Source organism: Oncorhynchus keta, chromosome 29 (genome assembly GCF_023373465.1).
Source record: "Oncorhynchus keta strain PuntledgeMale-10-30-2019 chromosome 29, Oket_V2, whole genome shotgun sequence".
NCBI lineage: Eukaryota > Metazoa > Chordata > Actinopteri > Salmoniformes > Salmonidae > Oncorhynchus > Oncorhynchus keta.
The window spans coordinates 2,813,198-2,885,286 of record NC_068449.1 but is presented as its reverse complement, the minus strand read 5'-3'; the positions used below and the strand labels follow the sequence as shown (position 1 = coordinate 2,885,286).

At 44.3% G+C, this 72,089-nt stretch overlaps 1 protein-coding gene and 2 long non-coding RNA genes across 52 annotated transcripts; 1 reads left to right on the top strand and 2 right to left on the bottom strand.

The window, feature by feature from the left end:
* Positions 1-33,704: 33,704 nt before the first annotated feature.
* LOC127913517 (uncharacterized) lies at positions 33,705-36,745 on the bottom strand. The gene is made up of 4 exons (XR_008085861.1): positions 36,578-36,745; positions 36,011-36,062; positions 35,797-35,918; positions 33,705-35,265 (listed from the first exon to the last, which is right to left on the bottom strand). It is a non-coding gene; the product is annotated as an uncharacterized LOC127913517 (long non-coding RNA).
* Positions 36,746-37,924: 1,179 nt separating this feature from the next.
* On the top strand, positions 37,925-43,337 carry LOC118380797 (zinc finger protein 239-like). 50 transcript variants are annotated; one of them, XR_008085836.1, is made up of 6 exons: positions 37,927-38,130; positions 40,165-40,604; positions 40,692-40,749; positions 40,808-40,899; positions 41,175-41,203; positions 41,238-41,252. XR_008085836.1 is itself a non-coding variant. In XM_052485643.1 (4 exons), exons 3-4 carry the CDS (start codon positions 41,937-41,939, stop codon positions 43,161-43,163), a joined length of 855 nt encoding a protein of 284 aa, XP_052341603.1. In that variant the 5' UTR covers positions 37,942-38,130; positions 40,165-40,749; positions 41,908-41,936; the 3' UTR covers positions 43,164-43,337. The 50 variants fall into 50 exon arrangements, 14 of the variants coding, with proteins under 14 accessions (XP_052341603.1, XP_052341611.1, XP_052341606.1 ...); XR_008085847.1 differs by lacking the exons at positions 40,808-40,899; positions 41,175-41,203 and adding an exon at positions 40,938-40,966 and having other exon boundaries at positions 37,937-38,130; positions 40,165-40,343; positions 40,460-40,488; positions 40,692-40,720; positions 41,233-41,248; XR_008085848.1 differs by lacking the exons at positions 40,808-40,899; positions 41,175-41,203; positions 41,238-41,252 and adding exons at positions 40,938-40,966; positions 41,077-41,092 and having other exon boundaries at positions 37,937-38,130; positions 40,165-40,343; positions 40,460-40,488; positions 40,692-40,720.
* Positions 43,338-54,295: 10,958 nt separating this feature from the next.
* Positions 54,296-56,040, bottom strand: LOC127913519 (uncharacterized). Its single transcript, XR_008085863.1, has 3 exons — positions 55,661-56,040; positions 54,424-54,524; positions 54,296-54,329 (listed from the first exon to the last, which is right to left on the bottom strand). It is a non-coding gene; the product is annotated as an uncharacterized LOC127913519 (long non-coding RNA).
* Positions 56,041-72,089: the final 16,049 nt, after the last annotated feature.

Sequence of the window (72,089 nt, the reverse complement as noted above, 5' to 3'; positions counted from 1 at the left end):
AGCTGTCACCAGGGGTCTTCTATGGTCCCCAAGCCTCTGGGACTGGATTGGGTAACTTCACCTGTAGTTCACCTGTAATGCATAAAATCCTGGACATACAGGCTTGGTTAACAAACAATTTCTCATATGTTTTATCTGATTATATCTTTAACTTCTATGCCCAATTGTTAGCTTACATTTTTTAAATGATTAGTTTCTTATCCAATAGTCCCATCCTATCCTAGACCACAATTTACCCATCCCCCTTTTGATACCTGACTCTGCCCAGGTATCAACCTTACCTACTCTAAATACTGACTTAGGTAAGATTAGTATATTATCCTTATTTCTGACATCATGAAGGAGCCCCTTTTAGTTTTCCACATGTCCAATTCTCCCTTGGGCGTCAATCCAGTACCAATTCCTGTCAAGTTTCTTATCTACTTAAGAACTATCTGCGCTACTTATATATTTTCTTAAATATATATTTACCAATTAAACCTTTTCTCTCATATTTCTCAAATACCACTAAGCTTCTAACTGTTTCACTTTATCCAAAATCATGTCTATGAGTGTCAATCTCTAAAGTCCTTACATTTCCTTAATCAACCTAACAATAATCCTAAATCATCACAGATGTCCTATATACCTGTTAAATTTAATACTATTTCTTTTTTTTTATTTTTTAAAACCCCTAATGGTCAAAAAAATTCAAAACAAATGCTTATCATATCAAAATCCTTCCTTCAAGGACTCTCAGTATTCTATCTGACAATAACATGAATTTAATATATGTTGCAGAGTGCAGAATTCCTTGTCTACAGTGATTTATCACCCCTAAGAACTGAAACTTATTTTTCTATGTAATTCCCTGCCCTTTTGGCTTAATATATATCCTATCCTAACCTAAACTCCTTTATAATGAATTTACCTTAAAACTAGTACTCAATATGACCACATTCATTATACCAATGACTCTCCCCCAAGGCTGATCAGACCTTAGAAGACAGTCATGATAAGGTCCATGAGTCAACCCACCCTTTTATAGTCAAGTTCTATACTACACTAGACATATTAAAAAACCCTTTATCCTTAAAATCCAAATTCACTTGTGTAATTTAAAACTCATAAAATAAAAACTCATAAAGTTCCATATTTGAGCGTGTCTCTTTAAAATACCTTTGCACCAAAACAAATAGTCCTAACAAATGTTTTATGTGTATATATTTGCAAACCTTAATGATTAATCAAAACTTCCAGGCCTTTCCAATTTGGTCGTTTATGGCCTCATTCTCCCCAAGATTATAATCCCTGATATTTAATAAAAAATAACGTATTTTCCCTTGGCTCCTTCAACTCACATTTACATCTCAATAAAACAAAACACCATCTGCGTGTTCCTCAAGGAAAAACAACTTGCCCCTGTTACGTATGTCTACGTATCAAGGGAAATGTACAAATAACCAAATTCAACCTCGCTAGTTTACCGAAACATGTACAATTATGTTTTACCATAGAGGTTGCTTTTCACCATTAATACCCTGACACCGTTCCACATAATGGAAACAGTGCTCAAATTCACTGGTGCTATTCAAACGATCAAACCAGAATCAACAACCATCAGAATCCACCATCACGATGTTTTATGACTCAGACATCCAATCCCTCTCTCTCACGGCCCAATTACAGTCCAAATAAACGCCACAAATCAATGATACCCACCCAGCGAATCAGCTGCTAGTTTTTAGCATCTTTCCTGACGATTTACATACTCCTTTTAAAGGACACTAACCATTTTCTCTGTCACCCCCAGTCAAGACATCATTTCCGTGGCGACGGAAACCTCGCAGTGATGTCATCAACAAGCGCTCAATCTTGACTTATTTCGCAACGATTTTCAACTCATTGTAAATAATGGTTGGCTGTCTGCAACAACAGTATTTCGGGTTCGATAAACCAAACCTAATTTATCACATCTGTTGAATCCTGAATTAGAGTTTACAACATCAATCAACATCTCTCAATTCGCTAATCTTATAAAAACATTTCGATGGACACAAATCTATCGTAATTGTTCCCCCGTTATTATTCAGAATTAATTTGATTTAAGTTACTGTCTCGTCTTTGAATTAGCATTTTAATTACGACTCTTTTCCCAATGTATTATTCCCAACAAATCATTTAGTGAACAGACATCGCCTTGCATCAAAATCTCCGTTCTTATATTAAGTTGAATGAATTAGTCTTTCAATTTGAACCAAACAAACTATTTAAAAACGTTCAGTTTATATCTTATACCAATACTAGTGACTATAACTTTCTCTGCAAAACAATTAGTTTAATTAAAACCAAAAACTCAGACATATATAACTACTCTTTACACATCAGCTGGGAACCAAACCCCGGCCTCCCATGTGGCAGGCGAGAACTCTACCACTGAACCACCAATGCTATGGAACTCAGATTCTCCGCAAATAGACCCAATTTTCAGTTATCTGCATTTGTTACTCCGGCATCTGAACAACAGAAAATAGCACTAATTTAAAACGCCCAAAGTTTTCCCTCAATTAGGATTCTCATTAATCTCGCTCCCTTCGTATCTGACCCTTCTTTCTTAAATACGTGAATTTTGTTATTTTCTGCCTCTTTCTCTCTTAACCCACATTCCATTGTTTTCAGCTGAACTGCGGATGGCGGTTCCCCTCCTAAATGACCTTCCTGTGTCCATTTTAGCTTTAATCCCTCCCAAACTTTCTTCATGTGCTTCCATTGTTTCTTTCCCCCTGATCTATATTCTATTTTTTTTTTTTTTTTTTTTTTTCTAGGAACTCATTAAACCTCAGCTTTGGAGTATTGAGGGTCGCCATTGTTAATTTTTTAATCGTGATTTTATTTAATTCAATCGGAATTTAATCGTAGTTTTAATCGGAATTCTCTCCTTCTATCTGAATATAGTTAGCATATACTTCGCCCGACGTTGATTAATACCCACAATGTACTCGAAGAGACACTGCTGCACGTGCTCTGTCTTATCTCTGAGCTTCTCCTTTGTATGTTTTAGTTCGAGAAAAACGCATGGGTCGGTATGGGATTTGTGGAGCGCACAACCAAGGGATCTATTCAACTATTTAGTCTCAATATTTAAATATTATATTCAGATATTATTTCAATTATACATCAGTCATTTTGTTCCTGAGGTGGCCTTGTCCATCAGCACGTATAATAGCCCAGTTACGTATCCCCACCTAGCGGTTTACTCCGCGACAAACGTTTCTCTCAATTTAATTTCCCCGGTCTCAAAATCATGGAACGCAAACTCTGGTTAATATGTTTTCTCAATACTACAGTCATTCATACGAAATTCACATAGAATTTCCAACATTCATAATCGTGTCCTTTACATGTTAAAACACAGCCTCTGCTTTCCCTCACCTCTATATACAACCCAATATATATATATATATATATATATATATATATATATATATATATATATATATATATATATATATATATATATATATAATTAGGACAGTTTTCTATGCAGATTTCAGAACAAACAGGGTCCCGAAGGAATTTAACATATTGGTCAATCACAATTCACTCATTCCTATTAAAATAACTCAGTACAGGCCAATTAATAAAATTCTATAACAACTGTCAGAACACAGAAGTCATAGGTACATACAACATGGAAGTTTACATACAACATATAAGTTTCGGATTTACCCAACAACCCTTCTTGAGTTCTCTCTCTCTCTCTCTCTGTCTCTCAAACCATCAACAATCTTAATGGAGACGATTACAACCACATTACATTTTAATATGAACAGTTACAAATACACGTTATCTCCCTGACCCCTATCAGCTTATTTTGGACCTGTTTATCAGACTGGACTTCGACCGAGTCGCGGGCTCGGCGCCAGGTTTAATGAATAGTAATTAGCTATCCCCTTACTGATATCTCATCAATGATTTAATCACCCGGCCGTCGCCGGTTTTGTACCACATATGTTCACTTCACTGTACTTTCAACTTGTCAGCAAATTATAAATTTACACAAGAATTCATACTTACTCGGAAATACTGATCAAAATTTAGACAGACTATACGACAATATGCAAAGTTTGATTTAACAGGTTTTGCTTACCTTGTTTATGGTGCACCTTTTAGATCAGTTTCCCGAGTTGAGCAGAATTGTTGTCCTCCCCCGAATTTCTTTCACCCGTCTTCCTACAACCGTCCTTCCGTCACTCTCCTTCTCACACCCAAATCAACTCACTTCGACCGGACCGTTATTAAACCATCCTCTCGCTACCAAGTTCTGTTGATAAAAGGATATTAGAAGGGTGAGCCGGTTAAGGATCGATTCAGACAAGGTGTTAAAATTGTACGACAAGCGACAGTTTATTCAGAGTGAGAATATCTGGTACACGTAATACGGCTCTCCCATTCGCTCGCACAGAACAGCAGGAAAGAGAAAGAGTGAACCGGTACAATACAATTTATACAAAACAGAAAGTACGTTGATTCTGGAAGTTCGATTCTTCGGATTGGTTCACACTGGAGGTAGTCTTCTTGCATTGGCTCAGCTGGGCCGTCCGTCACTCTAGAATCCCGCCGTCACACAATGTTCAGCTAAAGGGGAAATTTGGTGTGTGCGCTGGCCTAGCAGTTATGGGTGTGTGTGCGTGAGTTATCCTGTAGGGGCCCCACATCCTTTACTGTGAGAATATGTTGCTATGTGTTTAGCAGTAGGCTGATCACTTGCATAAGAAAATAGCAATTCTTTACACCCCTGAACAAGGCAGTTAACCTTCTCCTCACTCCTGAATCCCCCCTCCTCCCTCTCTGCAGATGACTTCGTCAACCATTTTGAAAAGAAGGTCGACGACATCCGATCCTCGTTTGCTAAGTCAAACGGCACCGCTAGTTCTGCTCACACTGCCCTACCCTGTGCTCTGACCTCTTTCTCCCCTCTCTCCAGATCAAATCTTGCGTCTTGTGACGGCCGGCCGCCCAACAACCTGCCCGCTTGACCCTATCCCCTCCTCTCTTCTCCAGACCATTTCCGGAGACCTTCTCCCTTACCTCACCTCGCTCATCAACTCATCCCTGACCGCTGGCTACGTCCCTTCCGTCCTCAAGAGAGCGAGAGTTGCACCCCCTTCTTAAAAAACCTACACTCAATCCCTCCGATGTCAACAACTACAGACCAGTATCCCTTCTTTCTTTTCTCTCCAAAACTCTTGAACGTGCCGTCCTTGGCCAGCTCTCCGCTATCTCTCTCTGAATGACCTTCTTGATCCAAATCAGTCAGGTTTCAAGACTAGTCATTCAACTGAGACTGCTCTTCTCTGTATCACGGAGGCGCTCCGCACCGCTAAAGCTAACTCTCTCTCCTCTGCTCTCATCCTTCTAGACCTATCGGCTGCCTTCGATACTGTGAACCATCAGATCCTCCTCTCCACCCTCTCCGAGTTGGGCATCTCCGGCGCGGCCCACGCTTGGATTGCGTCCTACCTGACAGGTCGCTCCTACCAGGTGGCGTGGCGAGAATCTGTCTCCTCACCACGCGCTCTCACCACTGGTGTCCCCCAGGGCTCTGTTCTAGGCCCTCTCCTATTCTCGCTATACACCAAGTCACTTGGCTCTGTCATAACCTCACATGGTCTCTCCTATCATTGCTATGCAGACGACACACAATTAATCTTCTCCTTTCCCCCTTCTGATGACCAGGTGGCGAATCGCATCTCTGCATGTCTGGCAGACATATCAGTGTGGATGACGGATCACCACCTCAAGCTGAACCTCGGCAAGACGGAGCTGCTCTTCCTCCCGGGGAAGGACTGCCCGTTCCATGATCTCGCCATCACGGTTGACAACTCCATTCTGTCCTCCTCCCAGAGCGCTAAGAACCTTGGCGTGATCCTGGACAACACCCTGTCGTTCCTGTAGGTTCATGCTCTACAACATCCGCAGAGTACGACCCTGCCTCACACAGGAAGCGGCGCAGGTCCTAATCCAGGCACTTGTCATCTCCCGTCTGGACTACTGCAACTCGCTGTTGGCTGGGCTCCCTGCCTGTGCCATTAAACCCTACAACTCATCCCAGAACGCCGCAGCCCGTCTGGTGTTCAACCTTCCCAAGTTCTCTCACGTCACCCCGCTCCTCCGCTCTCTCCACTGGCTTCCAGTTGAAGCTCGCATCTGCTACAAGACCATGGTGCTTGCCTACGGAGCTGTGAGGGGAACGGCACCTCAGTACCTCCAGGCTCTGATCAGGCCCTACACCCAAACAAGGGCACTGCGTTCATCCACCTCTGGCCTGCTCGCCTCCCTACCACTGAGGAAGTACAGTTCCCGCTCAGCCCAGTCAAAACGGTTCGCTGCTCTGGCCCCCAATGGTGGAACAAACTCCCTCACGACGCCAGGACAGCGGAGTCAATCACCACCTTCCGGAGACACCTGAAACCCCACCTCTTTAAGGAATACCTAGGATAGGGTAAGTAAGGGTAAGTAATCCTTCTCACCCCCAACAAGATTTAGATGCAAGTGGCTGTTCCACTGGTTGTCATAGGTGTATGCACCAATTTGTAAGTCGCTCTGGATAAGAGCGTCTGCTAAATGACTTAAATGTAAATATGTAAATGTTAGCTTTTCGGGAAACCCTGTTTCTGTCATCAAATGTAGCTACTAACCTTGTACGACAGCATTTTCCTTTTGGACAAAAATTATAAGAACATTCAGAATTATTAAGTTATGAAAACTGGTTGTTTTGCAAATGTTGAAGTTATAATATGTCTACTAATACTGGAAAAGCTCAATCAAAGTCCCAGCATACAGATTTGATGATATTCTTACAGACAGAAAAATGTTATATGAATGCAAATGTCTCTTCACGATTTGCCCAAATGTACCTGGTTGACTTCACTCGTATATCAACTTATCCGTCTGAAACTTTGCACATACACTGGTGTCATCTTGTGGACACCAACGGAATTACAACCAGAGTGATGGCTGGAACTGGGATCATTCTGTTGCATTTCAAAGAGGGTGTTAGGAAAAAAAGTAGTTTTTTCTTTGTATTTTCTTCTCCTATATTCAGTTCACATTTCCACAAACTTCAAAGTGTTTCCTTTCAAATGCTACCAAGAATATGCATATCCTTGCTTCAGGGCCAGAGCTACAGGCAGTTAGATTTGGGTGTGTAAAATCGCTAAAATAAGAAAAATACAAAAGTAATTGTTGATTGGAGGGATGAGGTCCCTTAACCAATAATAGTTGGTTGTATTCATGAAAGTCTTATGGGGTAGAAGATATTGATGTTTTTTGGAAGTTACATTTATGTAAAGTGATTTATTTTACATTTTATAGATGAAGTCAAACAAAGTTCAACTAATTGCGTTCGAAAGAAGAGGTCTCTTTACAATGTCAAATTGTTTTAGTACTGTCTTGTAGTTGAGAAGTTATTGACATTTTTAATTTACAAGCAACAGTAGGCGTTGCAGTTTTAAGACGGTCCCTTAACCCACTGAGCAGAGGATAGTACATTTTTAGCTACGTTTCACCTCCAAAAAGGGAATATGACACCGAATTGGAAAAACAAGGGGTGTAACTTATTCACTATCATCAGCCAATTTAGAATATTACATTAATATCATCCTTGCATGTTCCGTTGAAGAGGTATTGAAGACTAAAGTCTGAATCTTTAATATAAAGCTAACTTCAACGTTGTAAAACACTGTATGATTGAATCAACCAATTTTGATTCACCAATAAAAATGGCGAGCTCATCTTTTAATAATAATTTATTCATCATAGAGTCATCTTTGATTATAGTATTGTCAGTGGCGAGTCATCATTCAGGGCAGGTTTTGAGCCCCACGTGTTTAGCAAAAAAAAAACATTTAGCAATAATGTTGCTTGTTTTGCATGTTATTTTGCTTTCATTGTCTGCTTATATGCCCGCTTCATTCATCCTGCGGTTCTGATTTGGTGTACAGGGATAATGCTGTAATAACGGCCCATGTTCTGAATTCTGTCTCTGTACATTTCAACAGTGCTGAACAAATGGTTATATTCATTACAGTGGTTCCTCCTTTAAAAGTTGTGAGCTTATACTGCAGGACTTGAGGTACACAGCGTAACGGCGTCATTTGCGCCAGACCACCACAAGGGGAGATAGAGCACTCATTATGCATTTGGGTCTCCCAAGATTTTTATATGACCAATCATATCGAATTTGACGCGAGCCACCCATCCCTGGTGACTTTCTTCAGCAAAGATGGCTGACCAAACATTACATGTTAAGCAAATGTAAGTAATTATAAAGTCATAACGAGTCAAGCAAAAAAAAAAGACAAATGAGAGGAATATGTTAATTAATGTAAAGACAAACGATTGTGCATCATTAGTTGTTCTTTTGGTGATGGGAAATATGCAATATGCATACAAAATAATATACTTACCTGTTTGTATGTTGAAAAAAAGCATTGGAATTAAAAGTGAAATGTTTAAACTGATTCATTATTTATGTTTAACCAGTTGACGAAGAGCAACTGAAACATCATTGAAAATGAAACATTGAAAATGTTGAAACATTGAAAATGTCCTATAAGAATAAAAAAGTTCAAATAACTTCTTAGATATATTATACATCTTAGATATGAGGTAGACATTATATATCTTAGTACCTTATCAATTTAGGATTTGTATCAATGTGTTCGAGAGACAGGGGAGCAGGAACATAGTATTTTAACTGAGCAATGCAACGAAGCTGGACCAATCTGGCAATGATACCTGCACCATCTACACGCTGCAGAGACTCCTAACTCTTCACCATGGTACACGATGGCCCATCTTAAAGCCCGCTTGGGGTACCATCTACACGCTGCAGAGACTCCCTAACTCTTCACCATGGTACACGATGGCCCATCTTAAAGCACGCTTGGGGTACCATCTACACGCTGCAGAGACTCCCTAACTCTTCACCATGGTACACGATGGCCCATCTTAAAGCCCGCTTGGGGTACCATCTACACGCTGCAGAGACTCCCTAACTCTTCACCATGGTACACGATGGCCCATCTTAAAGCCCAGGGTACCATCTACACGCTGCAGAGACTCCCTAACTCTTCACCATGGTACACGATGGCCCATCTTAAAGCCCGCTTGGGGTACCATCTACACGCTGCAGAGACTCCCTAACTCTTCACCATTGTACACGATGGCCCATTTGCTCTGAGACTTCCTCTGACCATCTTAAAGCCTGCATGGGGCATCCCTGCCTTAATGAGGCTGACTTTCTGGTCTAACTCTTCATCTGACATATCAGAATAGCATTCCCTGACAGACATATTATGTTCTTTCATCCTCCTGTAAAAAAAAATATATATATTTTTTAAAGCGAACCGTTTCACTGTCATGGAATATGATTATATATCGCCTATGAAACAAATAGGACATGGCTTATGAGTCGCCATAAAAGATTAATTCAACTGAAAATGGCAAGAACAGGCGTTTGTAGGTAAATGCTTTCGGTTAGCTTGAGAATGATAATTGCATGATTTATCATTCTACGCTATGTATGAATGTAATATAGTACAATGTTATGAACCGACACTGAATCGTGTGAGCGAACTACTAGCTATGTAAAAGTTGGACGGAAGAACGCCCAGTGCTGCTTACCTGAGATGCCATCATCACACAGTCCTTCGTAGGTGTCCGCTATGACTTCCTTTGTGTCGGAAAGAAAGAATGAACAGTATTGGTTGTAGCCAGACTGACAATCAAAAACGGACCAAAATGGAGGGTGGTTGATAGCGAAATTAAATTGGAGTTTTGTTACATTTTTTGTTCTCTAAATATTTTTTGGGAAAAAAAGTTTTGCGCTCTATAACAAAATATTTGATTGCAAAAAAAATGTTGAACTTTGAAGCCTAGTTTTTGATGTCAGAAAAAATATTTTGGTTTGAAAATAAAAAAGTTGCTTTCAGATAAATAATTTTGGGAGACTTGCTCTCGACAAAAAGACATCCATTTGTTGCAAGTTGGGGAGGAGGTCTAATAGCTGAACAATAGGCTGTTCAACCTTTACTAAAGAATAGTCTAATAGCCGAGCTAGGTGTGAAAACACCCGTCCTATCACAGACCAGATTTGCCCTCATGACCAAGGGGGATTTAGAGCACTGATTATGCTTTTGGGTCACAATGCACTAAGGTGTCTCTAACTGACAATGAATGTGCAATATAAACCAAATAATAAACTGATAATTGTGCACAACATCAAATGAAACAAGCAGGGAGCAGGTTTCCAACCCTCAAACTTCTTGCCCGAAATCCAGCGAGCTATCGACAGTGCACCAAAAGCATGCTCAGTGAAGTGCCAGGGCCGGCCCGAGGCATATGCGATTGCTTAATTCCCATCCCGAATTGACCTGACCTGACCCCCATGAGGAACTCTTTCAGGGTCTCAACTTACTCTGCTATCAACTTAAACGTCATGAACAGAGGGAAAACAGGTCTTACCTATGTGGACGATCTTATAGCCCTCCTCAGCTTCTCTCTGATATGTTCTCTCTATCCTTCTGAGGTTCCTCTTCTCCAACTTCTTATTTACCCAGCCCACAGCTCTCCTTCGGATACATTTATCGGGTGGGACAAGGTCCTCCTGGTCATCTTCCTTCTCCTCCTCCTCTTCAGTGTCCTCTAAGTCACCCCTCTTGTACTCAAGGATCTCCTCTTTTTTCTTTACCTCTAAAATCTTCTCTCTCTCTCTGATTAAAGCTAAATGGCCTTCAATGGCTTTCTTTCTCTCCTCCTCTCTCTCATCTTCTCTCTGCCTCTCTTCGTCTCAACATTTCTTTCTGTCTAGCAATTTCAATCTCTCGTTTTCTATCCTGCTCCTCTTGTTGTCTTGCCCTCTTCTCCTGTTTTCTTTCCATCTCCAGCCGTCTTTCCTCCTTCTAAGGGTTAAGGAAAGGAATAAAATTTAACATTGGGTTAGCGTACCGCTGTCTGCCACTATTCATTTTCAGCTGGTAAATATACACTGCCTTCTAATAATAACAATGACATGTCTTACGTGGGCCAGTTGTAGGTCCACCATCAGTAGATCCAGCAGTTGTTTGAGTCTGTGGATCTCTTGCAGTTTTCTCTGGTGCTCCTTCGTTTCTGTGGCTCCCTCTGTCTCTCTGCCTCTCTCTGGCTCTGACTCCCCTCCTGAGTCTCAGGATTTCAGTCTTCCACTCTTTCATTATACCCCTTTCTACTCTTCTCCTCCTTTCATCTTTTGAAAGGGCTTGGAGATGGTCTGTCTCAGACTGTAGTTGTTCAATGATCTTGTCCATCTCCGTTCCACCAATTCAATTCAATTCAAGGGCTTTATTGGCATGGGAAACATGTGTTAACATTGCCAAAGCAAGTGAGGTAGACAACATACAAAGTGAATATATAAGGTGAAAAACAACAAAAATGAACAGTAAACATTACACATACAGAAGTTTCAAAACAGTAAAGACATTACAAATGTCATATTATATATATATATATACAATGTACAAATAGTTAAAGGACACAAGATAAAATGAATAAGCATAAATATGTGTTGTATTTACAATGGTGTTTGTTCTTCACTGGTTGCCCTTTTCTCGTGGCAACAGGTCACAAATCTTGCTGCTGTGATGGCACACTGTGGAATTTCACCCAGTAGATATGGGAGTTTATCAAAATTGGATTTGTTTTCGAATTGTTTGTGGATCTGTGTGATCTGGGGGAAATATGTATCTCTAATATGGTCATACATTGGGCAGGAGGTTAGGAAGTGCAGCTCAGTTTCCACCTCATTTTATGGGCAGTGAGCACATAGCCTGTCTTCTCTTGAGAGCCATGTCTGCCTACGGCGGCCTTTCTCAATAGCAAGGCTATGCTCACTGAGTCTGTACATAGTCAAAGCTTTCCTTCATTTTGGGTCAGTCACAGTGGTCAGGTATTCTGCCGCTGTGTACTCTCTGTGTAGGGCCAAATAGCATTCTAGTTTGCTCTGTTTTTTTGTTAATTCTTTCCAATGTGTTAAGTAATTATCTTTTTGTTTTCTCATGATTTGGTTGGGTCTAATTGTGCTGTTGTCCTGGGGCTCTGTAGGGTGTGTTTGTGTTTGTGAACAGAGCCCCAGGACCAGCTTGGGACTCTTCTCCAGGTTCATCTCTCTGTAGGTGATGGCTTTGTTATGGAAGGTTTGTGAATCGCTTCCTTTTAGGTGGTTGTAGAATTTAATGGCTCTTTTCTGGATTTTGATAATTAGTGGGTATCGGCCTAATTCTGCTCTGCATGCATTATTTGGTGTTTTATGTTGTACACGGAGGATATTTTTGCAGAATTCTGCGTGCAGAGTCTCAATTTGGTGTTTGTCCCATTTTGTGAAGTCTTGGTTGGTGAGCGGACCCCAGACCTCACAACCATAAAGGGCAATGGGCTCTATGACTGATTCAAGTATTTTTAGCCAAATCCTAATTGGTATGTTGAAATTTATGTTTCTTTTGATGGCATAGAATGCCCTTCTTGCCTTGTCTCTCAGATCGTTCACAGCTTTGTGGAAGTTACCTGTGGCGCTGATGTTTAGGCCAAGGTATGTATAGTTTTTTGTGTGCTCTAGGGCAACAGTGTCTAGATGGAATTTGAATTTGTGGTCCTGGTGACTGGACCTTTTTTGGAACACCATTATTTTGGTCTTACTGAGATTTACTGTCAGGGCCCAGGTCTGACAGAATCTGTGCATAAGATCTAGGTGCTGCTGTAGGCCCTCCTTGGTTGGTGACAGAAGCACCAGATCATCAGCAGACATTTGACTTCGGATTCTAGCGGGGGGAGGCCGGGTGCTGCAGACTTTTCTAGTGCCCGCGCCAATTCGTTGATATATATGTTGAAGAGGGTGGGGCTTAAGCTGCATCCCTGTCTAACCCCACGACCCTGTGTGAAGAAATGCGTGTGTTTTTTGCCAATTTTAACCGCACACTTGTTGTTTGTGTACATGGATTTTATAATGTCATATGTTTTACCCCCAACACCACTTTCCATCAGTTTGTATAGCAGACCCTCATGCCAGATTGAGTCGAAGGCTTTTTTGAAATCAACAAAGCATGAGAAGACTTTGCCTTTGTTTTGGTTTGTTTGGTTGTCAATTAGGGTGTGCAGGGTAAATACATGGTCTGTTGTACGGTAATTTGGTAAAAAGCCAATTTGACATTTGCTCAGTACATTGTTTTCATTGAGGAAATGTACGAGTCTGCTGTTAATAATAATGCAGAGGATTTTCCCAAGGTTACTGTTGACACATATTCCACGGTAGTTATTGGGGTCAAATTTGTCTCCACTTTTGTGGATTGGGGTGATCAGTTCTTGTTAACAAATATTGGGGAAGATGCCAGAGCTAAGTATGATGTTAAAGAGTTTTATTAGTATAGCCAATTGGAATTTGTTGTCTGTATATTTGATAATTTCATTGAGGATACCATCGACACCACAGGCCTTTTTGGGTTGGAGGGTTTTTATTTTGTCCTGTAACTCATTCAATGTAATTGGAGAATCCAGTGGGTTCTGGTAGTCTTTAATAGTTGATTCTAAGATCTGTATTTGATCATGTATATGTTTTTGCTCTTTATTCTTTGTTATAGAACCAAAAAGATTGGAGAAGTGGTTTACCCATACATCTCCATTTTGGATAGATAATTCTTCGTGCTGTTGTTTGTTTAGTGTTTTCCAATTTTCCCAGAAGTGGTTAGAGTCTATGGATTCTTCAATTACATTGAGCTGATTTCTGACATGCTGTTCCTTCTTTTTCCGTAGTGTATTTCTGTATTGTTTTAGTGATTCACCATAGTGAAGGCGTAGACTCAGGTTTTCCGGGTCTCTATGTTTTTGGTTGGACAGGTTTCTCAATTTCTTTCTTAGATTTTTGCATTCTTCATCAAACCATATGTCATTATTGTTCATTTTCTTCGGTTTTCTATTTGAGATTTTTATATTTGATAGGGAAGCTGAGAGGTCAAATATACTGTTGAGATTTTCTACTGCCAAGTTGACACCTTCACTATTAGTGGAATGTTTTACCAAGGAAATTGTCTAAAAGAGATTGAATTTGTTGTTGCCTAATTGTTTTTTGGTAGGTTTCCAAACTGCATTCCTTCCATCTATAGCATTTCTTAATGTTACTCAGTTCCTTTGGCTTTGATGCCTCATGATTGAGTATTGCTCTGTTTAAGTAGACTGTGATTTTGCTGTGGTCTGATAGGGGTGTTAGTGGACTGACTGTGAACGCTCTGAGAGATTCTGGGTTGAGGTCAGTGATAAAGTAGTCTACAGTACTACTGCCAAGAGATGAGCTATAGGTGTACCTACCATAGGAGTCCCCTCGAAGCCTACCGTTGACTATGTACATACCCAGCGTGCGACAAAGCTGCAGGAGTTGTGACCCGTTTTTGTTGGTTATGTTGTCATAGTTGTGCCTAGGGGGGCATATGTGGGAGGGGATGCTGTCACCTCCAGGCAGATGTTTGTCCCCCTGTGTGCTGAGGGTGTCAGGTTCTTGTCCGGTTCTGGCATTTAGGTCGCCACAGACTAGTACATGTCCCTGGGCCTTTCCCGACATCAACCATTCCTCTTCTTCTTTTCCTCTTCCCAGAGGCACACATGAAGTCTGTCCATCTCCTTCTTCTGATTTCGGATCGTTCGATCCTTCCCCATCAACTCAAGCATGTGGGCTTCCTTCTCTGTACAGGTTTTCTTCTCTTCCCTCAGGAAGTGAACCTCCATCTCTGCCTGCTTGTATCTGGGTGCAAAGGAATGTCAACACATTATTTATGAAGTGAACTCAGACAATTTACTACAATATTAAAATAATAATTCAACTTCTGCTCAATGTAACTGTCTTTAATAACACATCACACAACTGTGACTTAACAGTAGGTGAATGTGATGAGTTGACTGTCCATGATGGCCAGAGGTAGGTAATGTGTCACTCTGGTCCAGGGCGTTACGTACAGCTTGCAGACACTGAGCCTTCCTTCAGCAAACCGCACATAATGCCCTGGACCAGAGCTAGGTTATGTGTTGAATGACTTACAGACTGTTCCACATGATAGGAGGGGGTAAGAAGACAGTCCCAGTAGGAGATGGAGATCACCCAGAAGACTTCGGAAGTCGAGACGGTACCCCACCACCCTTACATTTACATTTACATTTAAGTCATTTAGCAGACGCTCTTATCCAGAGCGACTTCCAAATTGGTGCATTCACCTTATGACATCCAGTGGAACAGTCACTTTACAATAGTGCATCTAAATCTTAAAAGGGGGGGGGGGGGTGAGAAGGATTACTTATCCTATCCTAGGTATTCCTTAAAGAGGTGGGGTTTCAGGTGTCTCCGGAAGGTGGTGATTGACTCCGCTGTCCTGGCGTCGTGAGGGAGTTTGTTCCACCATTGGGGGCCAGAGCAGCGAACAGTTTTGACTGGGCTGAGCGGGAACTGTACTTCCTCAGTGGTAGGGAGGCGAGCAGGCCAGAGGTGGATGAACGCAGTGCCCTTGTTTGGGTGTAGGGCCTGATCAGAGCCTGGAGGTACTGAGGTGCCGTTCCCCTCACAGCTCCGTAGGCAAGCACCATGGTCTTGTAGCGGATGCGAGCTTCAACTGGAAGCCAGTGGAGAGAGCGGAGGAGCGGGGTGACGTGAGAGAACTTGGGAAGGTTGAACACCAGACGGGCTGCGGCGTTCTGGATGAGTTGTAGGGGTTTAATGGCACAGGCAGGGAGCCCAGCCAACAGCGAGTTGCAGTAATCCAGACGGGAGATGACAAGTGCCTGGATTAGGACCTGCGCCGCTTCCTGTGTGAGGCAGGGTCGTACTCTGCGGATGTTGTAGAGCATGAACCTACAGGAACGGGCCACCGCCTTGATGTTAGTTGAGAACGACAGGGTGTTGTCCAGGATCACGCCAAGGTTCTTAGCGCTCTGGGAGGAGGACACAATGGAGTTGTCAACCGTGATGGCGAGATCATGGAACGGGCAGTCCTTCCCCGGGAGGAAGAGCAGCTCCGTCTTGCCGAGGTTCAGCTTGAGGTGGTGATCCGTCATCCACACTGATATGTCTGCCAGACATGCAGAGATGCGATTCGCCACCTGGTCATCAGAAGGGGGAAAGGAGAAGATTAATTGTGTGTCGTCTGCATAGCTATGATAGGAGAGACCATGTGAGGTTATGACAGAGCCAAGTGACTTGGTGTATAGCGAGAATAGGAGAGGGCCTAGAACAGAGCCCTGGGGGACACCAGTGGTGAGAGCGCGTGGTGAGGAGACAGATTCTCGCCACGCCACCTGGTAGGAGCGACCTGTCAGGTAGGACGCAATCCAGGCGTGGGCCGCGCCGGAGATGCCCAACTCGGAGAGGGTGGAGAGGAGGATCTGATGGTTCACAGTATCGAAGGCAGCCGATAGGTCTAGAAGGATGAGAGCAGAGGGAGAGAGTTAGCTTTAGCGGTGTGGAGCGCCTCCGTGATACAGAGAAGAGCAGTCTCAGTTGAATGACTAGTCTTGAAACCTGACTGATTTGGATCAAGAAGGTCATTCTGAGAGAGATAGCGGGAGAGCTGGCCAAGGACGGCACGTTCAAGAGTTTTGGAGAGAAAAGAAAGAAGGGATACTGGTCTGTAGTTGTTGACATCGGAGGGATCGAGTGTAGGTTTTTTCAGAAGGGGTGCAACTCTCGCTCTCTTGAAGACGGAAGGGACGTAACCAGCGGTCAGGGATGAGTTGATGAGCGAGGTGAGGTAAGGGAGAAGGTCTCCGGAAATGGTCTGGAGAAGAGAGGAGGGGATAGGGTCAAGCGGGCAGGTTGTTGGGCGGCCAGCCGTCACAAGACGCGAGATTTCATCTGGAGAGAGAGGGGAGAAAGAGGTCAGAGCACAGGGTAGGGCAGTGTGAGCAGAACCAGCGGTGTCGTTTGACTTAGCAAACGAGGATCGGATGTCGTCGACCTTCTTTTCAAAATGGTTGACGAAGTCATCTGCAGAGAGGGAGGAGGGGGGGGGATTCAGGAGGGAGGAGAAGGTGGCAAAGAGCTTCCTAGGGTTAGAGGCAGAAGCTTGGAATTTAGAGTGGTAGAAAGTGGCTTTAGCAGCAGAGACAGAAGAGGAAAATGTAGAGAGGAGGGAGCGAAAGGATGCCAGGTCCGCAGGGAGGCGAGTTTTCCTCCATTTCCGCTCGGCTGCCCGGAGCCCTGTTCTGTGAGCTCGCAATGAGTCGTCGAGCCACGGAGCGGGAGGGGAGGACCGAGCCGGCCTGGAGGATAGGGGGCATAGAGTCAAAGGATGCAGAAAGGGAGGAGAGGAGGGTTGAGGAGGCAGAATCAGGAGATAGGTTGGAGAAGGTTTGAGCAGAGGGAAGAGATGATAGGATGGAAGAGGAGAGAGTAGCGGGGGAGAGAGAGCGAAGGTTGGGACGGCGCGATACCATCCGAGTAGGGGCAGTGTGGGAAGTGTTGGATGAGAGCGAGAGGGAAAAGGATACAAGGTAGTGGTCTGAGACTTGGAGGGGAGTTGCAATGAGGTTAGTGGAAGAACAGCATCTAGTAAAGATGAGGTCGAGCGTATTGCCTGCCTTGTGATTGTGAGTAGGTTGGGAAGGTGAGAGGGTGAGGTCAAAAGAGGAGAGGAGTGGAAAGAAGGAGGCAGAGAGGAATGAGTCAAAGGTAGACGTGGGGAGGTTGAAGTCGCCCAGAACTGTGAGAGGTGAGCCGTCCTCAGGAAAGGAGCTTATCAAGGCATCAAGCTCATTGATGAACTCTCCGAGGCAACCTGGAGGGCGATAAATGATAAGGATGTTAAGCTTGAAAGGGCTGGTAACTGTGACAGCATGAAATTCAAAGGAGGCGATAGACAGATGGGTAAGGGGAGAAAGAGAGAATGACCACTTGGGAGAGATGAGGATCCCGGTGCCACCACCCCGCTGACCAGAAGCTCTCGGGGTGTGCGAGAACACGTGGGCGGACGAAGAGAGAGCAGTAGGAGTGGCAGTGTTATCTGTGGTGATCCATGTTCCGTCAGTGCCAAGAAGTCGAGGGACTGGAGGGAGGCATAGGCTGAGATGAACTCTGCCTTGTTGGCCGCAGATCGGCAGTTCCAGAGGCTACCGGAGACCTGGAACTCCATGTGGGTCGTGCGCGCTGGGACCACCAGATTAGGGTGGCCGCGGCCACGCGGTGTGGAGCGTTTGTATGGTCTGTGCAGAGAGGAGAGAACAGGGATAGACAGACACATAGTTGACAGGCTACAGAAGAGGCTACGCTAATGCAAAGGAGATTGGAATGACAAGTGGACTACACGTCTTGAATGTTCAGAAAGTTAAGCTTACGTAGCAAGAATCTTATTGACAACAAGTCTCCAGCAGCGGGCGAGTCGCAGGGCGATCCAGACGACGACGGTGGAACTCCTTGCAGCATTGAAGGGTCCAACACGTCCTCCACCGGAACCCAGCATCTCTCCTCTGGACCATACCCCTCCCACTCCACGAGGTACTGAAGGCCCGACGCCTCGAATCCAGTATGGGGCGAACGGAGTACGCCGGGGCCCCCTCGATGTCCAGAGGGAGGGGAAGAACCTCCCGCACCTCAGACTCCTGGAGTGGACCAGCCACCACCGGCATGAAGAGAGACACATGGAACGAGGGGTTAATACGGTAATCGGGTGGAAGTTGTAACCTGTAACAAACCTCATTCCCTCTCCTCAGGACTTTGAATGGCCTCACAAACTGCAGACCCAAACCCCAGATAAATCTCCGGTAGTAATTGGCAAACCCTAAAAATCGCTGCACCGCCTTTACCGTGGTGAGAGTCGGCCAATTACGCACGGCTGCAATACGGTCACCCTTCATCTACACCACCTAGGAAGGAGACGGCCTGCTGAAAGAACAGGCATTTCTCGGCCTTGGTGTATAGGTCATGCTTCAACAGTCGTCCAAGTACCCTGCGTACCAAGGACACATGCTCGGCGCGTGTAGCGGAGTATATCAGAATGTCATCGATATATACCACTACACCCTGCCCGTGCAGGTCCCTGAAAATCTCATCTACAAAGGATTGGAAAACTGATGGGGCATTCATCAACCCATCAAAAGTACTCATAATGCCCTGAGGTGGTCCTAAATGCTGTCTTCCACTGGTCTCCCTCCGGGATATGCACCAGGGTATACTCACTCTTGAGATCCAGTTGTGTAGAAGCGCGCCCCATGCATTGACTCAGTCTCCGTGGCGATAAGAGGTAACTATCTCACCGTGATTTGATTGGGACCTCTATAGTCAATGCACAAGCGTAGACCTCCATCCTTCTTCTTCACAAAAAATAACCTCTGAGGCGGGTGAGGTGGTGGACTGAATGTACCCCTGACGCAGGGATTCAGAGACATATGTATCCATAGCCACCGTCTCCGCTTGCGACAGGGGATACAGGTGACTCCTGAAAGGCGCAGCGTCTGCCAGGAGATTTATCGCACAATCCCCCTGTCGATGAGGTGGTAATTGAGTCGCCCTCTTTTTACAGAAGGCGAGAGCATATTCTAGGGGGATGCGCACGGTGGAGACCTGGTCTGGACTTTCCACCATTGGAAACCCCTACACACGTCCCCGAGCACTCTCACGACCACCCCGTGAGAGACTGATTTGTCTCCTCGTAACCCCCGTGTCTCCATTTAAAAAAAAAAAACTTTATTTTACTAGGCAAGTCAGTTAAGAACACATTCTTATTGTCAATGATGGCCTAGGAACACTGGGTTAACTGCCTTGTTCAGGGGCAGAACGACCTTGTCAACTCGGTGATTCGATCTTGCAACCTTTCGGTTACTAGTCCAATGCTTCCCTGATTAGCCCGGACCCTAATGGTCGACTATCCAGAGCGTGAACAGGGAAAGGTCTAACTACAGGAATAATGGGGATCCCTAAACTAAGGGCTAATGCTCTGTCTATTAAAATTCCCAGCTCCACCTGAATCGACAAGATCCTTATGCCGGGAATGCGGGATAAAATCAGGGAAACAAACGGGTACAAACAGGTGGTCAACAGAGGACTCTGGATGAGTGTGGTGCAGACTCACCTGGGGTGATGCCAGAGTGCCCTGCCTGTTGCCTCGAACTCCCAGAGGAACCGACCGGCAGTGTGCCCTCTGCTGCCATAGATGGTGCACGTGACGGCTCCTCCTCCAGTCTCCCTACGCGCAGCCCCTCGCAACTACATGGGCACCGGAGCGGGGGTTCTGGAAGATGGCACCGACAGAGCCCCCTCTGGACGTCTGCGAGTGACCTGCAGGTTATCCAACCGGATTGACAAATCCACCAGTTGGTCAAAGGAGATGGTGGCATCCCTGCAGGCCAGCTCACGTCGGACGTCCTCGTGTAGGCTGCACTGATAGTGGTCAATGAGGGCCCTGTTTTTCCAGCCTGCTCCAGCGGCCAAGGTCCTGAATTCTAGGTCAAATTCCTGGGCCGTCCTCCTCCCCTGTTACTTCTACCCGTACCCTGCTCCGGATGAGACGGGTAGAGACAACCCCAGTTGCGCTAGTCGAGGCACTGGGGAGACTTCCTGTCTCTCCCAGTGGTCCATGGTCTGGTCAACACGATCCATCATGGCACCAAGGTGATATAACATGGCCGAATGTTCCTGGACGCGCTCCTCGTCTCCTTCGGGAGATCTGATTGTAGTAAATAGGCACACTTTAATTCCTGTCATAAAATGACAACATAACAACATAAGCGTTCCAAAGTACGTAACTTAACAAAGGCCTTACAATACTCGCATAACAAGACACAATTACACACAAAGACATGGAGGGGAACAGAGGACTAAATACATGCAGTGTGATTATGGAATGAGAACCAGGTGTGTATGAAACAAGACAAAACAAATGGACATATGAGAAATGGAGCGGCGATGTCTAGAAAGCCGGTGATGTCAATCGCCAAACACCGCCCGAACAAGGAGAGGAGCCGACTTTGGCGGAAGTCGTGACACTGAGTCACTCTGACCAGACTGACTGATGTGGCTTCTAGAACCTCTGGGCCTCAAGAACCCCCCCCCCCATCAAGCTAATGAGCAGTCATATTGACTACGACATTCTAACAGTGTAATACATTTCATATGTTATCGCAAAAATAATAATTTGGTTGTGTTTATGAAAAGCCATGGATAAAATTAGAATACCATTTTTATTTGATGTCAAATAATACAATAGCATTTTCATTGGTTTATGTTCCTGTAGGCGATAGGTAAAAATTAAACACCACTAAAAACACCACAATCATGTATTCAATCAATTGTATTCATGGAGTGCCTTTGTTACGACTATGAAACAGAAAGCATTTGTGTTGGAACACAGTAACTTTTATAACAACAAAATGAATAAAATACGCCAACCACCAAGATGTGAGGTCAAATGATGAAAACATTGGTAGAACAAACATCATTATCATCGCCAAGTAGCCTTGATAAATAGTGAAACTCAGCACAAAACAATAATGGCATTATAATTAATATAAGTGGCTATTTGACAGCAGTCAAGAATAGTCAATATCAGCTTGCGTGTATCTTCACACAATGGCATCAGTTGGATTTCATTTAGCTGTTATCTCTTGTCCTAACAGTTGACACAATTTCTGTAACTTTCAAGTCCTTGACACCTGTTGACATATGTTACAGGCCTCGGACTGGGATGTGGTCAGCAGATAATAAACCTGAATTAACAGGGTAAAATGATGAGACGGAGAAACGTTACTAGTGTTCAGTAGTAGGAAATCTCCAAGATGTATTAAAATACTGTTCTCTTTTCTTCATCTTTTTGGTTATCAAAACCAAGTATCCATTACAACTCTATTGTTGCATTACATCTCCACATTTCATATTCCAGTATCAACAAAATAAAAGGTCTGAGGTTAAAATACTATCACCACACATCTACACATTCACATTATATATAACTCACTGTTCTATCAGTGTCAATTTGGAAAAAGCTAGAAATGACAGGAGGCCTGTGCTAAACGGTGCTACAACCATTATATTATAAACCACTAACATGTAAGCTATCAGACTGAGATAAACTAGCCTTGAGCTAGCTAGCGCTTATCCAAGCTAAATATGGTTAGCATCAAGCTAGCGAACTGTTAAATGCTATTTTTGTAGAAATATCAACACACAGATTTTATCGTGACATCACATATTTACATATATTACCTGAAATAAACTGAGTCTTTGTTGATAGAAAATAAAACAAATAGGATCTAAACGTTATTGAAAAACAGTACAGAAAGTTCAGGCGCAATCTTGATCCCTTCTCTTACATGTAAACCATTAGCAACCTAGCCAACCTCCATTACTTACAATGGGGAAAATACCAACCAGTTTATCACTCTGTTAAAACTCCCTTCAAACGTGACCAAACTCATGGACTATTTAGTTAACCATGTTACCTCAATATGCTGAGAGTCATATTGCACTTTTGCACATTGCGTAACTTGATTAACAGGGTAAAATGATGAGACGGAGAAACGTTATTAGTTTTCAGTAGTAGGCATTCTCCAAGATTGAAGAAGAAACCTCTAAGACCTCACGATCTCACATCACAGCTCCCCTAGCAGCAGTAATCAGATACATTACTTTAAATGCAAATACCTGGGAGGCCTAGAAAATGATACAAGGGATGGCTCCATCAGAGAACAAATTAAATAAAATATCAAAAATATGACCTGGAGCACACACACACACACACACACACACACACACACACACACACACACACACACACACACACACACACACACACACACACACACACACACACACACACACACACACACACACACACACACACACACACACACACACAATTATAGCATCTTGTTTACATTTGTCACATTGTAGGCGTCCAGCTGAGGCCCTGGATGGACCATATTGCAATGAGATGTGCACAGGGGTATGTACAGTTGATGTCGGGAGTTTACATACAACTTAGACAAATACATTTAAACACAGTTTTTCACAATTCCTGACATTTAATCCAAGTAAAGATTCCCTGTCTTAGGTCAGTTAGGATCACCACTTTCTTTTAAGAATGTGAAATGTCAGAATAATAGGACAGAGAATGATTTATTTCAGCATTTATTTCTTTCGTCACATTCCTTGTGGGTCATAAGTTTAAATACACTCAATTAGTATTTGGTAGCATTCCCTTTAAATTGTTTAACTTGGGTCAAACGTTTCGGGTAGCCTTCCACAAGCTTCCCACAATACATTTGGTGAATTTTAGAACAATTTTTGTTTCATCAGACCAGAGGACATTTCTCCAAAAAGTACAATCTTTGTCTACATGTGCAGTTGCAAACCGTTGTCTGGCTTTTCAAGGGTGGTTTTGGAGCAGTGGCTTCTTCCTTGCCGAGGGCCTTTCAGGTTATGTCGATATTGGACTGGTTTTACTGTGGATAAAGATATTGTTGTACCTGTTTCCTCCAGCTACTTCACAAGGTCCTTTGTTGTTGTTCTGGGATTTGCACTTTTTGTTTTGCACCAATGTACGTTCATCTCTAGGAGACAGAACGCATCTCCTTCCTGAGCGGTATGACGGCTGCGTAATCCCACGGTGCTTATACTTGCGTACTATTGTTTGTACAGATGAATGTGGTACCTTCAGGCGTTTGAAACTTGCTCCCAAGGATGAACCAGACTTATGGGGGTCTACAATTTTTATTCTGAGGTCTTGGCTGATTTCATTTGATTTTCCCATGACGTCAAGCAAAGAGGCACTGAGTTTTAAGGTAGGCCTTGAAACACATCCACAGGTACTGTTAGGGTTGCGTCAATTCTAATCTGGTATCAGGATAAATATGACATTGAGTCACCGATTGTATACTATGTATTTTCTATTAGCTAAGCAATAAGTGGCAAATGCAATTTTCGTATATACGGGCTCTCTGTCCCACCTCGCAGGGCAAACAGAGAACTGACTTGTTCCTGACAAAGATATTATAATATACTCTTGACAGAAGTAGTTCCTGCTTCCGAGCCGGCCTGTCAGAGTAGAGACTGGGCGTGGTTTAAACTCACCCAGCCTATCATTGATTGTTGGCGCACGAGCTGGTCCCAGCCTCCTTGGCGCTTCAGCGGTCAGTCGTTGTAGTTGTGTAGAATATCTATGCGCTCACACACTCAATACAGTTATCTCACACCTGGCTCCTGTTATCTAACAAAAGACTGTTTGTTCTCCCAACACTACGTTCTGAATGTGCCCCCACAACTCATTGCACAGTACCCGTCTTCATGTTATTCTGTATTTTTCCATCATGAGAAAGGCCTTAACAATGTTGCATAACACATATATCCACACAAGCCAACAGCAAATAGTATTCCATCACATATGATATGGTAAGGGCTATAGTGTGTAACACAGAACCTCACAGTACACATCCAATTGCCTCAAATGATGTCAATTAGCCTATCAGAAGCTTCTAAAGCCATGACATCATTTTTTGGAATTTTCCAAGCTGTTTAAATGCACATTCAACTTAGTTTATGTAAACTTCTGACCCACTGGAATTGTGATACAGTGAATCATAAGTGAAATAATCTGTCGGTACATTTTGTGGGGAACAAAGTAGATGTCCTAAACAACTTGCTAAAACTATAGTTTGTTAACAATAAATTTGTGGAGTGGTTAAAATACTGACTTCAACTGTATGTACAGTCCTTTCTAGTGGGGCGTCAAATGAGTTGAACAGGAGAAGAGGATGAGGTTGGTGGTGGAGGAAGAGCAGTGGGGGTGGTGGGTAGAACAGCTGCAGTGACGTTGATTGGTTGCTCTGGCTCATCACTTGTTGACTAAAAGAAAGAAGGATTTAGACATTTGTTGGACATTGCCATAGTTCAACAGCTGAAAAGCCTTCATTAACATACTCCCAGAGATAGAAAGACATCCAGTATTCACTGAATGAAGGAGCCTATTTACAATTTCATTCATCAATTAAATAAATGATACTATAGTACATTCAATGACGTTATTATTGTAGACTATAGGCTCCTCCTGTATCTACCTTCTACAATACCGTCATCATTGAATGCATACCTATCCACATTTATTATGGTAGGTGTGGTGATGGTAGGGATGGTAGGTGTAATGATGGTAGGTGTGATGGTAGAGATGGTAGGTGTGGTTATGGTAGATGTGATGATGGTTGGTGGGTGATTGTAGGTGTGGTGAAGGTCTGTATGACGGTAGGTGTGGTGATGGTAGGTGTGTGGATGGTAGGTGTGGTTAGGGTAGATGTGATGATGGTAGGTGGGTGATTGTAGGTGTGGTGATGGTAGGTCTTATTGTATTTGTGGTGATGGTAGGTGTGGTGATGGTAGGTGTGGTGATGGTAGGTGTGGTGATGGTAGGTGTGATGATGGTAGGTGTGGTGATGGTAGATGTGATGATGGTAGATGTGATGATGGTAGGTCTTATTGTATTTGTGGTGATGGTAGGTGTGATAGGTGTGGTGAAGGTCTGTATGACGGTAGGTGTGGTGATGGTAGGTGTGTGGATGGTAGGTATGGTTGGTGTGGTGATGGTAGGTGTGATAGGTTTGGTAGGTAGGTGTGGTAGTTGTGATAGGTAGGTACTGTATGTAGATTTGGTGGGTGTGGTAATGGTAGGTGTGGTGATGGTAGTTGTGGTAGGTTTAGTGTCGGTAGGTGAGGGGAAGGTAGGTACGGTATGTGTGGTGATGGTAGTTGTGTTAGGTTTGGTGATGGTAGGTGTGATAGAAGTGGTGATGGTAGGTATGATAATTGTGGTGATGGTAGATGTGGTAGGTGTGATGGTAGTTGTGGTAGGTAAGTTTGGTAGGTTTGGTGATGGTAGATATGGTAGGTATGGTGATGATAGGTGTGGTAGGTAAGTGTGGTAGGTGTGGTGATCATATATATATATATATAGTAGGTTTGGTGATGATAGGTGTGGTAGTTGTGGTAGCTAAGTGTGGTAGATGTAGCAGGTAGGTTTGGTAGGTGTGGTGATGGTTGTTGTGGTGATGGTAGCTGTGCTAGGTTAGGTGATAGTATTTTTGATAGTTGTGTTAGGTGTGTTAGTTGTGGTTTGGTGGTTGTAGGTTTGGTAGATGTGTTGATGGTAGGTGTGGTAGTTGTGGTAGTTTGGTGTGGTACTTGTGGTGGTAGGTGAACTGAACACTGTGGAACTGACCTTCCATATGGACTTGCATTATTTTCCAGAGAACCATAAAGCCCTGAGTTGATTATCCCTTTTATACCATGGCTATAATTTAACACATTTGCCGGTAGAAATGTGTTCAACATTCATTTAAGTAGCTAGCAAGTTTACTAGATAGTTACAGTAGTTGCCTTGGTAACAAACAAACATACTTGCTAGTTTAGAAAACCAAACCGTCAGTCCTAGCTTGCTAGCTTGCTAGTCACAGTTAGTTTAACTCATAAATGTCACATGGGGTGGAATCTATTGACATTTTAAAGTATTATTCATGCAAATTTAATTATACATTTGTAAAAAAGTATCCAAAGTCAACAAATACAACACAACTTGCTGTTGATTGGAGGGATGACTCCCTGAACCAATAACAGTTGGTTGTATTCATTAAAGTCTAGTGGGGTGGAAGATATTGATGTTTTAATTCAGATTTATTTTATAAGTAACGTGAATTTAAATTGACAGAAAATTCTTAAAGTAATCAAATACAAAAGTAATTGTTGTTGATTGGAGGGATGAGGTCCCTGAACCAATAACATTTGGTTGTTTTCATAAGTCTAATGGGGTGGAAGATATTGATTTTTTTAATGTATTTTTGTGTAAAGTGATTTGTTTTACTTTCAGTAGATTTTATAGAAGTACATTTTTTAAATCATTGAGTTAATAAAGCCACATACAGACATTGTCTCTTTTTTGCTTTCTTGAGGAAGGCAGCTCATAAATGCAGGTGTTTCAGCCCAGCTTAGTGCTTTCTGTGGTGGTGGGGCAGCCAGTGAGAAATACGGAGCGTAGGGGTTGGTAATGTTCTCTGGTTGCGCCGTGATTGGTTCAACATCATATTTACAAAATCATAGCTACCAAGCTAGCAGTCATCATCATGCATCCAGACAACAATCTCCTGGCAAATCCTTTTCAATCCTTGTCATATGAAGAGAAATTATAGATTAAATGATGACCCCAACCCTTTCCAAATAAACACAAAAAGTTGGAAAATCGCAAATTCAACAATGAGTGGTTTGGAAGGAATCAGTGGCTAACTGCAAGCTTAAGAAAGCAATGACTAGCCTGCTATTCAGCATGACTCCTGCCGCAATCAAAACAACTAGAAACTCAGAACTGGGACATCTTAGATTTCAGTGAGTTCAAGACAACTGGGAACTCTGACTGGGACATCTTAGACTTCAGTGAGTTCAAGACAACTGGGAACTCTGACTGGGACATCTTAGACTTCAGTGAGTTCAAGACAACTGGGAACTCTGACTGGGACATCTTAGACTTCAGTGAGTTCAAGACAACTGGGAACTCCCTTGTGTGTGTGGCGTGACCGCCTCTGGTATTGTTGGACTGGGACTTTAAGCTCCCTTGTGTGTGTGGCGTGACCGTCTCTCTGTTTGGTTGGACTGGGACTTTACGCTCCCTTGTGTGTGTGGTGTGACCGTAATCTGTTTGGTTGGACTGGGACTTTACGCTCCCTTGTGTGTGTGGCGTGACCGTCTCTCTGTTTGGTTGGACTGGGACTTTACGCTCCCTTGTGTGTGTGGTGTGACCGTCTCTCTGTTTGGTTGGACTGGGACTTTACACTCCCTTGTGTGTGTGGCGTGACCGTCTCTTTGGTTTTGTTGGAATATTAAAGATCCACATCTTTTGAACTACCCTGCTCTCTGCGCCTGACTCCTGCACTCACTACTTATTGTAGCCGTGACTCCATGGTGCTGAAAAGAAACCTCTGCTGTTGGGACAGCTTTATGTCGACCCTAACAGTTTGTGGGCACCGTTTGTTAAAGTTACAGTGCAATTAATGTATTGTTTAGTGTTGTGTTGTGTAGTGGCTTTGCTGGCATTCATCTAAAACATTTTGGGGGAGTTTTCCCCCACCAAGATGTACATGCTGCAATCACCACGGGGTGGGTGAATTATAACACATCAACCCTGTTACCTATAGATAGACAGTCTAGAAATGTTTAAACTATTTACATGTGTTTGGTAAGCTTGCATTCCATTCCCCCTGTCACATGGGGATCTATGGTTGATTCTAGATGAAATAGTCAACTCTGTTACAGTCAACCCTGTCACTTTATTTGACCCTTAATAGGCACTTGCTATAGTATGTATTTGTTACTCTTGAGATGGGAAACATATTTTATATTAAGTTGAACATGTGCTCTTTATGACAGAATGTTAGAATTAGGTTAAATATAAAGTTACACTCCCCAAAAGGTACTCAACTAGTGGAATGACCCAAGTACTGAACTGGAGGTGGGAGAGCTAACGATGCATCTACTGTTGCTCTCTCCTCAGACTCTTAGAGAAGCTATTTCAATCTGATATTTCTCCTATGGTCTAAAATAGATGTGTATAGAGGACTCCTCTCTAATATAACATGTCACACATTGTATCAAACTGATGGAATGTCAGGTGTCTCATTGAAAGTCTAACATCTACCATGACTACTGGATGTTTCAATTCTAATAAATAACAAAACAATCCACACCGTAACAACAATATTGCTTTTTTTAATAAATGCTTTTATTAAAGAATAAAACTTTGCTAACAAAAATGACATCATCAAACATCACTGGCCTGACTTGAGCAGCTCTGCCCGGGGATGGAGCCAGCAACTTAGCTGCTACCGGTCCGGTCCAGGCTACCTGCAGACCTCCTCCCAGACCTCCTTTTCAGCACCTCCCCTTAACAGGAGAGGTGGTGGAAATGATCAGAGTTGCATTCAACTTGAATAAAGATGAGAAACTCTGGTCTGTGGAGCCACTGGTCTGAGGGGAGGACTTCTGTTGAAACCATTTCCATTTTTGGGATATTTTCTAGGACTGAAGAGGTGGTAATCAGAGATGAATTTTAACTAGGATACAGATGAGAGTCTCTGTTCTTGGGAGGAGGGTCACTGACCTTCGATGGTTTGTTGCCTGATAAAGAGGATACTTGCTGGCTTGAGGAGACTATAATGTTTTGAGGAGGAAATGTGGCTCGATGACTTAAAGAGGGGGAAGAATTATTGGGCGACACTTTTAATTACCAACGTAACCTCAGTGGAACTGTGGCTTCATCAAGTTCCAGCTCTAGGCAGACAGCACATCAGGAAGGCTGTAAGAGATCACAGAGACAGGTAAGTATCTATATATTTACATGTGTGTTGCATGTACACTAAACCCTCACATTTGGATAATGTCACTTTTTAAAGTGATGACATGTATATTAACAGTGTAAAACATGAATAGGTGTTTAAACATGCTTTACCTCATCCTAATTTTCTTCCAGATGCTTGGCTTTTTCTTTGTCTTTGTGTTGGAGATTGGCTCTGATGTGTCAGCCTCTTCTGGAGCTTCTAGCTGCTGGCTGTCTGGCCCCCTGATGGTTCTCTGGCCCCTCCTGCTGGTTCTCTGAACTCCCCTCCTGGTTCTCTGCCCATGCCTGTTGCCTCCTTGGCCTTTCCTGGTGGCCATCTCCAGATGCAGTGGGCTCTTGGCTTACTTGTTGGCCTGTCGCCCATCCGGCAATTCCTGACCTTGGTTGAAGTCGTGGCTGTGTTGGGTGGTTAGACACCGGGTGTTGATTTGAGCATCAGCCTCCAGATTCATCTGATCCAGGTAGTTTTCCTTCATCCTCTCCCTCTCCTCCTTCAGTTGTTGATGAGTGTGTTTTTTAAGCAGGGACCTCTCTCTCCACTGCTTATTGAAATCCTCCATCTTCTTCCTTCTCTCCTCAGCCTTCAGCAGCTCCTTCCTCTTCTCCTCTCTCTCTCTGCCCGGGTCATGGTGGATGTTATGGGTCCAGGGATGACTGGGAGGGGAGAAGAAGTAGAGTTCTCATTCAACTTAGTGGATCTGGTGTCAACTTAAATGTAATGGACACAGGGAATTAAGAATAGAAAACACAATTGGATCTCAATGATTCTTTACTCTTTTCATTTGAGCATGGCATGGAGTTTGTTAATACATTTAAATAACTCCCATCCTGAATTGACCTGACCCAGAGTTTAACATGAGTTGGCACCTATCCTTTGTAAAGTGCCCCGCCCTAGGCATATGCGATTGCTTAGGGCCCCATGGTCCTGACCCCCCAAAACCTTTTTGGTCATATTACCCAGGGGCCTTGAACTACAGTGAGCCCCCATTCATTTTGTTAGTCAATTTCATTCAGATATTATCTTAACATTCCATAAGTCATGACAAAATGTGTACAATTGAAGGAAATAGATTTAAAAACAGCTAATTATTCTCTGCCCCATGGGAAAATGTGTAGAATTGCAGCAAACTTGCTTAAAAAATGCAATATGTTCTCTACGCCTCGTTGCAAAGTGTAGATTGGGAGGAAATGTAGTCAAAAACCTGAACAAAATGTTTCTTAGGGCCTCAAAAGGCTATGATGCACTACTTTAGACCAGGGTCATTGAGATCCAGTTGAGTTTTCCATTCTAAATTCCCTGTGTACATTACATTTAAGTTGATACCAGATCAGCTTGACCATTTTGGACAGTTGTTTTATATTGAAACAATGATGCAACATGATGACTGGTGTGGAACGTATGTGTGTAGAGGAGACTACAGAGGATGATGTCATAAGTAGAGGGAAAACAGGTCTTACCTATGTGGACGATCTTATGGCCCTCCTCAGCTTCTCTCTGACAGGTTCTCTCGATCTTTTTGAGGTTCCTCTTCTCCCACTGTTTTGTTTACCCAGCCCACAGCTCTCCTTCTGATACTTTTATCAGGTGGGAGAATGTCCTCCTTGTCATCTTCCTTCTCCTCCTCTAAGTCACCCCTCTTGTACTCAAGGATCTCCCTTCTTTCCTCTTCCACCATCTCCTCTCTTTTTTGTGCCTGTATTATTTTTTGTCTCTCTCTAATTAAAGATAAATGGCATTTAATGGCTTTCTTTCTCTCCTCCTCTCTCTCATCCTCTCTCTGCCTCTCCTCCTCTCTTAGTCTCAACATTTCTTTCTGTCTAGCGATTTCAATCTCTCGTTTTCTATCCTGCTCCTCTTGTTGTCTTGCCCTCTCCTGTTTTCTTTCCATCTCCAGCCGTCTTTCCTCCTTCTCCCTCCTGATTTGTTGTCCTCTTTCTATGTGTTCTCGTTCCCCCTTCAACACTTCTAACCTCCTCTCTTTACGCCTATTGAAGACTTCCCGTGCTTTTGCTTTAACATTAACTACTACATGTTTCTTCATGCTTACTTCCTTTCCTCTCTCTTCTCTTTCCCTGTACTCTTCCTCTGCTTCCTTAATCACTTCCTGCTTTTCTTCCATCTCTCTCTCCTGTTCTATCTCCAGTTCATTCTGTCCCTCAATTTCCCCTAAAATATTTTTCTGCCCCTCCTTTCTTCTTCCTGCTTCCTCCCTTTCTCTCATAATCATCTTGTCTTTCTCCATCTCTTTCTGTTGCTGATCTCTTAATTCCATCTCTCTCTGATTGTCATTGTCTTTCTCCCTTTCTTTCTCCTTCTCCTTTTGTTTCTGTCTCTCCTCTTGTTGTTGTCGTCTGTGTATCTCTTCTATCTCTCTCTGTCTCTTGTTCTCCCTCTCTCTTCCCTCCTTCTCCATGTCAATTTGCTTCTGTTTCCATATATTTTCTTCTTCTTGATCTCTCTCAAACATGATCTTTCTCTCCTCTTGTTGTTGTCGTCTTTCTTTCTCTCCCATCTCTCTCTGTCTCTCTTTCTCTTCGATCGCTCTCTGTCTCTCTTCTTCTCGTTCTTCATCTTCCATCTCTATTTGCTTCTGTTTAAATAGTTGTTCTTCATTCTCTCTTTCAATCTCTTTCTGTCTCTCTTCTTCTCCTCTGATATGTTTTTGTCTCTTTTCCATTATCTTTCTTTTGATCTCTCTCTGTCTCTCTTTCTCCTTCTCTTGTACTTCCTCTTTCATCTCTTTTTGCATCTGTTTACATATTTCTTCATCATTCTCTCTTTTGATCTCTCTCTGTCTCTCTTCTTCTCGTTCTTCCTCTTCCATCTCTTTTTGCTTCTGTTTACATCTTTCTTCTTCGTGCTCTCTTTCAATCTCTTTCTGTCTCTCTTCTTCTCTTTCGATATGTTTTTGTCTCTTTTCCATTATTTTTCTTTTGATCTCTCTCTGTCTCTCTTTCTCCCTCTCTCTTTCTTCCTCTTCCATCTCTATTTGCTTCTGTTTACATCTTTCTTCTTCAATCTCTCTTTCAATCTCTCTCTCTTCTGTCTCTCGATATGTTTCTTCTCTTTCCATAATTTTCTGTCTCTTCTCCATTCTCTTTCTTTTGATCTCTTTCTGTCTCTCTTTTCTCCCTCTCTCGTTTGTCCTCTTCCATCTCTTTTTGCTTCTGTTCAAATAGTTCTTTGATTCTCTCTTTCAATCTCTTTCTGTCTCTCTTTCTCCCTCTCTCGTTCTTCCTCTTCCATCTCTATTTGCTTCTGTTTACATCTTTCTTCTTCGTGCTCTCTTTTAATCTCTCTCTGTCTCTCTTCTTCTCTTTCGATATGTTTTTGTCTCTTTTCCATGATCTTTCTTTTGATCTCTCTCTGTCTCTCTTTCTCCTCTCTCGTTCTTCCTCTTCCATCTCAATTTGCTTCTGTTTACATCTTTCTTCTTCGTGCTCTCTTTCAATCTCTCTCTGTCTCTCTTCTTCTCTTTCTTTCTCTTCCATCTCTATTTTCTTCTGTTTACATCTTTCTTCTTCATGCTCTCTTTCAATCTCTCTCTGTCTCTCTTTCTCCCTCTCTCGTTCTTCCTCTTCCATCTCTATTTGCTTCTGTCCACATCTTTCTTCTTCAATCTCTCTTTCAATCTCTCTCTGTCTCTCTTCTTCTCTTTCCATAATTTTCTGTCTCTTCTCCATTCTCTGTCTTCTGATCTGTCTCTGTCTCTCTTTCTCCCTCTCTCTTTCTTCCTCTTCCATCTCTATGTGCTTCTGTTTGCGTCTCTCCTCTTCTTCTCTCTCCATCTCCTTCTTCTTCTCATCTTCTTCTTGTCTCTGTTTTGGTATTTTCTCCATTCTCTTTCTTTCTACCTCTTTCTGTTTGTTGTGCTCACCCTCCATCTTCTCCTCCATGTCCATTTGGTTCTGTTTCCATTTATATTTGTCTGTTTCCATATTTTCTAATTCTATCTGCTGTTCCTTGATTTTCTTGAAGACTTCCTCCAATTCAGACGTCTTTTGTCATTGAGGAGGGCCGTCTCCATCTCCATCTCTCTCCACTCTATTTTTCATCTCCTCTTCACTTCGTCTCCAATCATTTTCTCTCTCTCTGTCTCTATCAAATGTTCTCTCTGGTTCAGTCTCGTCTTTCAATCTAATCTCTTCTTTCATTCTCACAACCTCTCTGTCTAACACTAGTACATTTTGGTTAACCTGTTTCACTCTCTCATTCTGTCTTCTAAACGCTTCTTTCGCTCTTTCAAATTTGATTTTGTATTGAATCTCTTTTGTTGTCATATCTTCTTTCAGTCTCTCAACCTCTCTCTAACTCTTTTACCTTTTCGTTAACCAGTTTGACTTTCTCATTCTCTGCAATACACACGTCTCTTTCTCTTTCAAATATGATTTCCTTCTCAATCTCTTTCAATCTCTCAATCTCTCGTTCTAACACTTTTATCGTTTCTTCTGCCTGTTCCATTTTCTTCTTCATTTCTTGTCTTTCCAATTCTGCTTTTCTCTCCCTTTCCATCTCCCTTTCTCTCTCTTTTTCCCTCTCTCTTCCTGTCTCAATAGGTTTGTTGTTCCAGGCCAGTCTTGGTCGCTGATCCTCCATAACTTTCTGCCATAGCCTCAATCTCTCAATCTCTTGCTTCATTTTAAAAGGTTAAATTAGTGATAATCTATTACCAAGACATACTTTCAAAGGATTTGCAGAGAATGATACACAGAAATACAACCTAGAGCTAGGTAATTGAATCAAACACTGGACAACATCAATAGCAGGGTCATTTTGATCAATTCATCTGGACAGTTCATTGTCAATTAATGTATTATCATGGTTAGAAAAAATTACGAGACATTTTATGGAAATTACTCCTACAAATGAGGCTTCACTAATGCAGTTATTTACAACCTGCACAGATACAGTTATTAACAACAAAAACAGTAATGACGTTAATAAGGAAGTGGATATTCAACCGGCAGAAGAAAGGCATAGGGGTTGAGATAAATGAAGGTTAGGTTCAGGACCTAGGGTTGGGTTCAGGTAAAGGTCAGGTATAGTTTCAGTGAGGTTAAGGTAAGGGTTAAGGAAAGGAATAAAAGTTAACATTGGGTTAGCGTACCGCTGTCTGCCACTATTCATTTTCAGCTGGTAAATATACACTGCCTTCTAATAATAACAATGACATGTCTTACGTGGGCCAGTTGTAGGTCCACCATCAGAAGATCCAGCAGTTGTTTGAGTCTGTGGATCTCCTGCATTTTTCTCTGGTGCTCCATTGCTCCTGTGGCTCTCTCTGCCTCCCTCTGTCTCTCTGCTTCCCTCTGTCTCTCTGCCTCCCTCTGTCTCTCTACTTCTCTCTGTCTCTCTGCCTCCCTCTGTCTCTCTGCTTCCCTCTCTCGCTCTGCTTCTCTGTGTCTCTCTGCTTCTCTCTGTCTCTCTGCCTTTCTCTCTCTCTCTGCATCTCTCTCTCTCTCTGCATCTCTCTCTCTCTCTGCCTCTCTCTGGCTCTCTGCCTCTCTCTGGCTCTCTGCCTCCCTCTGGCTCTCTGCCTCCCTCAGTCTCAGGATCTCAGCCTTCCACTCTTTCAATATACCCCTTTCTACTCTTCTTCTCCTCCTTTCATTTTTTAAAAGGGCTCGGAGATTGTCTGACTCAGACTGTAATTGTTCAATGATCTTGTCCATCTCCGATCCACCATTCCTCTTCTTCTTTTCCTCCTCCCAGAGACACACTTGAAGTCTGTCCATCTCCTTCTTCTGATTTCGGATCGTTCGATCCTTCCCCATCAACTCAAGCATGTGGGCTTCCTTCTCTGTACAGGTCTTCTTCTCTTCTCTCGGGAAGTGAACCTCCATCTCTGCCTGCTTGTAGCTTGGAGCAAAGGAATGTCAACACATTATTTAGGAAGTGAACTCAGACAATTTACTACAATATTAAAATAATAATTCAACTTCTGCTCAATGTAACTGTCTTTAATAACACATCACACAACTGTGACTTACAGTACATGAATGTGATGAGTTGACTGTCCATGATGGCCAGAGGTGGGTAATGTGTCACTCTGGTCCAGGGCGTTACGTACAGCTTGCAGACACTGAGCCTTCCTTCAGCAAGCCGCACATAATGCCCTGGACCAGAGCTAGGTTATGTGATGAATGACTTACAGACTGTTCCATATGATAGGAGGGGGTTCAGGCATAATGCCCTGGACCAGAGCTAGGTTATGTGTTGAATGACTTACAGACTGTTCCTGGACCAGACACATAATGCCCTGGACCAGAGCTAGGTTATGTGATGAATGACTTACAGACTGTTCCATATGATAGGAGGGGGTAAGAAGACAGTCCCAGTAGGACACATAATGCCCTGGACCAGAGCTAGGTTATGTGATGAATGACTTACAGACTGTTCCATATGATAGGAGGGGGTAAGAAGACAGTCCCAGTAGGAGACGGAGATCGTCCAGAAGAAGAAGAGGTGTCCATCTCCTCAGTGACTGCAGGAAAGGTCTACAAGTTTTATTTCTGGAAAATAAAGAGATGCCTTCATTCAGCAACAATGTGTGTTTCTATGTTTCTGTCACTAGATGGTGACATTGTACACAACATTTACTCACCAGGTCAGTGAATTCAGAAACAGTCTTCAGAGTTGAGTCCTCAAGCTCTAGCCTACAACCCATCATGCATCAGCACAACTAATATAATAATACCTCATCACAACTTCATAATCACAGTACACCTGGATATTGTTCACAAAGTGTTTCAGGGTAGGAGTGCTGATCTAGGATCAGGTCGCCTCCTGTCCATCAAAACGTATTCGGTTTGATTTAAAAGACAAAACTGATAATTGATCAGCACTCCTTCTATGAGACCTTGCGAATATGAGCCTTTGTGAAAGAACCTTTCTGGCATGTGCTGGCTAGACAGTACACAGACAATTCAGATAGTCTGACAGACAGACAGAAGAGTAGATACAGATGGTGTGATTGATAGCAACAGAAATAACAAAGCAATTATAAATAATTGTATTTTATTAGGCTAGCTATATAATGTCAAAAAGAAAACATATTTAAAATATATTAACGTTCACCTTCACATGTGTTATCTTACCATGACAACATTATAGGCTAAGTAGGCTAGCGGACGATTAATGTATTGTAAACTTTCGTAAACATTTGACTCACCTCAAATCACACGTGTCAACGCGCAGTTTTAGTGTTGAACTGAAGAATATCTTCCGCATGAACTTTCTCTGGTCTGGAGCTGTATTGTTGCGTCATTTGGAACGCTTCAGCGTCATAATTGTTTGAATGTTAAATGAGGAGACGGAGGCGTTGACGCGAGCCACTTGTTCAGAACATCACAACACATCCGGGTATCTCAAGCACCCCGGTAAAACACAAGAGTTGCAGTAATGAACATTTACCAACAGATGGCATCACTGTGCCATCTTACTACACCCATAGCACACTCTGTTACAGATTTTAGTTTTGGAAACAGAAAGATGTATGGAGATCAAATGTTTCATTGATGAGAAATTGAGCTGAATATTGGTCAAAATCCATCTTGTTCAATCTTTTCCCACTGATGGCCACCGGGCTTCCTCTCACTACCAAATATGCCAACGGGATGCTTCACATGTATACACGCAGTGAATTATCTGTGATACAATGGTAGAACAATCTAGGAGATGAGTTCATCTCTTTATAACAACATCTAGCAGGATTGGGTCGCTTTAACAATATTCACAAAACTGTAGCTAGGTTTCCATTCAATTTGAGACAGATTTTAAAGCAAATATTCTAAAATCCCCAAAACAATGTGCTAATTTTCCCCTCCAGTGACATGTTTCCATCAAATTGTGTTGTTCCAGGCTGCGTGTGATTTATTTGTACCTTTATTTAACTAGGCAAGTCAGTTAAGAACAAATTCTTATTTTCAATGACGGCCTGGGAACAGTGGGTTAACTGCCTGTTCAGAACGACAGATTTGTACCTTGTCAGCTTGGGGGTTTGAGCTTGCAACCTTCCGGTTACTAGTCCAAACGCTCTAACCACTAGGCTACCCTGCCGCCTCTACACTCTAACCACTAGGCTACCCTGCCGCCCAAATGATGACGTAGTGGCGCACATACCTCTTATGGTTTCGAAACATCTTTGATGGACAGGCTAATAATCTTTGTTCATTTAGAGAACACGATGGCCAGAAAGGCTAAACTAGGGCTATTTTGTGTGTGTGTGTGTGTGTGTGTGTGTGTGTGTGTGTGTGTGTGTGTGTGTGTCAGTGAAGGCTGGTGGGAGGAGCTATAGGAGGACGTCCTCTTTGTATTGGCTGGAATGGATTAAATGGAACGGTATCATAAAACACATCAAACATATTTCAAACCACGTTTGACCCCGTTCCATTTATATAACCTCTTCTGGTGTGTGTGTTGTTGTTCGGTTTTGCCAATGAGCAGAATCCAACATTGCATAATGATTATATCACGCCTGTGATTCCCACTCCCGTACAACAGGTGGCGTAAGTCAACATCTGTGTAGCTTGACAACAGACCTCGTCTGTCGAAGGAGAAAATGCGGAAATTGACATTGCGTTTGTTTTTGGGGATCTTATTTTTTTTGGTGGGGGAAGGCGATGTCAAGGCATAAATAACACTACTCGTCAAACAATGAACAAATAACTTCACCAAAAAAAATAAATGTATGATTTCGCTTTAGCTACCAAAACAAGGCTTCAGGTAAGAATCGCCCCCATTAGTCGAAGGGGTCTGTTGTAAGGCAAATGGCCAGGCATGGCCTAGCTACCTTTAGCAACCTATTGACGAGAGTATCTTCTCAGTAAAACCACATTTCCATCCACTGTTTTTTATTTATTTATTGTGAAGTCGTACTGTATAAAAAGAAAAATCACAAACCCTACAGCTGTGGCAATAGATACATTTGTTCGTTTGACATGGTGGGATATTTTTTTTGTGTCAGTAAAATGTAATTATGTGAGAAATAGCTTGTGGGGAAACGTATCATATCGAAGTGAATTGGTGATTCATACGTGATGCCGTGTGGTTCTGCCACTATGGATCAGCAGACCATGTAGTTTATTAAACTACAAATTAAATATATTATGATGAATTTCACAGGGTGGTGAAAGTGCAAGGTGATGAGCTTGATGCACCTTTCCAATAAACCTCAATGGTCTAATTCTGGTGTCATGGTGACTGATGGGTTTACTGCCTTTTTGACAAATAAAAATATTCCTCCTCTTATCCATAATAAACTCATGTAGACTAAAATCAAATCAAATAATAATACTGTCTGCTGCCACTGTTTTAAAACAGATACAGTAAGTAAGTGTATATTTTGCATTTGTGAAATTATTTTTGATGTGATATGAAAAAGTAGAGGGCCTTGTGTTTCTAAAACCGTACCGCAATTGGGAATTTATTCAAGTTTAGATGGAGTATTTGGCTGACAGTGCCGTTTCGCCTCTAAGGAGAGCATGTAAGGTCATTGGACTATAAAGGTGTTCGCATACAGGTTCAGTTTGCTCCTAGCAGACCTCGGCTAAGAGAAGCGACCGTCTGCTCGCATACTCCCTAATGACCTTCGCTTGAAAAACTTGGGAAAAAAAGCGGCAATATTAGGGTTTGTCCCTGTTGAGCCACCGTAGCAACAGCATAGCCAGAAACACTTCCTCAAAATAGTCGGAATTAATCATTGATAAATCAAGGAATCTGTCATTAATTTTGACGGTTTTGCCGAAGAGGTATTAGTGGCACAATTTTACATCTACCTAACATGTTTGGTGCAGTTTTTCTCAAGTGAAAAAAAAATTGCATAGAAACTAGTCCTCCTTGAATTTTTTTTATTTTTTTTATTTCACCTTTATTTAATCAGGTAGGCAAGTTGAGAACAAGTTCTCATTTACACTTGCGACCTGGCCAAAAGCAAAGCAGTTCGACAGATGAATGACAACCAACACCTCATTTTCCCACTCCTACTAGGACTGGTACTGTTGACCAATCACTGACAAAGGGGTGTATCTATCCTTCAGCTACTGACCTCTGACCTTTGACTTGCCTCAACAACAACAACCAAAATGTGTGTCGGCACGAACATCCAAAGACCAAAACGAACAAAAACATCACCAAATGTTGTAGTAATATATGTGCCAATTGTTTCGCCTGGGAAGCATTCAGCTTAAAGAGTCCAGTTAGGCTCCTTCAGTCCAGTACAGGGCTAGATAAAAACCCAAACCCCATATAGCTAACGTTAGCCAGCTACATGTACCTTACAATTTTAGACTTTATTTAGTAGCTTAGCCAGCCAAAGGCCCGGGATAGGGAACTGACTTTCCGTGGCAATAATTGAATACATCGGAAAATAAGGGATGTTTATTTTATTTTTTTAAGCAAGGGACGTGTGGTTGCAGATTAGTAAAAAACAAAAAATGTATTGGTCGTATGTATAGGATGCACATGGTATACACCATCCAAGACGTGCTTGCTTACTTGTAGGTTCCTTCTGGACAATGTAACAACAAAGAAATAAGAAATAATACAAGATAAGAGTACGACCATAAAGTAAACGGCTCAGTGGAAGAGAATAAACATTTTAGCATCAGTATAATACAGGAAGGTACAATCTTTACACATGTTTGGGGGGAGGGGGGATTGGCGGGGGGTGAGGGGGGCAACTAGCTAGCTAGCAAGTCATCAAATGATGTAACAGTCCTGCATTTCATACAGACTTTTTTTTTAAATGTTATTTTCCAGGTTTTGTGCATCACAGGAGAGATGGCGTCAGTGAAAGACAGCAGTCAGACACTCCTGCTCAATGTCATCACGAAAGATAAAGAGGAGGAAGTGAAGATTTGGGAATGTGATGATTACCCAGGTAAGGAAGGGAATGTGATGATTACCCAGGTAAGGAAGGGAATGTGATGATTACCCAGGTAAGGAAGGGAATGTGATGATTACCCAGGCAAGGAAGGGATTGTGATGATTACCCAGGTAAGGGAGGGAATGTGATGATTACCCAGGTAAGGAGGGGAATGTGATGATTACCCAGGTAAGGAGGGGAATGTGATGATTACCCAGGTAAGGAAGGGAATGTGATGATTACCCAGGTAAGGAAGGGAATGTGATGATTACCCAGGTAAGGAAGGGAATGTGATGATTACCCAGGGAAGGAAGGGAATGTGATGATTACCCAGGTAAGGGAGGGAATGTGATGATTACCCAGGTAAGGAAGGGAATGTGATGATTACCCAGGTAAGGAAGGGAATGTGATGATTACCCAGGTAAGGAGGGGAATGTGATGATTACCCAGGTAAGGAAGGGAATGTGATGATTACCCAGGTAAGGGAGGGAATGTGATGATTACCCAGGTAAGGAAGGGAATGTGATGATTACCCAGGTAAGGAAGGGAATGTGATGATTACCCAGGTAAGGAAGGGAATGTGATGATTACCCAGGTAAGGTAAGGAAGGGAATGGGATGATTACCCAGGTAAGGAAGGGAAGGGAGGGAATGTGATGATTACCCAGGTAAGGAAGGGATTGTGATGATTACCCAGGTAAGGAGGGAATGTGATGATTACCCAGGTAAGGAGGGGAATGTGATGATTACCCAGGTAAGGAGGGGAAGGATTACCCAGGTAAGGAGGGGAATGTGATGATTACCCAGGTAAGGTAAGGAAGGGAATGTGATGATTACCCAGTTAAGGTAAGGAAGGGAATGTGATGATTACCCAGGTAAGGGAAGGGAATGGGATGATTACCCAGGTAAGGAAGGGAATGTGATGATTACCCAGGTAAGGAAGGGAATGTGATGATTACCCAGGTAAGGTAAGGAAGGGAATGGGATGATTACCCAGGTAAGTTAAGGAAGGGAATGGGATGATTACCCAGGTAAGGAAGGGATTGTGATGATTACCCAGGTAAGGAAGAGCAGGTTTTCTCGTCCGAGGGCAACGGTGTCTACTGGTTTTCATACTTACCTTTTTAGCCAGACAGATTGATTACGTTATTATTTTTTTAAGACACTATCCTATTTTTCATTTGCTGTTGTGGCTTGAGCACTACATGAGTAGCAGGGCGCTGAAATGTTGCGCGATTTTTAACAGAATGTTTCGAAAAAGTAGGGGGTAGGATCAACAGGTTAAGACACTATCCTATTTTTGCTGTTGTGGCTTGAGCACGGCAGATTAAAAGACATACTTGGGTTATTTAGTTGTTTGCGTGCCACTTTGTGACATGGTTTTAGTAATAAATATATACATTTATCCCCTGCGAGTTGACTACTTGGTCCTTCTGTAGCTCAGTTGGTAGAGCATGGCGCTTGTAACGTCAGGGTAGTGGGTTCGATTCCCGGGACCACCCATACGTAGAATGACTGTAAGTCGCTTTGGATAAAAGCGTCTGCTAAATGGCATATATTATATTATTATTATTACTAGAGTTTTGATGGTATGTGTATTGCAGCTTTTGACATGTTCGTCTGTTCTGGTTCACACAGGAGAGAGTCTAGAGGCGACGTCAGTGAAGATGGCAGACAGAAGTCAAACACTGGGGCTGAATGTCACCATTAACAGAGAGGAGAAGGAAGACGTTGGTGAATCTGTTGATCCTGGTAAAAATCAGGTTTTATGTAGAATGTTTAGGCCTGTCAGAGTATTATTATATATATATTTTTTAAATGAGTTCATTAATCTCAGATTAAAGGTGCTCACTGGTGGTAGTAGAACTCATTGTAAATAGAATACATAGCCTAATTAAATTAAGGTAAAATTAAGGTAAAACAAACCTATGTAGAATAATATTAAAATAAAAAGGTAGCCCCACCATGGATCTCCATACACTTCAAGCAGAGAAACCTCCCATTTAAAGCAGAGTTGTCTATATCCATTTTCAGTACTGCTTAATTGTGCACATCTTTTATTATAATTTGAGGCAATGATTGTGTTACACCTGTTCATCTGTTGTTCTGCTGTCATTCACACAGGAGAGACCCCTAACTCCTCTGACCAAGTTGAGACATTTCCTGCTTCAGTCAAGCAACGTCGGAAAGTGAGCAAAGTGAAGAAGCCTCACCGCTGTCCCCACTGTGAGAAGAGTTTCCCGTTCCTTTCATATCTTGAAAGACACGCGCGAAAACATTCTGGAGAGAAACCGTACTCCTGCTCTGACTGTGGGATGAGTTTCTCCCAACTGAGTGGCTTGAACGTGCACCATCGAACGCACACTGGAGAGAAGCCTCACCGCTGTCCTCACTGTGAGGAGAGTTTCCCGTTCCTTTCATATCTTGAAAGACATCTGCGTAAACATTCTGGAGAGAAGCCTTATTCCTGTTCTGACTGTGGGATGAGTTTCTCCCAACTGAGTGGCTTGAACGTGCACCATCGAACGCACACTGGAGAGAAGCCTCACCACTGTCCTCACTGTGAGAAGAGTTTCCCATTCCCATCGTATCTTGAAATACACCTGCGGAAACATTCTGGAGAGAAACCGTACTCCTGCTCTGACTGTGGGAAATGCTTCACAACATCAAGTCATCTAACCTCTCATCGGAGAACTCACACAGGGGAGAAGCCTTACTCCTGCTCTGACTGTGGGAAGAGTTTCCCATTCCCATCATATCTTGAAAGACACCTGCGGAAACATTCTGGAGAGAAGCCTTACTGCTGCTCTGACTGCGGGAAATGCTTCACCACATCAAGCAATCTAACGCTACATCAGAGTGCACACAGGGGAGAAGCCTTGGAGCCAATTTGAGTTCAAAAGAATTGACCCAAAAAGAAAAAGAACAGAAATGAAAAAAATAATTGTGAAGTAATGCATGGTGAAACTGAAATGTAAAAAAAAAAAACATAATTATGTAAACAAAAAAGTGAATTGTATGAAAAAAAAATGTCGAATTCAAACACATTGAAAATGATTTTCAAAACATTCAGTTGTTGTTTGCATCCAATCTTTAAAGTTGATTTGGTCAAATAACTTGTTTTCGCTCTTGACTTTTGTCCTTGCAATGACAATTTTATTCCACCTTCAAGTCATCTTTTCTCTCCTCCAAGTTTTGGTACTCTTGACCTGGAGGCAGGGTTTAGAGGGGATGGGCGTGTCTAATGTTAGAGGGGATGGGCGTGTCTAATGTTAGAGGGGATGGGCGTGTCTAATGTTAGAGGGGATGGGCGTGTCTAATGTTAGAGGGGATGGGCTTGTCCAATGTTAGAGGGGATGGGATTGTCCAATGTTAGAGGGGATGGGCGTGTCTAATGTTAGAGGGGATGGGCGTGTCTAATGTTAGAGGGGATGGGCGTGTCTAATGTTAGAGGGGATGGGCGTGTCTAATGTTAGAGGGGATGGGCGTGTCTAATGTTAGAGGGGATGGGCGTGTCTAATGTTAGAGGGGATGGGCGTGTCTAATGTTAGAGGGGATGGGCGTGTCTAATGTTAGAGGGGATGGGCGTGTCTAATGTTAGAGGGGATGGGCGTGTCTAATGTTAGATGGGGGATGGGCGTGTCTAATGTTAGGGGATGGGCGTGTCCAATGAGGGGATGGGCGTGTCTAATGTTAGAGGGGATGGGCGTGTCTAATGTTAGAGGGGATGTCCAATGTTAGAGGGGATGGGCGTGTCCAATGTTAGAGGGGATGCGTGTCTAATGTTAGAGGGGATGTCTAATGTTAGATGGGGATAGAGGGGATGGGCGTGTCCAATGTTAGAATGTTAGAGGGGATGGGCGTGTCTAATGTTAGGGGATGGGCGTGGTTAGAAGGGATGGGCGTGTCTAATGTTAGAGGGGATGGGCGTGTCTAATGTTAGAGGGGATGGGGTGTCTAATGTTAGAGGGGATGGGCGTGTCTAATGTTAGAGTGGATGGGCGTGTCTAATGTTAGAGGGGATGGGCGTGTCTAATGTTAGAGGGGATGGGCGTGTCCAATGTTAGAGGGGATGGGCGTGTCTAATGTTAGAAGGGATGGGCGTGTCTAATGTTAGAGGGGATGGGCGTGTCTAATGTTAGGGAGGGGATGTTAGGGATGGGCGTGTCTAATGTTAGAGGGGATGGGCGTGTATAATGTTAGAGGGGATGGGCGTGTCCAATGTTAGAGGGGATGGGCGTGTCTAATGTTAGAGGGGATGGGCGTGTCCAATGTTAGAGGGGATGGGCGTGTCTAATGTTAGAGGGGATGGGCGTGTCTAATGTTAGAGGGGATGGGCGTGTCCAATGTTAGAGGGGATGGGCGTGTCCAATGTTAGAGGGGATGGGCGTGTCTAATGTTAGAGGGGATGGGCGTGTCTAATGTTAGAGGGGATGGGCGTGTCTAATGTTAGAGGGGATGGGCGTGTCTAATGTTAGAGGGGATGGGCGTGTCCAATGTTAGAGGGGATGGGCGTGTCCAATGTTAGAGGGGATGGGCGTGTCCAGTGTTAGAGGGGATGGGCGTGTCCAGTGTTAGAGGGGATGGGCGTGTCCAATGAGCCACAGCCTTGGAGTGGCAGCATTCCTCCAGTATCCCCCCAACAGGACACATTCTTATTGGACTAGCACACCTGATTCAACTTGTTAACTAATCATCAAGTCCTCCATTTTTATTTTTTTACTTTAACACTTATTTAACAAGGCAAGTCAGTTTTAAGAACAAATTCTTATTTTCAATGACGGCCTAGGAACCAGTGGGTTAACTGCCTTGTTCAGGGGGCAGAACGACAGATTTTTTGTCAGCTCAGGGGATTCGATCCAGCAACCCTTTCAGTTACTACTAGTCCAGCGATCTAACCACTAGGCTACCTTGCCTCAATGAGCTGAATGAGGTGTAGGGCTAGAACAAAAAATGTGTAGTGTTGGAGACCAGGGTTGGGAAACACTGTCCTAACCAATAGGTTACTTGCACAATGTCGTAAAAACAACTTCCTGGTAATAAAGGTCATGGAAATCTGTTTCCTGGCGAACGGCTTCGTTTTTAGCTACTTTTTTTGTTTACCTGTATTAGCAATTTCTCTCAAGTCTCCTATTTGTACCAGTAGTGCACTATATCGGGAATAGAGTGTGATTTGGGACGTAACCTGGGTTTCAGAGCAGGGTCCGTAAGTTGCTTGGACACTATACAGACAGACAAACAAACCAAAATGATATACACACGCATTCGGAAAGTATTCAGACCCCTTGGCTTTTTCCCCCCACATTTTGTTACGTTACAGCCTTATTCTAAAATGGATTAAATTGTTGTTGTTTATTTACCCTCATCAATCTACATACAATTACCAGATAATGATAAAAAAAACAAAATATAATATTTCTTGGAACTTTTAAGCCAACAATATGTTTCTGTCCATTTCTGTTTTATTTATTCCATTTGTTATTTGTTCAATTGGTTTGCTCTGTGTGTGTGTGCGTGTGTGCGTGTGTGCGTGCGTGCGTGCGTGCGTGCGAAAACTGATGCTTAGATACACTCCTGTTTCTTGCGTGTGGTCAGATTTCTCATCCAACTTGAGCTCAGGTCTCCTGTGAGATGCTTGATGTACATCCCTACACTTCCCCCTTGTCTGCTTCTGTGTCTATTATAGAGAACATATTCCTTTAAATGTCCACCACAGAGCTGGGAATAGTGTCTGATAGGCCAAGGCTGGGAATGGAATAAAAATGAAGACCTGGTTGTAGATGCAGAAAGGGGACTAAGGAGAAGGAAGGAGATGCGTTCTGTCTCCTGGAGATGAATGTACTTTGGTGCGAAAAGTGCAAATCAATCTCAGAACAACAGTAAAGGACATTGTGAAGATGCTGGAGGAAACAGGTACAAAAGTATCTATACCCACAGTAAAACGAGTCTTATATCGACATTACCCTGAAAGGCCGCTCAGCAAGGAAGAAGCCACTGCTCCAAAACCGCCATAAAAAAGCCAGACTACGGTTTGCAACTGCATATGGGGACAAAGATAATACTTTTTGGAGAAATGTCCTCTGGTCTGATGAAACAAAAATAGAACTGTTTGGCCATAATGACCATCATATTATTTAGAGGAAAAAGGGGGATGCTTGCAAGCTGAAGAACACCATCCCAATCGTGAAGCACGGGGGTGGCAGCATCATGTTGTGGGGGTGCTTTTCTGCAGGAGGGACTGGTGCACTTCACAAAATAGATGGCATCATGAGGAGGAAAATGATGTGCATATATCGAAGCAACATCTCAAGGCATCAGTCAGGAAGTTAAAGCTTGGTCGCAAATGGGTCTTCCAAATGGACAATGACCCCAAGCATACTTCCAAAGTTGTGGCAAAATGGCTTAAGGACAACAAAGTCAAGGTATTGGAGTGGCCATCACAAAGCCCTGACCTCAATCCTATAGAAAATGTGTGGGCAGAACTGAAAAAGTGTGTGCGAGCAAGGAGGCCTACAAACCTGACTCAGTCACGCCAGCTCTGTCAGGAGGAATGGAGGAATGGGCCAAAATTCACCCAACTTATTGTGGGAAGCTTGTGGAAGGCTACCTGAAACATTTGACCCAAGTTAAACAATTCAAAGGTAATGCTACCAAATACTAATTGAGTGTATGTAAACTTCTGACCCACTGGGAATGTGATGAAATAAATAAAATCTGAAATAAATAATTCTCTCTACTATTATTCTGACATTCCACATTCTTAAAATAAAGTGGTGATCCTAACTGATCCTAAAATTGAATTTTTACTAGGATTAAATGTCTGGAATTGTGAAAAACTGAGTTTAAATGTATTTGGCAAAGGTGTATGTAAACTCCCGACATCAACTGTATGTAAGTAAAGCCTGCTTTTATTTTAATGATGAGGAAATTATTCAATTATACAAAGTATCGTAGGAAATTCACGTCTGTTTTAGTATGCATCTGTTGGTCAACAGACAACATTTAAATAAAAGTAGGGGCATGGATCAGAAAACCCAGTCAGTATCTGGTGTGACCATAATTTGCCTTGTGCAGTGTGACACATCTCCTTCACATAGAGTTGATCAGGCTGTTGATTGGTGGCCTGTGGAATGTTGTCCCACTCCTCTTCAATGGCTGTGGAATGTTGTCCCACTCCTCTTCAATGGCTGTGGAATGTTGTCCCACTCCTCTTTAATGGCTGTGGAATGTTGTCCCACTCCTCTTCAATGGCTGTGGAATGTTGTCCCACTCCTCTTCAATGGCTGTGGAATGTTGTCCCACTCCTCTTCAATGGCTGTGTGAAGTTGTTGGATATTGGGCAGGAACTGAAACACGCTGACGTACACGTCGATCCAGAGCATCCCAAACTGAGGTACGCCAAATAAAAATATAATTCAATTTTTTTTTTTTATAATAATTTTTAAAAGTTTCTATTCTTCACATTTTCCAACAGTCCATTTATATTTTCCAACGGGGCTATATACATATACATTTGGTTGAGGTTTTTTCACACCTGAGTAGCCTCATGTCATTGCCAAAAATAATCTAGTGTTCAGTGAAATAACAACACAATGTCAAATACAGGAAGCCTTGTCAAGTAATTAACATCCAATCACATTAACCGTTACTCTCTCGCGGGAATTCCACTATCGGTCCGTATGAAGCCAAACATAGCTGCTGCTCATGTAGATATCTGTACTGATGACTCAAAAGCCATGACAGGGAGACATAGTGGAGTGGTAAGATGTGTGTAAGCAGTTGCTCCCAACGCCACTTAGGTCCACTGCAGCATCCACCAAGAGGCTCTTGGGTCCACTGCAGCATCCACCTAGAGGCTCTTGGGTCCACTGCAGCATCCACAGAGAGGCTCTTGGGTACACTGCAGCATCCACAGAGAGGCTCTTGGGTACACTGCAGCATCCACCTAGAGGCTCTTGGGTCCACTGCAGCATCCACCAAGAGGCTCTTGGGTACACTGCAGCATCCACCTAGAGGCTTGGGTCTGCAGCATCCACCTAGAGGCTCTTGGGTACACTGCAGCATCCACAGAGAGGCTCTTGGGTACACTGCAGCATCCACCTAGAGGCTCTTGGGTCCACTGCATCCACCTAGAGCATCCATCCAAGAGGCTCTTGGGGGCATCCACCTAGACACTGCAGCATCCACCTAGAGGCTCTTGGGTCCACTGCAGCATCCACCAAGAGGCTCTTGGGTCCAGCATCCACCTAGAGGCTCTTGGGTACAGCATCCACTAGAGGCTCTTGGGTCCACTGCAGCATCCACCTAGAGGCACTGGCATCCACTGCAGAGGCTCTTGGGTACACTGCAGCATCCACCTAGAGGCTCTTGGGTACACTGCAGCATCCACCAGAGGCTCTTGGGTCCACTGGCTCTTGGGTACACTGCAGCATCCACCTCCACCAGAGAGGCTCTTGGGTACACTGCAGCATCCACCAAGAGGCTCATGGGTCCATGCAGCATCCACCTAGAGGCTCTTGGGTACACTGCAGCATCCACCAAGAGGCTCTTGGGTACACTGCAGCATCCACCTAGAGGCTCTTGGGTACACTGCAGCATCCACCAAGAGGCTCATGGGTCCACTGCAGCATCCATAGAGGCTCCACTGCAGCATCCACCAAGAGGCTCTTGGGTACACTGCAGCATCCACCTAGAGGCTCTTGGGTCCACTGCAGCATCCACCTAGAGGCTCTTGGGTACACTGCAGCATCCACCGAGAGGCTCTTGGGTACACTGCAGCATCCACCAAGAGGCTCTTGGGTACACTGCAGCATCCACCGAGAGGCTCTTGGGTACACTGCAGCATCCACCAAGAGCCTCTTGGGTACACTGCAGCATCCACCTAGAGGCTCTTGGGTCCACTGCAGCATCCACCGAGAGGCTCTTGGGTCCACTGCAGCATCCACCGAGAGGCTCTTGGGTATACTGCAGCATCCACCGAGAGGCTCTTGGGTATTCTTTACTGACCATAACTGACCATAATTTTCTGATCACTTGCATGATGAGTTTCTCACACGACTGGCCTGTCTGGGTGATGTTTTTTCTCACCTGAATGATCTGAATCTAGGATTACAGAGACTCCACAACTATATTCAATGTACGGGACAAAATTAAGGCGATGATTAAGAAGTTGGAGCTCTTCTCTGTCTGCATTAACAAGGACAACACACAGGTCTTCTCTGTCTGCATTAACAAGGACAACACACAGCTCTTCTCTGTCTGCATTAACAAGGACAACACACAGGTCTTCTCTGTCTGCATTAACAAGGACAACACACAGGTCTTCTCTGTCTGCATTAACAAGGACAACACACAGGTCTTCTCTGTCTGCATTAACAAGGACAACACACAGGTCTTCTCTGTCTGCATTAACAAGGACAACACACAGGTCTTCTCTGTCTGCATTAACAAGGACAACACACAGGTCTTCTCTGTCTGCATTAACAAGGACAACACACAGGTCTTCTCTGTCTGCATTAACAAGGACAACACACAGGTCTTCTCTGTCTGCATTAACAAGGACAACACACAGGTCTTCTGTCTGTCAGGTCTTCTCTGTCATGCATTAACAAGGACAACACACAGGTCTTCTCTGTCTGCATTAACAAGGACAACACACAGGTCTTTCCATCATTGTATGATTTTTTTGTGTGTAAATTAACTCAAGCTTACGGACAATATCAAATGTTATATAGCGAAGCACCTGAGTGAGTTGGGTGAACAATTACGCAGGTAGTTTCCTGAAATGGACGACACAAACAACTGGATTCGTTAATCCCTTTCATGCCCCGCCTCCAGTCCACTTACCGATATCTGAACAAGAGAGCCTCATGGAAATTGCAACAAGCGGTTCTGTGAAAATGTAATTTAATCAGAAGCCACTGACAGATTTCTGGATTGGGCTGCCACTCAGAGTATCCAGCCTTGGCAAATCACGCTGTTAAGACACTGATGCCCTTTGCAACCACGTACCTATGTGAGAGTGGATTCCCGGCTCTCACTAGCATGAAAACTAAATACAGGCACAGACTGTGAGTGAAAAATGATTTAAGACTGAGACTCTCTCCAATACAACACAACATTACAGAGTTATGTGCATCCTTTCAAGCACAGCCTTCTCATTAACCTGTGGTGAGTTATTCACAATTGTTCAATGTAAAAATAAGGTTTGATATGTAAGATGGTTAAATAAAGAGCTAAATTATTGATTATTATTATATTATTATTTGTGCCCTGGTTCTATAAGAGCTCTTTGTAAACTTCCCACAAGCCGGGTTGTGACAAAAACTCACACTCATTCATGTGTTTAATAAATGTATCATATAGTGTGTGTGTGGCAGGCTTACAATGATGGCAAAAAAACAACATTTGAGAGTATTTATTTATTTATTTCACCTTTATTTAACCAGGTAGGCCAGTTGAAAACAAGTTCTCATTTACAACTGCGACCTGGCCAAGATAAAGCAAAGCAGTGAGACACAAACAACAACAACAGAGTTACACATGGAGTAAAACAAACATACAGTCAATAATACAATAGAAAAATAAGTCTATATACAATGTGAGCAAATGAGGTGAGATAAGAGAGGTAAAAGGCAATAAATAGGCCATGGGGGGGCGAAGTAAATAACATATAGCAAGTAAAACACTGGAATGGTAGATTTGACAGTAGATGAGTGTGCAAAGTAGAAATACTGGGGTGAAAAGGAGCAAAATAAATAAATACAGTAGGGGAAGAGGTAGTTGTTTGAGAGTGCTCTGACCCTGGTGCTAGAGGGGGTACTCAGCTGGAGGGTGAATATTTGAAGGGGTACGGGATTAAAAACTTTGGGAACCGCTGATCCAGAGCATCCCAAACATGCTCAATGGGTGACATGTCTGGTGAGTATGCAGGCCATGGAAGAACTTGGACATGTTCAGCTTCCAGGAATTGTGTACAGATCCTTGTGACATGGGGCTGTGCATTATCATGCTGAAACATGAGGTGATGACAATGGCACGACAATGGGCCTCAGGATCTCGTCACGGTAACTCTGCATGACAATTTCCATTGATAAAATGCAATTGTGTTCGTTGTACATAGCTCATACCTGCCCCATACCATAACCCCACAGCCACCATGGGTCACTCTGTTCACAACATTGACATCAGCAAACCGCTCACCCACACAACACCATACACTCTGTCTGCCATCTGCCCGGTGCTGTTGAAACGTGGATTCATCCATAAAGAGGACACTTCTCCAGCGAGGCCAATGGCCATCAAATGTGAACATTTTCTCACTGAAGTCAGTTACAATGCAGGACTACAGTCGGGTCAAGACCATGGCGAAGGAACGACGAGCACGCAGAGGAGCTTCCGTGAGACGGTTTCTGACAGATCTCTGACTCATTCCGGTCTCAATTCGGTCCCACTTCACAGTAGAATCCTCAAACAAGTTTCTAAAGACAATTGACATCTAGTGGAAGCCTTAGGAAGTGCAACATAACCTATATCCCACTATCTTCAATAGGGGCTGGGTTGAAAATGGACAAACTTCAGATTTCCCACTTCCTGTTTGGATTTCTTCTCAGGTTCAAACAGTTTTAGAAACTTCAGAGTGTTTTCTGTCCGATACCAATAATAATATGCATATATTAGCAACTGGGACTGAGGAGCAAGCAGTTTACTCTGGGCACCTCTGGGCACCTTTCACTCTGGGCACCTCTGGGCACCTTTCACTCTGGGCACCTCTGGGCACCTCTGGGCACCTTTCACTCTGGGCACCTCTGGGCACCTTTCACTCTGGGCACCTCTGGGCACCTCTGGGCATCTTTCACTCTGGGCACCTCTGGGCACCTTTCATCCAAGCTACTCAATACTGCCCCTGCAGCCATAGGAAGTTAATCCGCTTCCACACCTGACAGGTGGATGGATTATCTTGGCAAAGGAGAAATGCTCATTATAACATGGATGTAAACAAACTGTTATTTCACAACCATGTATCACATATCAATGTTGTTTCACATGAATCTATCACAGACAGTGCTATGCCAAAGTATTCATCCCCCTTGGCGTTTTTCCTATTTTGTTGCCTTACAACCTGTAATTTAAATGGATTTTTATTTGGATTTCATGTAATGCACAAAATAGTTCAAATTTGTAAGGTCAATTTTTTATTTTTATTTAAAAAATGAAAAGTGGTGCGTGCATATGAATTCACCCCCTTTGCTATGAAGCCCCTCCCCTTTGCTATGAAGCCCCTCCCCTTTGTTACGAAGCTCCTCCCCTTTGTTATGAATTCACCCCCTTTGCTATGAAGCTCCTCCCCTTTGCTATGAAGCCCCTAAATAAGATCTGGTGCAACCAATTACCTTCAGAAATCACATAATTAGTAAAATAAAGTCCACCTGTGTGCAATCGAAGTGTCACATGATCTCAGTATATATACACCTGTTCTGAAAGGCCCCAGAGTCTGCAACACCACCAAGCAAGCGGCACCATGAAGACCAAGGAGCTCACCAAACAGGTCAGGGACAAAGTTGTGGAGAAGTACAGATCAGGGGCCTGTTGCACAAAACTAGGATAAGGGATTAAGCCAGGATATCTTGGTGATCCTGGCTCAATTGATCCATAATCCGGTTGCACTAAAGATGGATAGGGGGCAGGAGGATATGTTATGGTATAAATTACCATGGAGATTTATTCTGTGGAGCTAGCCTGCTCCAGACCAGGCTAAATTCCAGGATCTATTTAATCTCATCCATAATGTCAGTCAGCAGTCACCACAAATGGAAACCAATAGTTATTTCACTGCTCACTATACATTGTTATCACATATAACTAGACCCACTGTCATTATTTAAACGTTTGTGATCATTAATTTCAATGATTTTGGATAAAAAAATGATTTTTAGATGTTGCTATCATTAGATAATTTACAGTTTCCCATAGACTATATATAAAATGATAGAATATTAGGGCCACAGAGGGAAAAAAAGACAAGTCATAATATTGTAACCAGTTGTTTTAAAGGAGGACAGTTGTTAAAATGACAGATGCGGGGCATTTCGTGAAATTGTACTTCAGTATGGTTTCATAAACAAAGACATGCTGATGTGCCAGAATATTAAGTATCACATTGTCATAAGTATCAAAACTGTAAAAACAATATGTAGCTTTTCTGCAGAAAGAACCATAAATTTATGACTTTATCCTTTTTCTTCAGTGTGGCCCTAGTACTCTGTCATATAAACAAATACACATTCCATATGAATATAAAAACACAATGTGTAACATTATGTTCCTTTATTGAATAAGGACAAAACAAAGCAGGTAAACCATCAGCTCCTTTCGAAACTGAAGTCACAGTGACTCTACAAGATGGAAAGCACAGAATCCAAGCATATTATACAAAATGATACATACACATTCAAAGGTCTGTATATAACACACCCTGCATGTCTGCACACTAAAATAAATGCAGGACAAATCCATACACATCAACTGAACAGACAAATGAATGGATGCAGTAGCCTCCCTGCAGCCTTGTATTACACACAGTATACCGCACAAACATCATAAGAGGCCAAATTCGTAAAAAACGAACCCAAAAAACCCAAATTCCTCTGCCACCGCAGGACATATTTAACCAAAATTGAAAGCACACATACTAACTAAAATAATTCAACACATATTGGTCCCTCAGCAGCCGACCACTGTCGTCATCAGGGAAGATTGCCGGATTGTCCCAGTCCATGGCTGGTGGCACTCTGGGGGCCCTCTCCTTCCTCAGGCAGGCCACATTGTGGAGGACAGCACAAGCCACAGTAATATCACATGCCCTAACAGGGCTGACCCTTAATTTGTGAAGGCAGTGAAAGCGTGCCTTCAGGAGGCCAAAGGTCATTTCAACTCTGGCCCTGGTCCTGGCATGGGCATGGTTGTAGGCCTGCTGTGCTTCCTGGGGGTCTGTGAAAGGTGTCAGGAGAAAAGGCTGGCAGCCATACCCCTGTCTCCCAGCAACACACCAGAGAATTCACCTGTCAACACAAAATCTCATCATTACTACCTCATAAACACAGTGATATTCTTGACACAGCCATGATGGTTATAAATAGGGGTTGTGTGGCTTACCTTGTGATAGATTTCAGAGGCCGAAAGATTCTGGAGTCATGGACTGAGCCAGGCCATTTTGCCACAACATTGCTGATCACACAGTCAGCATTGCAGACCATCTGAAATCATAAGATGAGGAATATTACACCAATCAATGCACATCACTGGCAATGCAGAGTGTTCGTCAATGGACAATATCAAAAAGTTATGTTCACCTGAACATTAATGCTGTGAAAGGATTTCCTATTCACAAAATCGGCCTCATGGGCACCTTCTGGGTACAATATATGCTTGTGCTTTGTTAAATATTAGTCAGGGACCATACCATTCTGCAGAATGTTCTTGTATTTGATTTTGACCTGCTGCCATGTCCGTTTTGGCCCGTTCATGTTCAATCTACACACACACATTTAATGGAGTCACACTGCAAAAAATTACTTGGTATTTTTGTCTTGTTTTCAGTAAAAATAAAAAAAAAATAAAAACTTAAATAAAGATGTATTTTCTTGATTTGCTAAATGACCTAGCAAAATAAGTATAGTTTAGACAAAAAAATATAAACTTTAAGTAAATGTGTGCTTAAAACAAGCAAATAAAAAATCTGTCAATATAATAAAAATTCTCTTGAAATAAGTTTACTTTTTCCATAAACACTTAATTTTAGAAAAGTTCTCGTTTCACTGGCAGATTTTTGCTTATTTTCCTAGGTAATTTTGCTCAAGAAAATATTCAAGATGTTTTTAGATATTTTTTTTTTTTACTGAAAACAAGACAAAAATACTAAGTAAGACATTTTTGCAGTGCAGTGAGCAACCGACCTTGGGTCCTTTGAAAGGCGCTATATAAATTAAAGTGATTATTATTATAGCTCATCTATTTATTCAATTACATTTTATTTATATAGCACTTTTCAATTGTTTCATTCTGTCAAAGCAGCTTTACAGTAATGAAAGCAGGAGAAACACAAAAAAACGGTGGACAACATAAGCAGAGTACAGCGGCTAAGATTAAACCGTACTGAGCGTAGTAACGTTAAATAATAATGTAAGGCTTTAATAATAATTTATCATAGCTTTATACAGTGTGATGGACTTACTTTACACAATTTCACTCATATCTGCAGTGCATTTCAATTAAACATTTAACCGTTTCATAATTACAGTACAACTGCGTTTTTGGAGATGTGAATTAAATATTTGAATTGTAATTGTGATGTTTCAGCGGAGCGGTGAGTGTGTAATTGTGCACTACTTACGCATTCAGGCGGTCTGCAATACTTTGCCACGCTTTTTCTCTTTGCTTTATCACTGTGGCGGTGTTGCCTTTCTTCTTAATTATATCTTTTACCTCCTCGTATGCCTCCATGAGGATTTGTGCTTCCGACGGGGAAAAGTACGCGGCTCTAGTTGCCATGGTAAATCAGTTAATCTGTGATCTGTGGCGGGGTCTATTTGAGTGAGCCGTGAGCGCGCACCTATCCAGGATTGGTTTCACCTGGCTTAATGAATCCGTGTCTGCTCATCCTGGCTTGGTCTTTGTGCAACCAATTAAGCCTGGACGCACATGTTTTGGCTTCATTGAGCTCAGCTGAGTCATTTATCCCGGATGTCTTAATTCTACTTTTGTGCAACAGGCCCCAGGGTTGTGTTAAAACAAAATATCAGAAACGTTGAACATCCCACGGAGCACCATTAAATCCATTATTAAAAATGGAAAGAATATGGGACCACAACAAACCTGCCAAGAGAGGGCCGCCCACAAAACTCACAGACCAGGCAAGGAGGGCATTAATCAGAGAGGCAACAAAGAGACCAAAGATAAACCTGAAGGAGCTGCAAAGCTCCACAGCGTTGATTGAACCACATATCTCTGTTGTTTCACATATCTCTGTTGTTTCACATATCTCTGTTGTTTCACATATCTCTGTTGTTTCACATATCTCTGTTGTTTCACATATCTCTGTTGTTTCACAACCACATATCTCTGTCGTTTCACATATCTCTGTTGTTTCACATCCACATATCTCTGTTGTTTCACATATCTCTGTTGTTTCACATATCTCTGTTGTTTCACATCTCTGTTGTTTCACATCTCTGTTGTTTCACATATCTCTGTTGTTTCACATATCTCTGTTTCACATATCTCTGTTGTTTCACATCTCTGTTGTTTCACATATCTCTGTTGTTTCACATCTCTGTTGTTTCACATATCTCTGTTGTTTCACATATCTCTGTTGTTTCACATATCTCTGCTGGTTCACATATCTCTGTTGTTTCACATATCTCTGTTGTTTCACATATCTCTGTTGTTTCACATCTCTGTTGTTTCACATCTCTGTTGTTTCACATATCTCTGTTGTTTCACATATCTCTGTTGTTTCACATATCTCTGTTGTTTCACATATCTCTGTTGTTTCACAACCACATATCTCTGTTGTTTCACATATCTCTGTTGTTTCACATATCTCTGTTGTTCCACAAAAAGATAAAAACTGAAAAGTTTATTTGCAGCGAACCTTAAAGGTGAAATAACTCATTTTATTCCGTTTTAATAATAATAATAATAATAATAATCTGTATTATTTATATATCTGTTATGAATTGTATGACGATCCTCAGATATGTTTTTATACCTGATACTTTTTGATGTATGTAACTGTAACTCTGAGGCTGAAGCAGCTGTCTCGTTTTGGTTATCTAATAAATCTAACCAATCAATCAACTACTTACTGGGGGAAATGGAAGCTGTAGTGACACACCTGATACTCTCGGCTGCAGGATCCACAGAGGTGCCTGTCGAAGGCATTTACAACTAAAAAAAAACAACTGCATGCAAATGAAACACTAAATGGATCAATTCGCTTTTTTTTCTCAAGACTGCAACGTTTGGCTAAAGTTACATCTAGACTTGGTTTCCTCTATCGTAATCGTTCCTCTTTCACCCCAGCTGCTAAACTAACCCTGATTTAAATGACCATCCTACCCATGCTAGATTACGGAGACATAATTTATAGATCAGCAGGTAAAGGTGCCCTCGAGCGGCTTGATGTTCTTTACCATTCAGCCATCAGATTTGCCACCAATGCTCCTTATAGGACACATCACTGCACTCTATACTCCTCTGTACACTGGTCATCTCTGTATACCCGTCGCAAGACACACTGGTTGATGCTTATTTATAAAACCTTCTTAGGCCTCACTCCCCCCTCTCTGAGATATCTACTGCAGCCCTCATCCTCCACATACAACACCTGTTCTGCCAGTCACATTCTGTTAAAGGTCTCCAAAGCACACACATCCCTGGGTCGCTCCTCTTTTCAGTTTGCTGTTGCTAGCGACAGGAACGAGCTGCAACAAACACTCAAACTGAACAGTTTTATCTCAATCTCTTCATTTAAAGACTCAATCATGGACACTCTTACTGACAGTTGTGGCTGCTTTGCCTGATGTATTGTTGTCTCTACCTTCTTGCCCTTTGTTCTGTTGTCTGTGTCCAATAATGTTTGTACCATGTTTTGTGCTGCTACCATGTTGTGTTGCTACCATGTTGTTGTCATGTTGTGATGTTACCATGTTGTTGTCATGTTGTGTTGCTACCATGTTGTTGTTGTGATGTTACCATGTTGTTGTCATGTTGTGTTGCTACCATGTTGTTGTCATGTTGTGTTGCTACCATGTTGTTGTCATGTTGTGTTGCTACCATGTTGTTGTCATGTTGTGTTGCTACCATGTTGTTGTCATGTTGTGTTGCTACCATGTTGTTGTCATGTTGTGTTGCTACCATGTTGTTGTCATGTTGTGTTGCTACCATGTTGTTGTCATGTTGCTACCATGTTGTTGTCATGTTGTGTTGCTACCATGTTGTTGTCGTGTTGCTACCATGTTGTTGTCATGTTGTGTTGCTACCATGTTGTTGTTGTGTTGCTACCATGTTGTCATGTTGTGTTGCTACCATGTTGTTGTCATGTTGCTACCATGTTGTTGTCATGTTGTGTTGCTACCATGTTGTTGTCATGTTGCTACCATGTTGTTGTCGTGTTGCTACCATGTTGTTGTCGTGTTGCTACCATGTTGTTGTTGTGTTGCTACCATGTTGTTGTCATGTTGTGTTGCTACCATGTTGTTGTCATGCTGTGTTGCTACCATGTTGTTGTCATGCTGTGTTGCTACCATGTTGTTGTTGTGTTGCTACCATGTTGTTGTCATGCTGTGTTGCTACCATGTTATTGTCATGCTGTGTTGCTACCATGTTGTTGTCATGCTGTGTTGCTACCATGTTGTTGTTGTGTTGCTACCATGTTGTTGTCATGCTGTGTTGCTACCATGTTGTTGTCATGCTGTGTTGCTACCATACTGTGTTGTTGTCTTGCTACCATGTTGTTGTCATGCTGTGTTGCTACCATGTTATTGTCATGCTGTGTTGCTACCATGTTGTTGTCATGCTGTGTTGCTACCATGTTGTTGTCATGTTGTGATGCTACCATGTTGTTGTCATGTTGTGTTGCTACCATGTTGTTGTTGTGTTGCTACCATGTTGTTGTCATGCTGTGTTGCTACCATGTTGTTGTTGTGTTGCTACCATGTTGTTGTCATGCTGTGTTGCTACCATGTTATTGTCATGCTGTGTTGCTACCATGTTGTTGTCATGCTGTGTTGCTACCATGTTGTTGTTGTGTTGCTACCATGTTGTTGTCATGCTGTGTTGCTACCATGTTATTGTCATGCTGTGTTGCTACCATACTGTGTTGTTGTCTTAGGTCTCTCTCTTGTTGTGACCTGTGTTGTGTCCTATATTTATATTTTATTTAGTTGTTTTTAATCCCCACAGGAGGCCTTTTGTCTTCCGGTAGGCCGTCATTGTAAAATAAGAATTTGTTCTTAACTGACTTGCCTAGTTAAAACAAAGTTAAATAAAAAATATAAATATAACTCATAAAATCATCCGTTCCTGCTTTATCTAAAGCACCAGGAGGTGGCACTGTTGCCTTAAAGAAAGTGTGTGCGTTGTTGTGAGTTTTTGTTTGTGTGTGTTGTGAGTGTGTGTTGTTGTGAGTTTTTGTTTGTGTGTGTTGTTGTGAGTGTGTGTTGTTGTGAGTGTGAGTGTGTGTGTGTGTGTGTTTGTGTTCTTGTACGTTAGAAACACCCTAAAACGATCATAAACCATAAAGCTCTAAAAGTTGGCGTTCTGTCCAAGTAGGAAGTGACTGAATCCCACCACAGTTTCAAATCTACAGGCCACTCTGTAGTCTAAGTTTTATTATATAAGTTGTTTTGTGAAGGGGGGACACTCAACACTGTCTGTCTGTCTGCTTGTCTGGCTGCCTGTCTTTCCCTGCCTGCATGCCTGCCTGCCTGTCTGTTGCTCTCTCTCTCTGCCTGCCTGTCTTTCTCTGCCTGCCTGCCTGCTTGTCTGGCTGCCTGTCTGTTGCTCTCTCTCTCTGTCTGCCTGTCTTTCCCTGCCTGCCTGCCTGCCTGTCTGTCTTTCTCTGCCTGCCTGCCTGCCTGCCTGCCTGTCTGTTGCTCTCTCTGCCTGCCTGCCTGTCTTTCTCTGCCTGCCTGCCTGCCTGCCTGCCTGCCTGCCTGCCTGCCTGCCTTCCTTCCTTCCTTCCTTCCTTCCTTCCTTCCTTCCTTTGATGTCTGGCTATCCGTCTGCCTGTCTTTGTCTACTTGTCTATCTGTCGCTATATAGGCTGAGAACCCCAAGGCAGATCAGCAATTATCTGCACACCTCACGTTCCAAAAATAAACTGTAGATGCCATTCCTTTGTGTCCCTGTGATGGCCCATTTCTCCTGTCATCATGTATGTTCCAATTAAAGAACAGAATGAAACACGGAGCTTCCCCTTCTCTCCCTCCTTCTACATGATTATATTGCCTTCCTTTGGCTTTCTAACCCAGAAACACAGAACACAGAACACAGAACACAGAACACAGAGCACAGAACACAGAGCACAGAACACAGAACACAGAACACAGAACACAGAACACAGAACACAGAGCACAGAGCACAGAACACAGAACACAGAGCACAGAACACAGAGCATTCTGTATGGGTTATCATCACCATAGAAGTCAGTGCCTGTGATGTTCCCTAGGGATCTCCCATGTCACTGAGGCTGCCACAGCCGTAGAGATATAACGATTACAACAAATGAAGAAATTGACTTTAATGGGAATGTATATTCTAGTAACTCTATTTCTATGGCCATAGCACCGTTTTTTGATCATAGATGGAGTTTGTCCAGCGATTCAGAGGTTTCTGATCCCATCCCTCTGTCTCTCTCCATCCCTCTCTCTCCATCCCATCCCTTTCTCTCTCTCCATCCGTCTCTCTCTCCATACCATCCCTTTCTCTCTCCATACCATCCCTCTGTCTCTCCATCCCATCCTTTTCTCTCTCTCCATCCCTCTGTCTCTCTCCATCCCTCTGTCTCTCTCCATCCCATCCCTTTCTCTCTCTCCATACCATCCCTCTGTCTCTCTCCATCCCTCTCTCTCCATACCATCCCTTTCTCTCTCCATACCATCCCTTTCTCTCTCCATACCATCCCTCTGTCTCTCTCCATCCCATCCCTCTGTCTCTCTCCATCCCATCTCTCTGTCTCTCTCCATACCATCTCTCTGTCTCTCTCCATCCCTCTCTCTCCATACCATCCCTTTCTCTCTCCATACCATCCCTTTCTCTCTCCATACCATCCCTCTGTCTCTCTCCATCCCATCCCTCTGTCTCTCTCCATCCCATCCCTCTGTCTCTCTCCATCCCATCTCTCTGTCTCTCTCCATCCCTCTCTCTCCATCCCATCCCTTTCTCTCTCTCCATCCCATCCCTCTGTCTCTCTCCATCCCTCTCTCTCCATCCCATCCCTCTGTCTCTCTCCATCCCTCTCTCTCCATACCATCCCTTTCTCTCTCCATACCATCCCTTTCTCTCTCCATACCATCCCTCTGTCTCTCTCCATACCATCCCTCTGTCTCTCTCCATCCCTCTGTCTCTCTCCATACCATCCCTTTTCTCTCTCCATCCCATCCCTTTCTCTCTCTCTCTCCATACCATCCCTTCTCTCTCTCTCTCCATACCATCCCTCTCTCTCTCCATCCCATCCCTCTCTCTCCATCCCATCCCTTTCTCTCTCTCTCTCCATCCCATCCCTTTCTCTCTCTCCATCTCATCCCTCTCTCTCTCCATCTCATCCCTTTCTCTCCCTCCATCCCATCCCTCTTTTTCTCTCCATCCCATCCCTCTTTTTCTCTCCATCTCATCCCTCTGTCTGTCTCCATCTCATCCCTTTCTCTCTCTCCATCCCATCCCTCTGTCTGTCTCCATCTCATCCCTTTCTCTCTCTCCATCCCATCCCTCTGTCTGTCTCCATCTCATCCCTTTCTCTCTCTCCATCCCATCCCTCTGTCTGTCTCCATCTCATCCCTTTCTCTCTCTCCATCCCATCCCTCTGTCTCTCTCCATCTCATCCCTTTCTCTCTCTCCATCTCATCCCTCTGTCTCCATATCATCCCTTTCTCTCTCTCCATCCCTTTCTCTCTCTCTCCATCCCATCCCTTTCTCTCTCTCCATCCCATCCCTTTCTCTCTCTCTCCATCTCATCCCTTTCTCTCTCTCCATCTCATCCCTGTCTCTCTCCATCTCATCCCTTTCTCTCTCTCCATCTCATCCCTTTCTCTCTCTCCATCTCATCCCTTTCTCTCTCTCCATCTCATCCCTTTCTCTCTCTCCATATCATCCCTGTCTCTCTCTCCATCCCATCCCTCTGTCTCTCTCCATCCCATCTCTCTGTCTCTCCCATCCCATCCCTTTCTCTCTCTCCATCTCATCCCTCTGTCTCCATCTCATCCCTGTCTCTCTCTCCATCCCATCCCTCTGTCTCCATCCCATCCCTTTTCTCTCTCCATCTCATCCCTCTGTCTCCATCTCATCCCTTTCTCTCTCTCCATCTCATCCCTTTCTCTCTCTCCATCTCATCCCTGTCTCTCTCTCCATCCCATCCCTTTCTCTCTCTCCATCTCATCCCTCTCTCTCCATCCCATCCCTGTCTCTCTCTCCATCCCATCCCTTTCTCTCCATCTCATCCCTCTGTCTCCATCCCATCCCTGTCTCTCTCTCCATCTCATCCCTCTGTCTCCATCCCATCCCTTTCTCTCTCTCAGTGTATGTGTAAATTGAGCAGGCCTACACATTTTCCTGCTATTATGATGTGTTTGAAACAGTGGGTTGGGTGTGGACCTTTACATCTGCCTATCTCAGGTACCAGTGGGTATGTGCAGTGTCAGGAGCTGTATACTGGTCCCACCAGAGCTGATCTGCTGCCATGTTAATTACAGCCGAACAGCAGCAGCTGGTGCTACAGACACATCTGGGGCCCGTTGCCTAATGTCTTAATGAGCATCAGAGACTTAGGGTGCATCCCAAACCGTACCCTATTCCTCATTGACTTTAATGGGAATGTCTATTCTAGTAACTCTATTTCTATGGCCAACAGCACTACTGTTGACCGGAGGACTTTAGTCTAAAGTAGTGCACTACATAGGGAATAGGGTTCGACTTTGAAAATGCTGCTGTCCTTACATCAAATGAATTCTTCCTGGCTGGTTTCAGAGGTTATTACAACCAGACTGTTGTGGTGAAAACATAATTTCACTGTAAAAACCAGAGTAACTGTGTAAAAAATGTCCATTCTGGCATCACGACTAAACAAGTAAACATGGGAGCATCATTTAGGGCTCTGTTCGATCAGTTTTTCAGAAGCGTTACAGACTGTGGACAGAAATTTAAAGGTAATTTTCAGATTGAGCCGAAATACGCAGCAATTTACCTTGAATGCTGTCTTTGCTAAAAAACGGAAACATTGCCTTTACATGTAAAATCACACTGTAAAACTGAACTTCCACACTATGGATTGAATAGAGCCCTTAGTTAACTAGCACAGATCTGATGGTGAATCCATCCCACATCTTACTGTAGCAAAACAACTAGTTAATAAGAAGATGACATGAGGAAATGGTGCAGATTAGTAACTAGAATGTGGAAGTCTTCGCTGCCGCCATTTTGTGGGAGGTAGCTACTAGCTGGCCCCTCCTCCTTCATTGTGATGTCACTGAATTCAAATTCGAAAGTTCCCAAGTACCTAAAACTTCCAGGAAAGATGAGGCGATTAAAAACAAGAACAAATATCCCCTTTACCAAAAATATTGGTAGAATGGAGAAGATACAGTACGTCTGATTTAATGCAGCGTACAATGTTTCCACACAATGTTGGCCTTTTATTTAACAACATAGGCCTTGAAATGGATAGCCAGCAGACTAAGCTAACTAGCTAGCTAGCCCATGGCCTTTTCTCATTTGGATATGCTCAACTCCTCCGTCCTCTCTCCTCCGTCCTCTCTCCTCCGTCCTCTCTCCTCCGTCCTCTCTTCTCCGTCCTCTCTCCTCCGTCCTCTCTCCTCCGTCCTCTCTCCTCCGTCCTCTCTCCTCCGTCCTCTCTCCTCCGTCCTCTCCTCCGTCCTCTCTCCTCCGTCCTCTCTTCTCCGTCCTCTCTCCTCCGTTCTCTCTTCTCCGTCCTCTCTTCTCCGTCCTCTCTCCTCCGTCCTCTCTCCTCCGTCCTCTCTCCTCCGTCCTCTCTTCTCCGTCCTCTCTCCTCCGTCCTCTCTCCTCCGTTCTCTCTTCTCCGTCCTCTCTCCTCCGTCCTCTCTCCTCCGTCCTCTCTCCTCCGTCCTCTCTCCTCCGTTCTCTCTTCTCCGTCCTCTCTCCTCCGTCCTCTCTCCTCCGTCCTCTCTCCCCTGTCTCTCTCTCCTCCGTTCTCTCTTCTCCGTCCTCTCTCCTCCTCTCTCCTTCTCTCTCCTCCGTTCTCTCTTCTCCGTCCTCTCTCCTCCGTTCTCTCTTCTCCGTCCTCTCTCCTCCATCCTCTCTCCTCCGTCCTCTCTCCTCCGTCCTCTCTTCTCTGTCCTCTCTCCTCCGTCCTCTCTCCTCCGTCCTCTCTCCCCTGTCCTCTCTCCTCCGTTCTCTCTTCTCCGTCCTCTCTCCTCCGTCCTCTCTCCTCCGTCCTCTCTCCTCCGTCCTCTCTCCTCCGTCCTCTCTCCTCCGTCCTCTCTCCTCTGTCCTCTCTCCTCTGTCCTCTCTCCTCTGTCCTCTCTCCTCCGTCCTCTCTCCTCCGTCCTCTCTCCTCCGTCCTCTCTCCTCCGTCCTCTCTCCTCCGTCCTCTCTCCTCCGTCCTCTCTCCTCCGTCCTCTCTCCTCCGTCCTCTCTCCTCCGTTCTCTCTCCTCCGTTCTCTCTCCTCCGTCCTCTCTCCTCTGTCCTCTCTTCTCCGTCCTCTCTCCTCCGTCCTCCGTCCTCTCTCCTCCATCCTCTCTCCTCCATCCTCTCTCCTCAGGGTTGGGGCTGAGGAGGGAGGCTGGGACTAAGGGTTTGGACTGAGGAGGGAGGCTGGGACTAAGGGTTGGAACTGAGGAGGGAGGCTGGGACAAAGGGTTGGGACTGAGGAGGGAGGCTGGGACTAAGGGTTGAGACTGAGCTGGTGCGTGGGTTGCAGGCTGAGGCTGAGGAGGGACCCGGGGGTGAGATTGCTCTGCTCACTCGCTGCCAAAATAGGATGTGTTTTATTGCTTTCTATAATCTGTCCTCATTTGACATTTTAATCCCATTACTGATGTTCTGTACAGGATCTAAGATGAGTTACTGTTTCAATGACCCAGGTGACAGGGAATTACATCTCCTGTTCTGTCTCCAAAGTTGTACATTTCCACTACACACACACGCATGCATGCACCCACACACACACACACACACACACGATCATACTGAGACTCAGACCGGCACTACAGGCTTACAGTCTGGTCATTACTGTACTTTAGACCGAGGTCTACAGGGGTCTGGTCGTTACTGTCCTGACCGAGGCCTACAGGGATCTGGTCATTACTGTCCTGACCGAGGCCTACAGGGGTCTGGTCATTACTGTCCTGACGGAGGCCTACAGGGATCTGGTCATTACTGTACTTTAGACCGAGGCCTACAGGGGTCTGGTCGTTACTGTCCTGACCGAGGCCTGCAGGGGTCTGGTCATTACTGTACTTTAGACCAAGGCCTACAGGGGTCTGGTCATTACTGCAATGGTGAATCACTAGGTCTGATACACTATGAAACCACACACTATTGAATCACTAGGTCTGATACACTATGAAACCACACACTATTGTATCACTAGGTCTGATACACTATGAAACCACACACTATTGAATCACTAGGTCTGATACACTATGAAACCACACACTACTGAATCACCAGGTCTGATACACAATGAAACCACACACTATTGAATCACTAGGTCTGATACACTATGAAACCACACACTATTGAATCACTAGGTCTGATACACTATGAAACCACACCCTATTGAATCACTAGATCTGATACACTATGAAACCACACACTATTGTATCACCAGGTCTGATACACTATGAAACCACACACTATTGAATCACTAGGTCTGATACACTATGAAACCACACACTATTGAATCACCAGGTCTGATACACTATGAAACCACACACTATTGAATCACTAGGTCTGATACACTATGAAACCACACACTATTGTATCACGAGGTCTGATACACTATGAAACCACACCCTATTGAATCACTAGGTCTGATACACTATGAAACCACACACTATTGAATCACTAGGTCTGATACACTATGAAACCACACACTATTGTATCACCAGGTCTGATACACTATGAAACCACACACTATTGAATCACTAGGTCTGATACACTATGAAACCACACACTATTGAATCACTAGGTCTGATACACTATGAAACCACACACTATTGAATCACCAGGTCTGATACACTATGAAACCACACACTATTGAATCACCAGGTCTGATACACTATGAAACCACACACTATTGTATCACCAGGTCTGATACACTATGAAACCACACACTATTGTATCACTAGGTCTGATACACTATGAAACCACACACTATTGAATCACTAGGTCTGATACACTATGAAACCACACACTATTGAATCACCAGGTCTGATACACTATGAAACCACACACTATTGAATCACTAGGTCTGATACACTATGAAACCACACACTATTGAATCACTAGGTCTGATACACTATGAAACCACACACTATTGAATCACTAGGTCTGATACACTATGAAACCACACACTATTGAATCACTAGGTCTGATACACTATGAAACCACACACTATTGTATCATTGCCATGGTGAATCACTAGGTCTGATACACTATGAAACCACACACTATTGAATCACTAGGTCTGATACACTATGAAACCACACACTATTGAATCACCAGGTCTGATACACTATGAAACCACACACTATTGAATCACTAGGTCTGATACACTATGAAACCACACACTATTGAATCACCAGGTCTGATACACTATGAAACCACACACTATTGTATCACCAGGTCTGATACACTATGAAACCACACACTATTGTATCACCAGGTCTGATACACTATGAAACCACACACTATTGAATCACCAGGTCTGATACACTATGAAACCACACACTATTGTATCACCAGGTCTGATACACTATGAAACCACACACTATTGAATCACTAGGTCTGATACACTATGAAACCACACACTATTGAATCACCAGGTCTGATACACTATGAAACCACACACTATTGTATCACCAGGTCTGATACACTATGAAACCACACCCTATTGTATCACCAGGTCTGATACACTATGAAACCACACACTATTGAATCACCAGGTCTGATACACTATGAAACCACACACTATTGTATCACTAGGTCTGATACACTATGAAACCACACACTATTGAATCACTAGGTCTGATACACTATGAAACCACACACTATTGTATCACTAGGTCTGATACACTATGAAACCACACACTATTGTATCATTGCAGAGACTTTGATATTACTGGCCACAATTGCTATGGTGAAAACAGTGAGTGCGGAGGCAGAGGCACAGAAACTCACATGAATACCTTTGTCAGATAACACTGTTAAACTAATAATTGATGCTATTGCTAAAGAGGAAACTCTGACTGAACGACTCCAAAAACTCCCCACCTTATGCGCTCCAAATGGATGTTAGCCGCTGTGGCGGTTCTAGACTATTTCAACTGGGGGGCAAGCTGGGGCCAGTTGTACTGTTAGAGGGGCCAGTTGTTCTGTTAGAGGGGCCAAGCTGGGGCCAGTTGTACTGTTAGAGGGGCCAAGCTGGGGCCGGTTGTACTGTTAGAGGGGCCAGTTGTACTGTTAGAGGGGCCAGCTGTACTGTTAGAGGGGCCAGTTGTTCTGTTAGAGGGCCAAGCTGGGGCCAGTTGTTCTGTTAGAGGGCCAAGCTGGGGCCAGTTGTTCTGTTAGAGGGGCCAGTTGTACTGTTAGAGGGCCAGTTGTACTGTTAGAGGGGCCAGTTGTACTGTTAGAGGGGCCAAGCTGGGGCCAGTTGTTCTGTTAGAGGGGCCAGTTGTACTGTTAGAGGGGCCAGTTGTACTGTTAGAGGGCCAAGCTGGGGCCAGTTCTTCTGTTAGAGGGGCCAGTTGTACTGTTAGAAGGGCCAAGCTGGGGCCAGTTGTACTGTTAGAGGGGCCAAGCTGGGGCCAGTTGTACTGTTAGAGGGGCCAGTTGTATTGTTAGAGGGGCCAAGCTGGGGCCAGTTGTACTGTTAGAGGCGCCAAGCTGGGGCCAGTTGTACTGTTAGAGGGGCCAAGCTGGGGCCAGTTGTACTGTTAGAGGGGCCAAGCTGGGGCCAGTTGTACTGTTAGAGGGGCCAAGCTGGGGCCAGTTGTACTGTTAGAGGGGCCAAGCTGGGGCCAGTTGTACTGTTAGAGGGGCCAAGCTGGGGCCAGTTGTACTGTTAGAGGGGCCAAGCTGGGGCCAGTTGTACTGTTAGAGGGGCCAAGCTGGGGCCAGTTGTACTGTTAGAGGGGCCAAGCTGGGGCCAGTTGTACTGTTAGAGGGGCCAAGCTGGGACCAGTTGTACTGTTAGAGGGGCCAAGCTGGGACCAGTTGTACTGTTAGAGGGCCAAGCTGGGGCCAGTTGTACTGTTAGAGGGGCCAAGCTGGGGCCAGTTGTTCTGTTAGAGGGGCCAAGCTGGGGCCAGTTGTACTGTTAGAGGGGCCAAGCTGGGGCCAGTTGTACTGTTAGAGGGGCCAAGCTGGGGCCAGTTGTACTGTTAGAGGGGCCAAGCTGGGGCCAGTTGTACTGTTAGAGGGGCCAGTTGTATTGTTAGAGGGGCCAAGCTGGGGCCAGTTGTTCTGTTAGAGGGGCCAGTTGTTCTGTTAGAGGGGCCAAGCTGGGGCCAGTTGTTCTGTTAGAGGGGCCAAGCTGGGGCCAGTTGTTCTGTTAGAGGGGCCAGTTGTACTGTTAGAGGGGCCAGTTGTACTGTTAGAGGGGCCAGTTGTACTGTTAGAGGGGCCAAGCTGGGGCCAGTTGTTCTGTTAGAGGGGCCAGTTGTACTGTTAGAGGGGCCAGTTGTACTGTTAGAGGGGCCAAGCTGGGGCCAGTTCTTCTGTTAGAGGGGCCAGTTGTACTGTTAGAAGGGCCAAGCTGGGGCCAGTTGTACTGTTAGAGGGGCCAAGCTGGGGCCAGTTGTACTGTTAGAGGGGCCAGTTGTATTGTTAGAGGGGCCAAGCTGGGGCCAGTTGTACTGTTAGAGGCGCCAAGCTGGGGCCAGTTGTACTGTTAGAGGGGCCAAGCTGGGGCCAGTTGTACTGTTAGAGGGGCCAAGCTGGGGCCAGTTGTACTGTTAGAGGGCCAAGCTGGGGCCAGTTGTACTGTTAGAGGGGCCAAGCTGGGACCAGTTGTACTGTTAGAGGGGCCAAGCTGGGACCAGTTGTACTGTTAGAGAGGCCAAGCTGGGGCCAGTTGTACTGTTAGAGGGGCCAAGCTGGGACCAGTTGTACTGTTAGAGGGGCCAAGCTGGGACCAGTTGTACTGTTCGAGGGGCCAAGCTGGGGCCAGTTGTACTGTTAGAGGGGCCAAGCTGGGGCCAGTTGTACTGTTAGAGGGCCAAGCTGGGGCCAGTTGTACTGTTAGAGGGCCAAGCTGGGGCCAGTTGTTCTGTTAGAGGGGCCAAGCTGGGGCCAGTTGTACTGTTAGAGGGGCCAAGCTGGGGCCAGTTGTACTGTTAGAGGGGCCAAGCTGGGGCCAGTTGTACTGTTAGAGGGGCCAAGCTGGGGCCAGTTGTACTGTTAGTGTTAGAGGGGCCAAGCAGGGGCCAGTTGTACTGTTAGAGGGGCCAGGCAGGGGCCAGTTGTACTGTTAGAGGGGCCAGGCTGGGGCCAGTTGTACTGTTAGAGGGGCCAGGCTGGGGCCAGTTGTACTGTTAGAGGGGCCAGGCTGGGGCCAGTTGTACTGTTAGAGGGGCCAGGCTGGGGCCAGTTGTACTGTTAGAGGGGCCAGGCTGGGGCCAGTTGTACTGTTAGAGGGGCCAAGCTGGGGCCAGTTGTACTGTTAGAGGGGCCAAGCTGGGGCCAGTTGTACTGTTAGAGGGGCCAAGCTGGGGCCAGTTGTACTGTTAGAGGGCCAAGCTGGGGCCAGTTGTACTGTTAGTGTTAGAGGGGCCAAGCAGGGGCCAGTTGTACTGTTAGAGGGGCCAGGCAGGGGCCAGTTGTACTGTTAGAGGGGCCAGGCTGGGGCCAGTTGTACTGTTAGAGGGGCCAGGCTGGGGCCAGTTGTACTGTTAGAGGGGCCAGGCTGGGGCCAGTTGTACTGTTAGAGGGGCCAGGCTGGGGCCAGTTGTACTGTTAGAGGGGCCAGGCTGGGGCCAGTTGTACTGTTAGAGGGGCCAAGCTGGGGCCAGTTGTACTGTTAGAGGGGCCAAGCTGGGGCCAGTTGTTCTGTTAGAGGGGCCAGCTGTACTGTTAGAGGGGCCAAGCTGGGGCCAGTTGTACTGTTAGAGGGGCCAGTTGTATTGTTAGGGGCCAAGCTGGGGCCAGTTCTACTGTTAGAGGGGCCAAGCTGGGGCCAGTTGTACTGTTAGAGGGGCCAGCTGGGGCCAGTTGTACTGTTAGAGGGGCCAAGCTGGGGCCAGTTGTACTGTTAGAGGGGCCAAGCTGGGGCCAGTTGTACTGTTAGAGGGGCCAAGCTGGGGCCAGTTGTACTGTTAGAGGGGCCAAGCTGGGGCCAGTTGTACTGTTAGGGCCAAGCTGGGGCCAGTTGTACTGTTAGAGGGGCCAAGCTGGGGCCAGTTGTACTGTTAGAGGGGCCAAGCTGGGGCCAGTTGTACTGTTAGAGGGGCCAAGCTGGGGCCAGTTGTACTGTTAGAGGGGCCAAGCTGGGGCCAGTTGTACTGTTAGAGGGGCCAAGCTGGGGCCAGTTGTACTGTTAGAGGGGCCAAGCTGGGGCCAGTTGTACTGTTAGAGGCTCCAAGCTGGGGCCAGTTGTACTGTTAGAGGGGCCAAGCTGGGGCCAGTTGTACTGTTAGAGGGGCTAAGCTGGGGCCAGTTGTACTGTTAGAGGGGCCAGGCTGGGGCCAGTTGTACTGTTAGAGGGGCCAAGCTGGGGCCAGTTGTACTGTTAGAGGGGCCAAGCTGGGGCCAGTTGTTCTGTTAGAGGGGCCAAGCTGGGGCCAGTTGTACTGTTAGAGGGGCCAGTTGTATTGTTAGAGGGCCAAGCTGGGGCCAGTTGTACTGTTAGAGGGGCCAAGCTGGGGCCAGTTGTACTGTTAGAGGGGCCAGTTGTATTGTTAGAGGGGCCAAGCTGGGGCCAGTACTGTTAGAGGGGCCAAGCTGGGGCCAGTTGTACTGTTAGAGGCGCCAAGCTGGGGCCAGTTGTACTGTTAGAGGGGGGCTGGGGCCAGTTGTACTGTTAGAGGGGCCAAGCTGGGACCAGTTGTACTGTTAGAGGGGCCAAGCTGGGACCAGTTGTACTGTTAGAGGGGCCAAGCTGGGACCAGTTGTACTGTTAGAGGGGCCAAGCTGGGACCAGTTGTACTGTTAGAGGGGCCAAGCTGGGACCAGTTGTACTGTTAGAGGGGCCAAGCTGGGACCAGTTGTACTGTTAGAGGGGCCAAGCTGGGACCAGTTGTACTGTTAGAGGGGCCAAGCTGGGGCCAGTTGTACTGTTAGAGGGGCCAAGCTGGGACCAGTTGTACTGTTAGAGGGGCCAAGCTGGGACCAGTTGTACTGTTAGAGGGGCCAAGCTGGGGCCAGTTGTACTGTTAGAGGGGCCAAGCTGGGGCCAGTTGTACTGTTAGAGGGGCCAAGCTGGGACCAGTTGTACTGTTAGAGGGGCCAAGCTGGGACCAGTTGTACTGTTAGAGGGGCCAAGCTGGGACCAGTTGTACTGTTAGAGGGGCCAAGCTGGGACCAGTTGTACTGTTAGAGGGGCCAAGCTGGGACCAGTTGTACTGTTAGAGGGGCCAAGCTGGGACCAGTTGTACTGTTAGAGGGGCCAAGCTGGGACCAGTTGTACTGTTAGAGGGGCCAAGCTGGGACCAGTTGTACTGTTAGAGGGGCCAAGCTGGGACCAGTTGTACTGTTAGAGGCGCCAAGCTGGGGCCAGTTGTACTGTGAGGGGCCAAGCTGGGGCCAGTTGTTCTGTTAGAGGGGCCAGTTGTACTGTTAGAGGGGCCAAGCTGGGGCCAGTTGTACTGTTAGAGGGGCCAGGCTGGGGCCAGTTGTACTGTTAGAG

Excerpts from the sequence above, each read along its gene's own strand:
- LOC118380797 (XM_052485643.1), top strand. The coding sequence starts at position 41,937 with ATGGCAGACAGAAGTCAAACACTGGGGCTGAATGTCACCATTAACAGA. Across the intron at positions 42,022-42,393 it reads TGGTGAATCTGTTGATCCTG|GAGAGACCCCTAACTCCTCT; the intron begins GTAAAAATCAGG and ends TCATTCACACAG.